This window comes from Dendrobates tinctorius, unplaced genomic scaffold (assembly GCF_039654945.1).
Source record: "Dendrobates tinctorius isolate UK_male_01 unplaced genomic scaffold, ASM3965494v1 ptg000060l, whole genome shotgun sequence".
Taxonomy (NCBI): Eukaryota; Metazoa; Chordata; class Amphibia; order Anura; family Dendrobatidae; genus Dendrobates; species Dendrobates tinctorius.
The window spans coordinates 22,448,883-22,520,971 of NW_027361728.1; positions in this window are offsets into that span (position 1 = coordinate 22,448,883).

Sequence of the window (72,089 nt, forward strand, 5' to 3'; positions counted from 1 at the left end):
CTGCACACACCAGGAGGAGAAGGGGACCGGGAAATGGAGGAAATATACTCTCGCTGGTCGCCTCCACACGACCAGGAGGGCGGCTTCTTCGATGGTATGAAGATTTGGCGTAAAACCCCGCGGACTATCACACCAGTCAGCTCACCACAGGGGCGTACCCCTTCACCTCGGGGATTACCAGGCAGCTCCGTGGGGCACCATTCCTCCCACCTGCCTGGGTGCGCCCGCCTGCATGAACCAGTCCTGCTCCCCAGCAGCGACTCTAGGGGGTTTTAGTACCATAGCCGCAGGAATATGGAGGAAAATATATACACTCGCTGGTCGCCTCCACACGACCAGGAGGGGCGGCATCGAAGATTTGGCATGAGCCCCGCGGACTATTCACCAATCTGCTCACTACAGGGACGTACCCCTTCACCTCGGGGAATACCAGGCAGCTCCGTGGGGCACCATTCCTCCCACCTGCCTGGGTGCGTCCCCTGTAAGAGCAAGTCCCGCTCCCCAGCAGCGACTACACACCTAGTCTGCTCACCACAGGGATGTACCCCTTCACCTCGGGGAATACCAGGCAGCTCCGTGGGGCACCATTCCTCCCACCTGCCTGGGTACCTCCCCGTGCATGAGCAAGTCCCGCTCCCCAGCAGCGACTCTAGGGGCTTTTGCCAGACCGCAGCCACCATTTTTGTTCCTCTGGTTATCTGAGCGGAGGCCCCAGACCCTGATAACTGCTGCTGCAGCGGCTCTAACACACCATGCCGCTCCCCACTCTCCTCAGTGAGACCCGGCAGCAATTACCACAGGTCTCCACATGGCCGAAGCTCACCAGAAAAAAAAAAAAGTAAGGGCTGGTGATAATGTCATGATCACGTGTGTCAGGTCGCAGATGATGCCGCAAGGCGAACCCATAACACACGTGACCCTGGATACACCGCCTCCAGTGGGGCGAATTTAAATAATAGAACGTGCAGGTGGATACGCCGCCTCCACCTGGCGAATTTAGGTATTACACGTTATAAATATATTTCTGGAAACACCGCCTCCAGTAAGGCGCATTTAAATAATAAGGAGGGAACCTGGGTAACTTTAACAATGGTGGGCCCTGCGGTAGGGAATGGGGACATGGAGACCTCCTAAGCTCCCCTGAGCCAGTGTCCCTGCACTCCTAACATTCCCTATACAGGCTCCGCACCTGTCGCCGCATGCGTACCTTAACGCCCTAGATCACCCTGACCCTAAACCCTCACTAGGGAATAGGTCGGTGCGGAGACTAATCCCACCACTGCACTAACAACACACATGAGGAAAGAGACAATACAGGGGAAACACCACTTAGCTTTGCTCTGTTGCGTACGCTCCTAGCAACAGAGCCCACCACCTGTGTGCATCTTCTCCTCCACCCTGATCCATCACCATAACTGGATCCATCACCATCGTGCAGCCTGGGAGCAGAGTCCATCACCACTTGCAGCAGTCCAGTACACAGAGTCCCAAGATGAGTCCAGCCTCTGCCAAGAATCCAAGCATGCTCGAGTCCAGTTCTCAGCAACCAAGTCGAGCATGCTGAGTGCAACTCTCTTCCTAGTCGCCACTCCTCTAAGCCATGCCCGCACTTCCTGCCGACACCATAAACTGCGACTCCACCAGGCCATGCCAGTCCTTCCTGCAGACACCATTAGCTGGCACTCGTTCTCTCTGGCTGACTGCGCAGGACTCCAATCCAGCTCCATCCTTCCACCAGGCTCTCCAACAACTCAGCAAGAAATATCACCAGCCCTGAGTGAACACCCTGAGACCCATTTATAGAGTGTCACACCTGAACCATAATTAAGTGCAACCTAACCTAAGGTGCAATACCACTAACCACCATCGGGGACAGTCAAAACACCTTTGAACTTAACCAAAGTAAAAAAAGTTCACTTTGTGCTTTTAATACAGCCAGATCCAACACTGGATCATGACAAAAAGGATAAACCCTTATCCAACAATTCAACCTGTTCATGAGATAATACATGAGAAGATAGATTGATTACCTTAGGGTGATCATTCCTCCTCTTTGAATTCTGCCAAGAAGTACTTCTATGTCTTGCCCCAAACCTAGTTTTCATCCGTTTGGGATTAAAACGTTCAATCTCATATGCTCGGGTAGCTGCGCTGGAAACAGAAGATGCAGAAGATACCAAGGGACTTCGAGATATAGAATGTTTATTTTTATCCGAAATCCTAGTTTGCCAACGATACACTTTTTTCTGATCATAATCCTGTAAATCTCTCTGCAGCTTCTTTATTTTCGCTGTACTGATTTGTTGCTCCCACTTTTCTAAATCCTGGTTCACACTCAGAAGGAACTTATCAAGTTGTTCCCCATTCATTTTAGCAGTCAAATCTTTTTGTAACTGATTAAGTTCATTGTCAATCTCGTCTAACATAGACATGTTTTTTAAATTTATTACTTCCATGAAAGACAAAGAACAAATAGAGGAAGCTGCTTCCCATCTCGTCATAAGATCTACATCATTAAGATCAAACGTGGGATACAACTGTACTCTTAGGCCACGAGGTACAATTTTTTGTTTGATGTAATTTTCCAAAGAGGCTTTGGTCCACCATACACGAGTTTTTTTATGTACAAGATTTTTATATTTCAACATTAGGTCCTTAGAATCATCATGGGTAAAATTAAAATTAGTGGAAACACTCTGTTTGAAAAGATCTGATGCTTTATCCTGCCAAGCCTTTTCCTTGGCTTTAAAATAAATCCATGTCCAGGGATCAATAACTGTTATAAAACAGAATATACAATATTATCACAAATATTCCCAAAAAATTATGTATATAACAATATCACCTCTTTAACTCCAGATACAATGCTATAGTACACAATTCTTCTAGCTGATTATAGCAGAAAAAACAACGAGTATTTAGGAAAAAATATATAAACAATTTTATTGAAATATATTAAAAATATACATAATAAACAGTTTCCCACTATGCAGGCTAACAAGGGGTTAATCAAAAATAGTACCGATAATGTGAAATAGCTGAAATCATATACTATCAGCATACAAGCATCCTGAAGTATTTCAATATTAGCATATGTAATGCAAATTTTCAACTTTATGAATAGGCTCATTACATAATCAGGCCACGTTTAAAGTGCAAAGAGTGCTTTGTGCAAATGGAACTAATCACTACACTGACAATAAAGTATCATACAATCTTCCAGTGCTGGCAAATAAGCTATACAAACTGGATAATACAATTTAGATAAGCCCATTGTGAATGGACAATTATGTACTGCTGCCAGTGCTTAAACTGTGGCCCAAATAGTGATGCATGTAGATAAACTATACACTGTACTTACATCTAATATGTGGTGGAGGTGTCACGTCCGCCATGCCTGTTTTGCCTCATGACTAGTGTTGAGCATTCCGATACCGCAAGTATCGGGTATCGGCCGATACTTGCTGTATCGGAATTCCGATACCGACTTCCGATATTTTTTCAATATCGGAAGTCGGCATCGGAATCGGAAGTTCAAAGTTGATTGACAGCCTGACGTCATCATGATGCGCGGTGTGTGCGCATCATGATGCGCCGTCATTTCGGGCCTTCCGGGGGTCTCTGCCGGCCTGCCGGGGGGCTGTGTGGACTGCCCGGGGTCTGTACCGGCCTGCCGGGGGGCTGTGCCGGCCTGCCGGTGGTCTGTGCACCCTGTGGGGGTCTGTACCGGCCTGCCGGGGGGCTGTGCCGGCCTGCCGGTGGTCTGTGCACCCTGTGGGGGTCTGTACCGGCCTGCCGGGGGGCTGTGCCGGCCTGCCGGGGGGCTGTGCTGATGTCCGGGGGTCTGTGCAAGCATCGTCCGATGGGACTACAAGTCCCATCTGGCGATGCCTGCTACCATGACAGTGATTGACACATTAGCCAATGATGGGACAGTAGTAGTCCCATCATCCGGCTAATGTGTTAAATGTTTAAAAAAAAAAAAAAAATACTACATACATACTACATGCATGCTACATACATACTACATGCTACATACATACTACATATATGCTACATGCATGCTACATACATACTACATGCTACATACATACTACATATATACTACATGCATGCTACATACATACTACATGCTACATACATACTACATATATACTACATACATACTACATGCATACTACATGCATGCTACATACATACTACATGCTACATACATACCACATACATACTATATATATACTACATGCTACATACATACTACATATATACTACATGCATGCTACATACATACTGCATGCTACATGCATGCTACATATATACTACATGCATGCTACATACATACGACATGCTACATACATACTACATATATACTACATGCATGCTACATACATACTACATGCTACATACATACTACATATATACTACATGCATGCTACATACATACTACATGCTACAAACATACCACATACATACTACATACATGCTACATACATGCTACATACATACTACATGCTACATACATACTACATATATACTACATGCATGCTACATACATACTACATGCTACATACATACTACATATATACTACATGCATGCTACATACATACTACATGCTACATACATACTACATATATACTACATACATACATACTACATGCATGCTACATACATACTACATGCTACATACATACCACATACATACTACATGCTACATACATACCACATACATACTACATGCTACATACATACTACATATATACTACATGCTACATACATACTGCATGCTACATGCATGCTACATATATACTACATGCATGCTACATACATACTACATGCTACATACATACTACATATATACTACATGCATGCTACATACATACTACATGCTACATACATACTACATATATACTACATGCATGCTACATACATACTACATGCTACATACATACCACATACATACTACATACATACTACATGCTACATACATACTACACATATACTACATGCATGCTACATACATACTGCATGCTACATGCATGCTACATATATACTACATGCATGCTACATACATACTACATGCTACATACATACTACATATATACTACATGCATGCTACATACATACTACATGCTACATACATACTACATATATACTACATGCATGCTACATACATACTACATGCTACATACATACCACATACATACTACATACATACTACATACATACTACATGCATGCTACATACATACTACATATATACTACATGCATGCTACATACATACTACATGCTACATACATACTACATGCTACATACATACTACATATATACTACATGCATGCTACATACATACTACATGCTACATACATACTACATATATGCTACATACATACTATATATATACTACATGCATGCTACATACATACTACATGCTACATACATACTACATATATACTACATACATACTACATACATACTACATGCTACATACATACCACATACATACTACATACATACTACATGCTACATACATACTACATATATACTACATGCATGCTACATACATACTGCATGCTACATGCATGCTACATATATACTACATGCATGCTACATACATACTACATGCTACATACATACTACATATATGCTACATACATACTACATACATACTACATGCTACATACATACTACATATATACTACATACATACTACATACATACTACATGCATGCTACATACATACTACATGCTACATACATACCACATACATACTACATACATACTACATGCTACATACTGTATATACTACATATATACTACATGCATGCTACATACATACTGCATGCTACATGCATGCTACATACATACTACATACATACTACATGCTACATACATACCACATATATACTACATACATACTACATACAATACATTCATACAATACATACATAGACATACAGTACATATAACATAGAGTAACATACTTACCAATACTTGTCACATTGTTCCCCGAAGCCATTGTCTTTTACGGAATAAATATTGACATAACAAACCACAAAAATACTCACCCACGATCCGAAGCAGTCCACGAGTGTGTCCCACGACGATCTTGGGTAGAGAACTGCAGCATCAGCTGTTGCTGCCGTTCTCTAAGGGCTGCAGGAATCCAATGACGGAAGGTAGGTATCCTTCCGCACTGTATTCCTCCGCCACTTAAAAAAAAAAAAGTCCCTAGTCTCACTTTATGCCATTGCTGTGTGGGAAATTCCCACGCAGCAATGGCATAAAGTGAGACTAGGGACTTTTTTTTTTTTTTAAGTGGCGGAGGAATACAGTGCGGAAGGATACCTACCTTCTGTCATTGGATTCCTGCAGCCCGTAGAGAACGGCAGCAACAGCTGATGCTGCAGTTCTCTACCCAAGATCGTCGTGGGACACACTCGTGGACTGCTTCGGATCATGGGTGAGTATTTTTGTGGTTTGTTATGTTAATATTTATTCCGTAAAAGACAATGGCTTCGGGGAACAATGTGACAAGTATTGGTAAGTATGTTACTCTATGTTATATGTACTGTATGTCTATGTATGTATTGTATGAATGTATTGTATGTAGTATGTATGTAGTATATATGTGGTATGTATGTAGCATGTAGTATGTATGTAGTATGTATGTAGCATGCATGTAGCATGCAGTATGTATGTAGCATGCATGTAGTATATATGTAGTATATATGTAGCATGTAGTATGTATGTAGTATGTATGTGGTATGTATGTAGCATGTAGTATGTATGTAGCATGCATGTAGTATGTATGTAGTATGTATGTAGTATATATGTAGTATGTATGTAGCATGTAGTATGTATGTAGTATGTATGTAGCATATATGTAGTATGTATGTAGCATGTAGTATATATGTAGCATGTAGTATGTATGTAGTATGTATGTGGTATGTATGTAGCATGTAGTATGTATGTAGCATGCAGTATGTATGTAGTATATATGTAGTATGTATGTAGCATGTAATATATATGTAGTATGCATGTTGCATGCATGTAGTATATATGTAGTATGTATGTTGCATGTAGTATATATGTAGTATGTATGTTGCATGTAGTATATATGTAGTATGCATGTTGCATGCATGTAGTATATATGTAGCATGTATGTAGTATGTAGTATGAATGTAGCATGTATGTAGTATGCATGTTGTATGTATGTAGCATGTATGTAGCATGTAATTTTTTTTTTTTTTTTTTTTTTTTTACATTCAACACATTAGCCGGATGATGGGACTACTACTGTCCCATCATTGGCTAATGTGTCAATCACTGTCATGGTAGCAGGCATCGCCCGATGGGACTTGTAGTCCCATCGGACGATGCCTGCACAGACCCCCGAAGCCTGCACAGCCCCCCGGCAGGCCGGCACAGCCCCCCGGCAGGCCGGCACAGCCCCCCGGAGCCTGCACAGCCCCCCGGCAGGCCAGCACAGCCCCCCGGCAGGCCGGCACAGCACACCGGAGCCTGCACAGCCCCCCGGCAGGCCGGCACAGCCCCCCGGCAGGCCGGCACAGACCACCGGAGCCTGCACAGACCCCCTGGCAGGCCGGCACAGCCCCCCGAAAGGGCCGTACAGACCCCAGAGAGGCTGTACAAGGGAAAAACAGGATTTTTCTTATTCCGATACCGGAAGTCCCATAGACTTGAATGGGACTTCCGGTATCGGAATCGGCGATACCGATACTTTTTTTTTTAAGATCGGCCGATCCATTCCGATCCGATACTTTGAAGTATCGGACGGTATCGCTCAACTCTACTCATGACCCTGGAGCGGTGTGCACGCGCATCTCATGTCTGCTATCCTGCTGTTCCCTAGAGCAGTGTGCACACTCACCTCATGACTGTTGGGCTGCAAGATGCCTGCGTTTCTGCTCTGCCTTCTGTGATCATCTCGTCATGTCTAGGATCCCTGATCATGTTCTTCCTATGGTCCAGCATAGGCTGGTTCTGCATTCATCTCGTCATGTCTGGAACTCTGATCATGTGAACTGCCTAGGTTTCAGCACTGGTTCTGCAATCATCTCTTCATGTCTGGAATCCTGATCATGTGACTGCACTCTGTGGTCCTGGGCATCTGAACTGGAAGTTCTCCCCTGGTCCTGACCCAGAAGAGGAGATGCTATGCCCTATATCAGACCGCCCCTTCCTATGCTCAGGGCCTGATTATTGTGTTGCTTCCCTGCAGGGCTGTATGTCTGCTCGGTCGCTCCCTTTGTCTTGTGCCATGTCTTGTCCTTGTCATGCTTTGACTTGTAGTCCTTCCTGTGTTCTCTGCCTTGCCTGTTTTGCCTTGTCTTGCTTTTGCTATGCTTTGACTTGTAGTCCTTCCTGTGTTCTCTGCCTTGCCTGTTTTGCCATGTTTTGCTTTTGCTATGCTTTGACTTGTAGTCCTTCCTGTGTTCTCTGCCTTGCCTGTTTTGCCATGTCTTGCTTTTGCTATGCTTTGACTTGTAGTCCTTCCTGTGTTCTCTGCCTTGCCTGTTTTGCCATGTCTTGCTTTTGCTATGCTTTGACTTGTAGTCCTTCCTGTGTTCTCTGCCTTGCTATTCCTTGCCTTGTGTTCCTCCCTATGGTCTCTCTCTTTGCTTGCTCTGCCTCGCTCTCTCCTATGGCACCCTGTAGTGCTCCCTGGCACACGCACCATTTCTCCTCTCTTTAGTGCTCATTTCCAAATCTAGTCCCAAGGTCTTTCCTTGGCCCGGCTCTGGGCTTCTGCCTACGCTCCGCAGCTAGACTCTGTCCTATTGTGCTCTCTTGCACATTTCTAGGCTAGTCCCAAGGCTCTTCCTTGGCCCGGCTCTGGGCTTCGGCCTACGCTCCGCTGCTAGCTCTGTTCTCGCTCTGATCTGATTCTCTGTTTCTGCCTATGTTCTGCTCTGTGTTCTGTACCTTCTTCCTTGCCTTGTCCTTGCCTTGAACCCCGGCGTGGGTTCCCCTTGGCCGCCTCCTGTGCCAAGGTCGTGCCTCGTGCTGGCGTTACTGCCGTGTGCACTGGCCAGTGAGGTGTGCGTGGCCAGTGAGGTGTGCGTCCCGCGTGGCTCCTAGCACGCGTCCTGCCCTGTGCCTTGGCGTGTCTCTACACGCACTCTGTCTTGTACCTTGTGCCTTGGCGTGTCTCTACACGCACTCTGTCTTGTATCCTATGCTTTGGCGTGTCTCTATACATGCACCCTGTCTTGCTTGTTACTTTGTGCCTTGGCATGTCTCTACACATGCGCCCTGTCTCGTTGGTTAAACCTTGTACCTTGGCGTGTCCCCTACACATGCACCTAGCCTTGTACCTTGGCGTGTCCCCTACACACGCACCTAGCATTGTACCTTGGCGTGTCCCCTACACACGCACCTAGCCTCGGACCTTGGCATGTTCTTTAACTCGCACCACGCCTGGATATCTGTCGTGCCTCTTTGCCTGAACCCTGGTTTGCCTGCCGGATGTCCGGAACCTGCCGATTGCTGCCAGAGATCGTAAGCTGGATGACTGCGGCCTGATGTCTGGAGCTGATGTCCGCAGCCTGATGCCTGATCATGTCAATCGATGCCAGCGGTCCGGAGTCCGATGCCATTGTGCCTTACCCGTACCCAGGCGTGCCACCTGGCACGTGCTATGCTATGGACCTTGGCGTGCCCACGCACGCACCCTGCATGTTTTGTTTCTACGTTTGCACTGAATGTATCCTGAAGTTCTCAATGAAGATATCTTGCACTTACCTCTTGTCTTGTCTGGTTTCCTGCTTGTACCTGGTCGTCAGTCACTCACATAGTGTCCCCTGAGCCGGCCGTCTGGTCCCAGCAGTCGTGGTGGCTCACCCCCTTGGTCTTGCCCCTGACACTCCCTGTATAGGGGGTGGATTCTCACAAGGTCAGCTCACCCTCGGTGGGTGCCACGACCCAGAGGGTCCACTCAAAAGATGGGCTCAGCAGGAGCCGAGTCCGTCACAGGAGGATTCCCCAAGCCTGCCGCCCCAACGCGCGTTTCACCGCTTCTTCCTCAGGAGGTGTAGCCTATAGCGGCCTCGGTGTTAGTATTTATAGGAAATGATGTCAAGAATGCTAACAAGCAATCAAAGCTAGGTCATATACGGCGCATGCGCAGATTCAAGACTGTCATCAATCTGGGACTTCCTCCCCGCGCTCATGGAACGCAAGCAACCAGGTGCTGCTTAGCAACCAAAGTAGCCCGCAATTCCCGTCAAGCACCCAGAGGAATCCCTGACAGAGCCAGTTCTGGGCATGCACACTAGACCGCTTTAAAAACAAACATTTTAGGTGCCTATAGCCTCCCAAAAAAACGGACTGTGAATGCATAAGTGTGAAAGAATGTATGTGGTGATAGTGAATGCTGTAAGCAAAATTAATACTCTATAAGCCAAATGAAAATAACTTATATCCCATTCATAAAATTAACTATCAGAAAACTATTAAAGTGATAAGAGTTATATCCCATCAATGCATGATGCATTATATTAATACTAGAATAATTGTGAGCAAGACAATTAATGTTGTAAAATAATATAAATGTATAAGAAATATACATACAAAAAACAATTTTTTAACATACAAACACATTAAAATAAATTATATATCAAATAATGATATTCTAATTATGTGCAAACATATTATATTAATATTTTACACCAAAAAAAACGTGCTAAACAGTGATAGAACAATCAGTCCATTCTTCTAGACGCGATTTCCCCATTAAAGGAGATCCAAATAAGAAAATTCATTCTTTTCTATCTTCAAATCATGGGGACTCATCCGCAAGATCACATGCACGGTAAATGTACATAGAAAGAAATTACTGTAATAAAGATACAAGTATTAATAAAAATAGACGATAAAAAATAAATAAAAACACCCAACCTAAAATTACCCATATCCTCTATAGAAAGGACCCAAACCCGTGACTCTCGTTCAAACCCCCAGGGACCATAGAATTATGGCAAACCCTGTCTTATGAGGAAAGGTTGCAGGATTTGGGAATGTTTAGCTTGCAAAAGAGAAGACTGAGAGGAGACTTAATTGCTGTCTACAAATATCTAAAGGGCTGTCACATTGTAGAAGGATCAACTTTATTCTCATTTGCACAAGGAAAGACTAGAAGCAATGGGATGAAACTGAATGGGAGGAGACACAGATTAGATATTAGAAAAAACTTTTTGACAGTTAGAGTGATCAATGAGTGGAACAGGCTGCCACGAGAAGTGGTGAGTTCTCCTTCAATGGAAGTCTTCAAACAGAGGCTGGACAGACATCTGACTGGGATGATTTAGCAAATCCTGCTTTGAGCAGGGGGTTGGACCAGATGGCCCAGGAGGTCCCTTCCAACTCTACGATTCTATGATTCTAATTAAGTCTATAAATCCACCTACTTTCGATTTGCGACAATCTTTTAAACAAATTTCCTCCCTTCATTCCCAACGATACCTGATCAATGGTGGCCATTATCCGGAGACCATTCGTATCCGAATTATGACACTTCTTAAAATGTCGAGGTAGGGTTTTTAGTTGCTCTCCCTTAATAATAGCAATTTGGATTTTTCAATGTCGAGATTTATCCTGAATCTTCTAGAATTCATCCTAACACATAATTGCTTTACTTTTGATCATCAGGTGTACCTCCAATTGCAAGGTACGGCAATGGGGGCAGCTTGTGCCCCCTCCTACGCCAATTTGTTTTTGGGTTTCTGGGAGAGGGAAATTTTTCAGAGCTCCCCCATTGCCGGCATAGAAAAAATCCGTGATTGGATAAGGTACATCGATGATGTAATCTTTGTTTGGGATGGCTCTGTTGACGAACTTCATGAGTTAATGTCGACTTTGAATAAAAATGATCTAAATATTCATTTAACTTATACATTTGGAAGAAAAGTCAATTTTTTGGATATAGACATTACGATACAGGATGATGGGTCAATTCTTACCGACATCTACCGTAAATCTACAGCGACTAATTCGATCCTCCATGCTGAATCTTCACATTTAAAATCTACTATTCGGTCTATTTCGGTAAGTCAGTACCTTAGGGCAAAGAGAATTTGCTCTACAGAACAAGCCTTTCAAAAACAGGCCAAAGACTTATATTCTAGGTTCCGAGAAAGGTCTTATGGTCATAGGCAAATAAGGTATGCTTATAAAAGAGCACAAGACACTTTGCGTAATCAGCTTTTGTATAAAAAGAGGTTCGGGATGTGGACTGTAAAACACTCAGGTTGATTACACCTTTTAATGAGCAGTGGAAACAACTCTCTAGTGTCATTCATAATCATTGGGGAATTCTATTAACTGATACAATTTTAAATAAGACATTATCTAGCAAGCCATGCATGACTGCTAAGAGGTCAAGGAATTTATCGGATTTGTTAGTCCATAGTCATTTTTCATCAAAAAAAGAACAGAAAGGCTTTTTGGGTGATATCCAGGGCTTTTTTCCTTGCAGGAAATGTAAGGCTTGTGCTAACACTATAATAGGAAAAGAATTCCAAAATACGGATCAAACTAGAACATTTACTATCAGAAAGTGCTTGACGTGCTCCTCCAAGGGAGTCATTTATTTGGCAAAATGCCCTTGTAACAAAATATATATTGGAATGACTACGAGAGAGTTGCGAATACGAATACGAGAACATATCCGAGACATTGAGAGGTCAAAAGAATCCGAGGAGGGAGAGCAACTAAAAACCCTACCTCGACATTTTAAGAAGTGTCATAATTCGGATACGAATGGTCTCCGGATAATGGCCATTGATCAGGTATCGTTGGGAATGAGGGGAGGAAATTTGTTTAAAAGATTGTCGCAAATCGAAAGTAGGTGGATTTATAGACATAATTCTATGGTCCCTGGGGGTTTGAACGAGAGTCACGGGTTTGGGTCCTTTCTATAGAGGATATGGGTAATTTTAGGTTGGGTGTTTATTTATTTTTTATCGTCTATTTTTATTAATACTTGTATCTTTATTACAGTAATTTCTTTCTATGTACATTTACGGTGCATGTGATCTTGCGGATGAGTCCCCATGATTTGAAGATAGAGAAGAATGAATTTTCTTATTTGGATCTCCTTTAATGGGGAAATCACATCTAGAAGAATGGACTGATTGTTCTATCACTGTTTAGCACGTTTTTTTCGGTGCAAAATATTAATATAATATGTTTGCACATAATTAGAATATCATTATTTGATATATAATTTATTTTAATGTGTTTGTATGTTAAAAAATTGTTTTTTGTATGTATATTTCTTATACATTTATATTACTTTACAACATTAATTGTCTTGCTCACAATTATTCTAGTATTAATATAATGCATCATGCATTGATGGGATATAACTCTTATCACTTTAATAGTTTTCTGATAGTTAATTTTATGAACGGGATATAATTTTATGAACGGGATATAAGTTATTTTCATTTGGCTTATAGAGTATTAATTTTGCTTACAGCATTCACTATCACAACATACATTCATTCACACTTATGCATTCACAGTCCGTTTTTTTGGGAGGCTATAGGCACCTAAAATGTTTGTTTTTAAAACGGTCTAGTGCGCATGCCCAGAACTGGCTCTGTCAGGGATTTCTCTGGGCACTCGACGAGAATTGCGGGCGACTTTGGTTGCTAAGCAGCACCTGGTTGCTTGCGTTCCATGAGCGCGGGGAGGAAGTCCCAGATTGATGACAGTCTTGAATCTGCGCATGCGCCATATATGACCTAGCTTTGATTGCTTGTTAACATTCTTGACATCATTTCCTATAAATACTAACACCGAGGCCCCTATAGGCCTCGCCTCCTGAGGAAGAAGCGGTGAAACGCGCGTTGGGGCGGCAGGCTTGGGGAATCCTCCACCACATATTAGATGTAAGTACAGTGTATAGTTTATCTACATGCATCACTATTTGGGCCACAGTTTAAGCACTGGCAGCAGTACATAGTTGTCCATTCACAATGGGCTTATCTAAGTTGTATTATCCAGTTTGTATAGATTATTTGCCGGCACTGGAAGATTGTATGATACTTTATTGTCAGTGTAGTAATTAGTTCCATTTGCACAAAGCACTTTTTGCACTTTAAACGTGGCCTGATTATGTAATGAGCGCCTATTCATAAAGTTGAAAATTTGCATTACATATGCTAATATTGAATTACTTCAGGATGCTTGTATGCTGATAGTATATGATTTCAGCTATTTCACATTATCTGTACTGTCTATTTTTGATTAACCCCTTGTTAGCCTGCATAGTGGGAAACTCTGTTTATTATGTATATTTTTAATATACTTCAATAAAATTGTTTATATATTTTTTCCTAAATACTCGTTGTTTTTTTCTGCTATAATCAGCTAGAAGAATTATGTACGAATGTAGTATGTATGTTGTATGAATGTAGTATATATGTAGTATGTATGTAGTATGTAGTATGTAGTATGTATGTACAGTATGTAGTATGTATGTAGTATGTATGTAGTATGTATGAATGCTGTATATATGTAGTATGTATGTTGTATGAATGTTGTATATATGTAGTATGTATGTACTATGTATGAATGTTGTATATACACTCACTGGCCACTTTATTAGGTACACCTGTCCAACTGTGTGTTAAGACTTAATTTCTAATCAGCCAATCACATGGCGGCAACTCAGTGCATTTAGGCATGTAGACATGGTCAAGACAATCTCCTGCAGTTCAAACCGAGCATCAGTATGGGGAAGAAAGGTGATTTGAGTGCCTTTGAACGTGGCATGATTGTTGGTGCCAGAAGGGCTGGTCTGAGTATTTCAGAAACTGCTGATCTACTGGGATTTTCACGCACAACCATCTCTAGGGTTTACAGAGAATGGTCCGAAAAAGAAAAAAAATCCAGTGAGCGGCAGTTCTGTGGCCGGAAATGCCTTGTTGATGCCAGAGGTCAGAGGAGAATGGGCAGACTGGTTCGAGCTGATAGAAAGGCAACAGTGACTCAAATTGCCACCCGTTACAACCAAGGTAGGCAGAAGAGCATCTCTGAACGCACAGTGCGTCGAACTTTGAGGCAGATGGGCTACAGCAGCAGAAGACCACACTGGGTACCACTCCTCTCAGCTTAGGACAGGAAACTGAGGCTACAATTTGCACAAGCTCATCGAAATTGGACAGTAGAAGATTGGAAAAACGTTGCCTGGTCTGATGAGTCTCGATTTCTGCTGCGACATTCGGATGGTAGGGTCAGAATTTGGCGTAAACAACATGAAAGCATGGATCCATCCTGCCTTGTATCAACGGTTCAGGCTGGTGGTGGTGGTGTCATGGTGTGGGGAATTTTTTCTTGGCACTCTTTGGGCCCCTTGGTACCAATTGAGCATCGTTGCAACGCCACAGCCTACCTGAGTATTGTTGCTGACCATGTCCATCCCTTTATGACCACAATGTACCCAACATCTGATGGCTACTTTCAGCAGGATAATGCGCCATGTCATAAAGCTCGAATCATCTCAGATTGGTTTCTTGAACATGACAATGAGTTCACTGTACTCAAATGGCCTCCTCAGTCACCAGATCTCAATCCAATAGAGCATCTTTGGGATGTGGTGGAACGGGAGATTCGCATCAGGGATGTGCAGCCGACAAATCTGCGCCAACTGTGTGATGCCATCATGTCAATATGGTCCAAAATCTCTGAGGAATGCTTCCAGCACCTTGTTGAATCTCTGCCACGAAGAATTGAGGCAGTTCTGAAGGCAAAAGGGGGTCCAACCCGTTACTAGCATGGTGTACCTAATAAAGTGGCCAGTGAGTGTATGTAGTATGTATGTATGTAGTATGTATGTTGTATGTATGTAGTATGTATATATATATATATATTTTTTTTTTACATTCAACACATTAGCCGGATGATGGGACTACTACTGTCCCATCATTGGCTAATGTGTCAATCACTATCATTGTAGCAGGCATCGCCCAATGGGAGTTGTAGTCCCATCGGACGATGCCTACACACACACAAGACCCCCAGCAGGCCCGCACAGACCCCCGGCAGCCGGCACCAGCCCCCGGCAGGCCCGTACAGACCCCCGGCAGCCGGCACAAGCCCACAGCAGGCCCGTACAGACCCCCGGCAGCCAGCACAAGCCCCCGGCAGGCCCGTACAGACCCCCGGCAGCCAGCACAGGCCCCCGGCAGGCCCGTACAGACCCCCGGCAGCCGGCACAAGCCCCCGGCAGGCCCGTACAGACCCCCGGCAGCTGGCACAAGCCCCCGGCAGGCCCGTACAGACCCCCGGCTGTCGGCACAGACCGCGCATAATGATGCGCACAGACCGCGCATCATGATGCGCACAGACCGCGCATCATGATGACATCATTTCAGCAGCCAATCACAGCCACAACAGTGGCTCATTGCATTATGGGGACTTCCGATTCCGGTATTGAAAAAAATATCGGTACTCGGTATCGGAATTCCGATACAGCGAATATCGGCCGATACCCGATATTTGCAGTATCGGAATGCTCAACACTACTCACCACCACCGGGGGCAAACGAACCAAAAACACCAGTGCAATGACCATACTGGCCACCGGGGCAAAACTATCTCTAAGCACAGAAAACATCAAGTGTAATGACACTTGTGGCCACCGGGGCAAAACCCAAACCTGAGCAAAACAGCTCAAAGAAAATAAAGGTTACCAGTGCTTTTTCTCTGTAATATCCAACCTGGATCATGACAATAACTAAATAAATATGAAAAAAAAATGGCGTGGGTTCCCCTGTATTTTTTTATAACTACCCAGACAAAACTGAAAGCTATGGGCTGTAACCCTCAGCTGTCAGCTTTAAAATGGCTAGCTATCAATAATAGAGGGATCCCCATGCTGTTTATTTTAATTAAATAAATAATTTCAAAAACAGCAGTGGGGTCCCTTCCCATTTCTGACAACCAGCCAAGCTTGAGCAGACAGCTGGGGGCTGGTATTCTCAGGCTGGTAACGGGCCATGGATATTGCCCCCCAGTCTAAAAATAGCAACACACACTTTTAATTTTTTATTTAAAAATAACAAACACAGTTATATTGACCTAATGCCCATTCCATTGAAGCCATCGCCTCCTGTAATAAAACAAAAGACAACCATATCCCTCATCTGTCCAACGTTCTGTCTTACACCATAATCCATGTCTGTGATAAGTAGTTTTCAACCTGGATGGTGCCAAGATGCAACCCCAATCTTCTTGATAACCACTCTTGCTTAAGCTAACAGCTGAGGGTTGTGGCCTGCAGCTGTCAGTTTTGCCTTGCTCGTTATCAAAAATACAGGAAAACCCATGCTATCTTGAAAAAAATTATTTATTTAAGGCACAGACACCGGCTGATGAATATTCCCATCAGTTGACGCTTTCTCTAGCTGTTATCAGTTGAATACCACTCAACATTTTCCCCTGCTCGCACTGATCAGGATAATGATGTGAGAAGTCTTCAGCACCCAGTGGAACAGCGTGAACAGTACCGCTGATTCCCATGTGCCGGTACATGGGAAGCTAATGCAGCACACAGGTCACACAAGGTTGTCACACGTACTAAACACACGCACACAGGTATCTCCAATACTGTTTTTTCCAGTACCAGAAAAATCAAGACATATGAAAGAGCCCTAAGGCTGTGTTTGTGTTAAAAACCTTGAAAAGTGGTGGATACAGTCTCAACAGACCTCAGAGTGTCATACACATCTTTTCCTTGCAACTGGAGTACCTGTGATTCACGGTGAATCAAATTCTTTGGAAAAGTCAGTGGTGATGGTGAATTTGAATTTCAAAACATTTGCTCATGTCTACAGGTTATCCTATGTGGTTGATACACTGAACTACAAGTTCTAGATATTTATTAATTTTATATAATTCCTACACAGACAGCTTTTTTTATCAATCCCGATAAGGGAACAAGAAGCAGAAGACTGTACGAAAAAATGATAGAGCTGAGAATTGGAAACAATTTATGATAAAGACTGAAAGCACAGGAAAAAGAAGTTGCACAGTAACGCACTATTCACACTTACTTTTTGCATGTGGTTGTACTTTTTCCTTTTTTTAACAGACAGCCCTAGGTCTGGGTGGGCAGAGGGAATGATCCTGCAGCAAACAGAAAGGCATGCAGGCAGCGAAGACTTGGCACACACAGGAATCTCAGAAGCAGCAGGACAGATAAAGTGGAACCCATGAGGGATGAATGCAAGTTAAAAAAAAAGGACCAAGTAATGGAGCAAACCAAACTAGGAACACTAGAATCTCAACCCTGTGACACGGATTTGTGTCTAAATGGGCCTTAAATAGGTCTAGAGAGATGGTCATCGATCCACAGTGGTAAGCCTTCAAAACCCAATTTCGGAGCACAGCAAAGGGCAGCAGATCCAGGGGATGGAAATGGAGGATGGGATACCTGGGACAGGTGTGTGACACAGACACATTATAGACTATGGCTTTACACTTCCTCTTTTTACAGGCTGAGGATTTGTAAAACTGAAACCAGAACCAGAACATCTCCATTTTTTGGCTGATTTGCAGACCAAACTCACCCAATGGGTCAGCTGAATAATGAACAACTCATGTATTCTATCACCGTTGCATCCCTGTGTTGTCTGTTTTACACTGTTTGACTGTTGTAAAAACTTGGGAAACTTCCATGATTTATTTTGAATACAACTGACACACTAATGGCAAAAATGGACCATTGACCAAAAAAGAGATAAAAATCTGATCCAGTACATGGATGTAAATTGTTCTGCTTTATTTTTTTTGCTTATGAGAAGAAAACTGAAGCGTGAATTCAGCCTAGCTAAGAAGAGACTGGGAGGATTGTGTAGCAAATAAAGACAAGCTTTAGCTTTGAGTTTCTCTGTATCTTGAAACACTGCTGAGATCTCAGAGGCCGGATATTGAAATCAAAGAAAAGAAGCAGGAAAAAACACTGACATCAGAGGATGCATGTTAGTCTCTGATGAAGGTACCATGTAAGATCAAACTCTTGAAACAGTTGCCAGAAGAATTCATAAAAGGCTTCCCATTTCTCATGTATGTTTTGCAGAATATAACTGATGTGATATAGTTAGATATTTCATCACTGAAAGACACATCTCATTATTCAGACCATTTGTTAAGCTATTGATACAGCTTGTTTGGCTAATTTTCATACCAAAAAAATGACAATTCTCCATCTATATTGACATTTGTAAGACATCTGTATTTTACACAATAGCGGTGAAAAAAAATGTAGAAGACTAAAAACAGTTTCCTATGCTAATACAGGTGCTTCTCACAAAATTAGAATATCATCAAAAAGTTAATTTATTTCAGTTCTTCAATACAAAAAGTGAAACTCATATATTATATAGAGTCATTACAAACAGAGTGATCTATTTGAAGTGTTTATTTCTGTTAATGTTGATGATTATAGCTTACAACCAATGGAAACCCAAAAGTCATTAGCTGAGTAATTTAGAATTACAAAAAAATACGTGGAAATGCTTCCTAAGGGTTTAAAAAGGTCCCTTAGTCTGTTTTAGTAGGCTCCACAATCATGGGGAAGACTGCTGACTTGACAGATGTCCAGGAGGCAGTCATTAACACACTCCCCATGGAGGGTAAGCCACAAAAGGTCATTGCTAAAGTAGTTGGCTGTTCAGAGTGCTGTATCCAAGTATATTAATGGAAAGTTGAGTGGAAGGAAAAAGTGCGGTAGAAAAAGGTGCACAAGCAACCCGGAAAACCACAGCCTTGAAAGGATTCCTAAGAAAAGGCCATTCAAAAATTTGGGGTAGATTCACAAGGAGTGGACTGCTGCTGGAGTCATTGCTTAGGGAGCCACCACACACAGCCGTACCCAGGACATGTTCAACAAGTGTCACATTCTTTGTGTCAAGCCACTCATGACCAATAGACAATGACAGAAGCATCTTACCTGGTCCAAGGAGAAAAAGAACTGGACAGTTGCTCAGTGTTTCAAAGTGTTGTTTTCAGTTGAAAGTAAATTTTGCATTTCATTTGGAAATCAAGGTCCCAGAGTCTGGAGGAAGAGTGGAGAGGCACAGTCCAAGCTGCTTGAGGTCTAGTGTGAAGTTTCCACAATCAGTGATGGTTAGGGGAGCCATGCCATCTGCTGGTGTAGGTCCATTGTGTTTTATCAAGACCAAAGTCAGTGCAACCACCTACCAAGAAATTTTAGAGCACTTCATGCTTCCCTCTGCCAGCAAGCTTTTTGAAGATGGAAATTTCATTCTTCAGCAGGATTTGGCACCTGTCCACACTGCCAAAAGTACCAATACCTGGTTTAAAAACAACAGTATCACTGTGCTAGATTGACCAGCAAATGCACCTGACCGTAACCCCATAGAGAATCTATGGGATATTGTCAAAAGGAAATGAGAGACACCAGACCCAACTATGCATATGATCTGAAGGCTGCTATCAAAGTAACCTAGGCTTCCATAACACCTCAGCAGTGCCACAGGTTGATCGGCTCCATGCCACGCTGTATTGATGCAGTAATTGATGCCAAAGGAGCCCCGACGAAGTATTGAGTGTATTTACTGAACATACATTTCAGTAGGCCAACATTTTGGATTTTAAAATAATTTTTCAAGCTGGTGTTATAAAGTATTCTAATTAACTTAGATAATGACTTTTGGGTTTTCATTGGCTGTAAGCCATAATCATCAACATTAACAGAAATAAACACTTGAAATAGATCACTCTGTTTATAATGACTATATATAATATATGAGTTTCACTTTTTCTATTGAAGAACTGAAATAAATTAACTACCATAGAAGAAAAAAAGCAGGACAAAGGCACAGGTGTATGACCTCGGGTTAATGAAGCTGCACACACATCAGGGAATACGGGTGCCATTTCCAAGGAAAATAGTCTGTATATCCAGAGAAAAGAAAGTGGATAGGCACAATCCGTCCCGTGCAAAGAATATCCTTTATTAATAAAGGATATTCTTTGCACGGGATGGATTGTGCCTATCTACTTTCTTTTCTATGGAAATAAATTAACTTTTTGATGACATTCTAATTTTCTGAGAAGCCTCTGTAATTGCAATATACCATAAATGTTGGAAGCTATATGGTTTATCCATCTGGATTTTTTTTAAGCACCAATAAATTTGAATAGGAAAGTCTAATCTGAAATATGGAAGAAATTAGTGGTGTACACTGACATAAGATGTGTGTTAAAAAGTGGTTATCTGAACAGCCCCATTGAATAACTTTGGTCTGAATGCTGTCTGTTTCTCCTAGTAAAGCACTTGGACTAAAAATATTGTCATGTGACTAGTAGTTTTGGAGTAATGGATATCACAGGTTTTATAAAAGACTTGTCAGGGTCAGTTTAATTTATCAGGTATAGTAAAATGAAGTAAAAAATTCGGTTAAAACACAGCTTTTAGAACAGACTGGAACAGCATTGATGTTACACAATTTAATGACTTCATCAATGTTACCAGCTACAATAATAGAATTAGGGTTAGCAGAGCTAAAAGGAACTCCAAAGACTCCTGGTTGTGTTAGGAATGGATCCCCATTACATTTTAGTAATTAAAAGTAGCTTGTGAAACACATTCTTTTTTTCTAATCTACTTTTATTTTTGAATGGTAAATTTCTTTATATAATTGCATATTATCTTTATACAATTTTCTATACAGGATTACGAAGGGAGCTATCTTGCATGTACTGCTAGTAACAGGCAATTATAGATATGCAGTAGATAGCTCTATATCGTCTAAATACGTGACCTGTGCTGAGATCATTATGCAGTGAAGAGGTGAAGTTGAGCTGTGAACAACCCATGTTGTGAATGGTGTGGATGTGCTTTGCTTTATACAGTCATATGTTAAAGTTTGGGCACCCCTATTAATGTTAACCTTTTTTCTTGATAACAATTTTGGTTTTTGCAACAGCTATTTCAGTTTCATATATCTAATAACTGATGGACTCAGTTATATTTCTGGATTCAAATGAGGTTTACTGTACTAACAGAAAATGTGCAATCTGCATTTAAACAAAATTTGACCGGTGCAAAAGTATGGACACCCTTATCATTTTCTTGATTTGAACACTCCTAACTACTTTTTACTGACTTCCTGAAGCACTAAATTGGTTTTGTAACCTCATTGAGCTTTGAACTTCATAGCCAGGTGTATCAAATCATGAGAAAAGGTATTTAAGGTGGCCACTTGCAAGTAGTTCTCCTATTTGATTCTCCTATGAAGAGTGGCATCATGGGCTCCTCAAAACAACTCTCAAATGATCTGAAAGCAAAGATTATTCAACATAGCTTTTCAGGGGAAGGATACAAAAAGTTGTCTCAGAGATTTACCCTGTCAGTTTCCACTGTGAGGAACATAGTATGGAAATGGAAGAACACAGGTACAGTTCTTGTTAAGCCCAGAAGTGGCAGGCCAAGAAAAATATCAGAAAGGCAGAGAAAAAGAATGGTGAGAACAGTCAAGGACAATCCAAAGACCACCTCCAAAGACCTGCAGCATCATCTTGCTGCAGATGGTGTCACTGTGCATCGGTCAACAATACAGTGCACTTTGCACAAGGAGAAGCTGTATGGGAGAGTGATGCGAAAGAAGCCGTTTCTGCAAGCACGCCACAAGCAGAGTCGCCTGAGGTATGCAAAAGCACATTTGGACAAGCCAGTTGCATTTTGGAAGAAGGTCCTGTGGACTGATGAAACAAAGATTGAGTTGTTTGGTCATACAAAAAGGCGTTATGCATGGAGGCTAAAAAACACAGCATTCCAAGAAAAACACTTGCTACCCACAATAAAATTTGGTGGAGGTTCCATCATGCTTTGGGGCTGTGTGGCCAATGCCGGCATCGGGAATCTTGTTGAAGTTGAGGGTCGCATGGATTCAACTCAGTATCAGCAGATTCTTGACAATAATGTGCAAGAATCAGTGACGAAGTTGAAGTTACGCAGGGGATGGATATTTCAGCAAGACAATGATCCAAAACACCACTCCAAATCTACTCAGGCATTCATGCAGAGGAACAATTACAATGTTCTGGAATGGCCATCCCAGTCCCCAGACCTGAATATCATTGAACATCTGTGGGATGGTTTGAAGCGAGCTGTCCATGCTCGGCGACCATCAAACTTAACTGAACTGGAATTGTTTTGTAAACAGGAATGGTCACAAATACCTTCATCCAGGATCCAGGAACTCATTAATAGCTACAGGAAGCGACTAGAGGCTGTTATTTTTGCAAAAGGAGGATCTACGAAATATTAATGTCACTTTTATGTTGAGGTGCCCATACTTTTGCATCGGTCAAATTTTGTTTAAATGCAGATTGCACATTTTCTGTTAGTACAATAATCCTCATTTGAATCCAGAAATATAACTGAGTCCATCAGTTATTAGATATATGAAACTGAAATAGCTGTTGCAAAAACCAAAATTGTTATAAAGAAAAAAGGGTAACATTAATAGGGGTGCCCAAACTTTAACATATGACTGTATTTGTGTTACCTTTCATTGCAGGGATGGACTTTGACAGTGATGTCAAGACTTTTGTCTGGGTCCCCTCATTCATCAGTCTAAACCCATGGAAACACTTGCACATTTACAAGTATATTCACATTAGGCTAAATATAATAAAATTTGGGCCTGTTAATACATAACACATGTACATTTACATATTAAGAATGCATATAGTTATTATACATGTGTATACAAGCATAAATAAGATATTGTGAGGCAGTGATCCCTGTTACAGCTAGGGGCCGCTGTATGTGCTCCTCATGAAACGCATGGAGGCGTAACCGTGATGGTGAGACAGGGACCGGCAATACTGTAAATGGCTGGTATGTGTCACAGAGGAAGTCTGCACTGTAAGCCCAAAATGTTGTTGTTCTGGGACTTGTATTGTAGTTCCACAAGTGGTTTGTTTAGTTTACTAGGGGGTGCTTACAGGGTTATTTGGAGAGCTGGGCAGGAATGACTAATCACACATACACTGCCCACTTGTGGGGGTGGCTACAGCTACCTAGTGAGACGATGGTTGGGTCACATGGTCAGAGTGTATGGACCTTAATGGTCTGTGGTGCAAGGTCCTGGAAGGCCTGTGTTTTGAAAGGTCCTAACTTCTTGAATAGCACATGGAGAGGCCTTGGACCTGAAGGCCTGTGTGTTGGAGGGTCCTAGGAGTAGACTTCCTGAAGAGCATATGGAGAGGCCATATGTGCAGAGTCTGTGATGGCACTGATTCAGGAAGCTACCATTCCTTCTGAGAGTCTGGACTGTCGGGAGTGCCCTGGTCACAAGGATGGTGATCCCAGTAAGACAGGAATCCACTCAATGCCGACTTTTATTTCCCATTGACTTGCATTGGGGTCGGGTTTCGGATGAAACTCCGACTTTTTTTTGCCCTAGTCGGACCAGTTTCATCTGAAACAAATTTTGTTTCATGAGACCCGATCCGACCAAAGTCGCTCAACTCTAGTTGTGAGTTTAAAAGCACTGAATTGGAGTTCATCCAATTACTGAGCTGGAGAAGAACAAAGTGGAATGATCACAATGGAATCACAGTAGCATCTGAGCAACCTGGCGTGCCACTGGGCTCTGCTGCACATGCGGTATAGCCCCCGTTACACATAACGATGTCCCAGTGATCCCACCAACGATCCGACATGATGGGATCGCTGGGACATCGCTAGGCTGATCGCTGGTGAGCTGTCACATAGACAGCCCCAGCGATCAGGACCAGCGATGCTGGACGCTGGTTTCTAATGTAAACGTCGGGTATCCTAGAGCCTCAGGTCCTGGATACCTGCTGTTTACCTTGGAAACCGGTGTACACGCTGGTTTCCGAAGTAAACATCGGGTAACTAGGAGCCGCGCGACTCCTGGATACCCGCTGTTTACCTTGGAAACCAGCGTGTACGTCGGTTTCCAAGGTAAACAGCGGGCATCCAGGAGCTGCGGCTCCTGGATACCCGATGATCGCTGGTCTCTCGCTGCCACACGCAGCGATGTGCGCTGGGTAGCGGGAGACCAGCTATCAAAAAACAGCCCGGGATGTTCGAGGACGATCAGCGACAACCAGCGGGGGGGCCGGTCGCTGATCCCCGTCACATACAGCGATCTCGCTGGTGAGATCGCTGATGTGTCACAAAATCACACAAAATGTGTGACGGGGCCTTATGTCTGCCCCCTTAATTTTAATCCTGCCTGTTATGCATACTTAATTTAAAGCTAATATTATGCTTTGTGGCCAGAGTAAAATTTTCAAGAATACAAGATTTTTTTTTATGTTGTGATATGGAAAATAAAAAAAACATTATCCACATTTAAAAAAAAATGTACATTAAACCATTTAGGTCAATAGGTTATTTTCATTAGGTCACAGGTAATTATCATTTTCATGATGACACATTTAAAACATACATATTTCATTTATATCCTTAATCACAATTTTTTGCACCCCAATCCAAACATGTTCACTATATAGTTTAGGACAGCATATGTTAAAGCACCACTCCAGTGTTTTTTTAATTGCAGCACTGGAGTGGTGCTACTAATCTAAGTTCCCTGCCCCTAGTCTGTTACTTACCAGCCACCGTTTTCATGCTTTATCACTCCAGCAGTTTGTGGCCTTCTGGATCTCTCCAGTATTTGCCGGAGGTCACAACTCAATGTACAGTAAGTCTATGAGAGGCCATTCTAATGCTGAAATAAATAAAAAAAAAAACAGAAACACTGGAGTGGTGCTTTTTACCTCAGGTGCAAGGGGTTAGTATGTTGTGCGCTTTGTCTAACAGCACTTTACAAAATATAGCAGGTATGCACTTTTTACTTACAATTGTAACGATTTGCACTCATGTAGGCTGTACTTATTTTTTAACACAGGCAATGTAGTTTTTTGGCTTAAAAAAATGGGACGTCATCAAAACAAAACCATAAACACAAAATCCCTAGCTTAGTCCACGTGCTAACTAGAGATGAGCGAATTTGCTCAGATTTTGTCCCCAAATCTGATTTTAACATATTCGGGCCATAATCGAACACTATTCGTGCCGAATGTATGTCCTATGTTCAGTTCCAAACATATTCGGTAATTTCTATTCCCATTGACTCTAATGACGTTCGCCTGTGTTCGACGAATATTGCAAAAACAATATTCGATTCCAATCATATTCGAAACCGAATCCAAACAAATTTGCTCATCTCTAGTGCTAACCACATAAAATATAGACCCTGGAAAATCATATACAGCTGAGCTAGTCCCAGTGTGGTCAAACACAACGGCTATTGTCCATAGAAACCAGCGATACTTGCAGTTTTTTGTACACGGCCTGTGCAGTCTCTTCTCAGCGAGAGAGATTCTGGCCTGTCTCACTTCCTAGCTCCCATAAAATCCACTCTGGTCACCTTCCCCCAGCTGACTGCCTAAGGTGAACACCTAGCTTGGTTAAATGCAGAGCCAGCCAGATGCAAATCCGAGCCTGTAGAGCTGAGATCTAGCACTAGCATACCTGACTTTGCTACACAACGTATTCATGAAAAGAACATAGCACATCCAAATTACCGTGTCTGTACTGAAAAGATGTTGGATTTGCATCATATAAAACCAAAAATCGGTACCAATATATTCAAGGCCAAGTTAAATTACCAGTTCTTGCACAAGAATGGCAATATATTGGACATGTTAACAGATTTAATGAATGTTTAGATTTTTTTCTAGACAAATATCTTGTTTTATGTCCCATAAATGTCTGTAATGGAAATATGCCTTCTTAGGCTTAAGCTTCTCACGCTCTCTAAAAGCCAATAGTAAATTTCACTAAATGACAATATAAAACACCCAGAAAACAAAGCAGACCTCCTGGAAAGATTTACTCTTGAATTTAAAATGGTGAAATATTTTCAATGTAATAGATAAAAACCCGAGACTTAACTTTTCTAGCACGAAAGTACTAGAGATTACAGAGTGTTCGTCTTCCTAAATAGCCTTTTTTTCCAAGCTGGTTTTCTATTATATCCTGAAATCGTATCCTAACCCTGCCTACACTCTAATGCTTATGAGATTAATAAAAATAGATTTTAAGGACATCTCCTTTTTCAATCTCTGTGTGAAAAGGAAAAACACTAAAAAGGCTTTAGAATGTGATTAGACAGTGTTATGTAGAATAGGCAGGGGCTGCTGGAGCACACAATAATTTTAGGTGTGATTGAATTTGGAAAGGATTACAGCCCATTGTTAAAAATCAGATTTTGCTACAAAATTCACATGCAGGGTATCTGCTTTAATTAGAATAATTTCTCCTGCATTATCCTTTATACTAAAAATATACATGACATTTTTGAATGAAGGCTTTTATTTGGCTAAACTCAACCTGACTTCAGAGCAGCAGTGGGAGAACAATGGAAATAAACAGACCCAAAGCTGCAATCTTCTGTTCCAGGGAAAGTTGAAATTTAAATACTAATAAGCATACAACTGTTTTTTTTGTATATTAGTACAACCTTAAAAAAAAGTTTTTTTCTCACAAGCGTAAACAAATCATCTGTTTTATATCCCCTAAAAATGAATGATTTTCTTCCTTATGGTGGTCCGTATGCGATCTGTATGAATTCCTCATGGCATCAGTTTTTTAGGGGTCTCCACTTTCAAAACCACATATCGTCAGGTAAGATAGATCATCTGCATGATTTTTTTCTAGAAAATGGTGAGATATCCCAGAAAGGCAACATTTAATCTGTTGGGGATTTGGCTTAGATTGTGCCCCATTCATATGTTCCGATATTCTGCTCTTCAAGTTTCATGTAGCATAACCAATGGATTGTGAATTAGACAACTGGCACTCCATCAAATATACCACATGAGTTGTGTTACAGTTGATCAATGATTTTATAGGAAATTCTTTTTTGCTGGAAAAGGATGAGTAACTCATAGTTTAATTTAGGTGCATAACCTGCAGCATGATAAACCACATTTAAAACACCTTATAAAGCACAAACAAGTGCCAATGGGTTCTGAATTTTGTGAATACTGGCTGCAGTATAAAAGATATTTGCCAAAGGTAGTAACTTTTTGGCCACATATTTGACACTTGAATCTAATATTTTACATTATTTTTAATGCTGATATAATATCAGTGGAGATGGGCGAACCTGAACAGTAAAGTTCGGCGTTTGTACTTAACACCTACAGTTCGAGCACGGACACAGAATACGGACTTCCCCAGAAAGTCCGTGATAGTGTTGAAAGTCCGTGATAGTGTTTGGGCTCAGCTGTCCAATCACCGGGTCTTTGTCCCGCTGTTGTGTGCTTGACAGTGCAGCAAACACTACTTCTGATCGGCGGTGAAATCAGTCAGAGAGCCGCTGTTCCCACGCTGTCAAAAGACAGATGGCTGAACTAACAACAAAGGTTCAGGTCTACAGAGTTCCTCTGTCTGATGTTGTGCCGATGGTTCCGCCTCCAATGGACGTGGAGAGGCCTTCTCCACAGAAGATCATAGAATCATAGAATCGTAGAGTTGGAAGGGACCTCCTGGGCCATCTGGTCCAACCCCCTGCTCAAAGCAGGATTCGCTAAATCATCCCAGTCAGATGTCTGTCCAGCCTCTGTTTGAAGACTTCCATTGAAGGAGAACTCACCACTTCTCGTGGCAGCCTGTTCCACTCATTTATCACTCTGTCAAGAAGTTTTTTCAAATATCTAATCTGTGTCTCCTCCCATTCAGTTTCATCCCATTGCTTCTAGTCTTTCCTTGTGCAAATGAGAATAAAGTTGATCCTTCTACAATGTGACAGCCCTTTAGATATTTGTAGACAGCTATTAAGTCTCCTCTCAGTCTTCTCTTTTGCAAACTAAACATTCCCAAATCCTGCAACCTTTCCTCATAAGACAGGGTTTGCAGACCGGTCACCATTCTGGTCGCTCTTTTCTGAACTTGCTCCAGTTTGTTGATGTCTTTTTTAAAATGTGGTGCCCAAAACTGGACACAATATTCCAGATGAGGTCTGACCAAAGAGGAGTAGAGGGAAATAATGACTTCACGTGATCTAGACTGTATGCTTCTGTTAATACATCCTAGAATTGCATTTGCCTTTTTTGCTGCTGCATCACACTGTTGACTCATATTCAGTCTGTGATCTATTAGTATACCCAAGTCTTTTTCACATGTGCTGTCACTTAGCCCTATTCCTCCCATTCTGTATATGCTTTTTTCATTTTTATTGCCCAGATGTAGTACTTTGCATTTCTCCCTGTTAAAAACCATTCTGTTAGTTGCTGCCCACTTCTCCAGTTTATTTAAATCTTTTTGAATCCTCTCTCTTCTCTAGTATTAGCTATCCCTCCTAGCTTTGTGTCATCAGCAAATTTAATCAGTTTACCCTCAATTCCTTCATCTAAATCGTTGATAAAGATGTTGAACAATACAGGGCCCAGGACAGAGCCCTGTGGTACCCCACTTGAGACATTCTTCCAACTGGATGTGCAGCCATTTACGACCACTCTTTGGGTCCGATCACTAAGCCAGTTATGAATCCACCTAACAGTTGCCTTGTCCATTCCATACTTAGTCATTTTTTCAATAAGGATTGTATGAGAGACTTTGTCAAATGCTTTGCTGAAGTCAAGATATACTATATCTACAGCATTTCCTTGATCCACCCAATCAGTGATACCGTCATAGAAGGAAATTAAGTTAGTCTGACATGACTTATTAGTTACAGACCCATGCTGACTCTGTTTAATCACTTCATTCTTATCCAGGTATTGACATACATGTTGTTTAATAATTTGTTCAAAGATCTTTCCTGGTATAGAAGTCAGACTCACCGGCCTATAGTTGCCTGGGTCCACCTTCTTCCCCTTTTTGAAGATAGGAACAACATTTGCTCTTCTCCAGTCTTCTGGCACTTCTCCTGTTCTCCAAGAATTTTCAAAGATTATGGAGAGGGGTTCAAAAATTTCTTCTGCTATCTCCTTCAGTACTCTGGGGTGTAATTCATCTGGACCTGGAGACTTGAATTCATTTAGGTTAGCTAAGTGTTTCCTCACTATCTTTCTGTTTATAGATATCCTGGATTCTTCTATTCCCTTAATAGGACAGTGAATAACAGTTGATGTTACATTTCCTTTCTGAGAGAAAACAGATGCAAAATAGGAATTTAAAAGTTCAGCCTTCTCAACATCCTGTCTTACCATTTCATCATTTTCATCCTGTAAAAATCCTATAGCATCTTTGACTTTTCTTTTACTTTTGACATATCCCCAAAATCCTTTATTATTGCTTTTGACATCTCTTGCAAGCCTCAATTCATTTTCAGCTTTAGTAATCTGATTTTTGCCCTGCAGGTTCTGCAGACAGCATTATATTCTTCTTTAGATATACCTCCCTCTTTCCATTTTATAAACATTTTTTTCTTCCTTTTTAGCATGTGCTTAAGTTCTGTGTTCATCCATCCTGGTTTCCTTAAATGCTTCCTATTCTTCCCTCTTTTCGGAATTGTTAACAACTGTGCTTTGAGAATTTCATTTTTCAAGATTTCCCATCCTTCCTGGACATTTTTGTCTTTAAGGATATCCAGCCATTGGATCCCTCCAATTCTCTTTCTGAATCCCTTAAAATCTGCCTTTCTGAAATCTAACCTTGACGTCTGAGTCTTCATAGGTCTTCCGCCTCTAGTTATCCGAAATTCTAACAGTGCAGCAAACACTACTTCTGATCGGCGGTGAAATGTCTTCGCCGTCTGCCGATCCTGCGTCCACTGCAACTCCGAAGGCAGCCGGGCTGGGACCTCCACCCTTTCTTCCCAGGTTTTACCGGGTCGAGTCCTTGGGTCTCCCTGCCGCCTCCTAAACTCCATGTGGCCCACGCTTCGGCAGCTCTTGGTTCAGGAGTGTTCCATTGCTGCCGGTCCACAAATACCCTGCACAGCCACACTCGAGGTTCTCTTCTGGGCCTCACCCATTTCCAGGTGCGGTCGCTTCTGACAACTCCACCCATTTACTGCTGTTCTGTAGGAGATGGCGAGGTCTTCTTCTCTTCATCCTCACACACCAGGGGTGGACCGAGGGACATTGACAGATAAACTTTGGTGTCTTTTTGGGGCAGCTACACCCACGAAGGGTGAGGTCCTTGTTGTTGTCTCCTTCTTCGTCGCTATTTCCCACCAATTCCACTGTCGCCATCTTAGTCGCAATAATGGTGTCAGACTTCCTCACAATATAAGCGAAGTCCAACTTGGTAGTCAAGTCTGGTGTTGTCACAGAATGTTTAGCAGTCAAATCCGGTGTTTCATTAATATTCACAAAATCTTCTTCTTGCAATTCTCTAAATACAGTAACCACTTGCACCTTTTCCTTGTCCTTTTTCAGGGGCACAGCAGTCACACATGCAACATCATTAACTCTTTTCTTCTTCTCATTCTGTTCTAGCCCGCTGATTTTCCTTTACTGTAGCTGTGGATGGCTGAGGCACACTTAGCTTCTAGTTACGTGACCGCTGTGGCATCCTGGGCCTATAGCCAGTGTGGACGGTTCGGGCATCCCAAGTCCTCTCCCCCTACTAAAACTATACACAACCTTATATGCAGCAGCACCTCCTATAATTAACCATGTACTTACTTTATATTCTACCTAGGAACTGTGTGCACTAATATGTCCCCCATCTAGTGGCACACACAAGAAGAACACTATCCCTAATACTAGTACAAATAAAACATACTTTACAACAACATACACAATACATATTTACAAGAAATGGTAATACACTAATGTGGCGCCCCCAGGAGTATGGTCGCCACTATGGCATTGCCTTCCTCCTAGGGAATGTGATGTCATGCTTGGAAGCAATGAAGGGTCTTTCTGTCAGGTAAACACAACACAGTTCCCACTCCAGGCCAGCAGAGGGAGCTCTGCACCAAAACTGGGGGAAGAGCTACTCTCTGAGGGCCAGGAAGGGAAATTGGGAGTTCGTGTGAGGAGGGCAACGTGTGTGGACATGAGGAGAAGAGCTGGGAGATTGAGCAGAGAGTTCAGGCTCATTCCCAGCTTTAGCGCATGATCTGGAGCCCGGTCTCCAAGGCTGTATGGACACTGATGGTCCTGCAACAGAAACCGGAGGAATAGGAAGCTGTAAATGCTCTATTCCCACATAAGACTTGGAGGCATAACAGCGACGTGTGAGCCACAAGAGGAAGGCTACAGTTGTCTGTCATACGAGGGGGTTCTAAAGAGAATAAGCAGGAGGAACTCTGGTGTAACTCAGTACTGTGAGTACTTCACCATAAGTGCTAGGAAGGAGACTACACAACCCATCTGCATAGAGAGATTCCTGAGTTGCTTCCAGGCTAGCCAGCTCCTGTGCCATCTGTAATCTGGACCCTGGACTGCATTTGCCAAGCAAAGTAAAGGTAAAGAAACTGCACCCTGTTGTGTCCTTGCCTTCTTCCACCAACGCCCTCAGCACTGCTACATCTCTGTGCCAGGCACTGCACCCTCTTCCTCAACACCTATCCTCACTGCCCTGGGATTACTGCCCTACCTGTGGAGGGCCACAACATCATAGCTGCACCACACCATCTATCCCAGCGGATCTGTCCGCAGCGTCGGCTTAACATCTTCATTACCGAACACCACGTGGCGTCACGAATCATTCACTCATAAACTTTATTCCATCACTTCATCCCTTTTACATGGGCGCCCAGGGCCACGGACCGGGTCACCGTTGCTGTGACATCCCCCTCTGAGAGACTGGCCTGGTACCGAGTACCCCACAGCCCTGGGAGGGCGACCCACTAAGAGTGTAGCAGTATCATTATTGGTAGGCAATAATACATGTAAACAATAATAATAAGACAGACAGTATCAGGACCTGTTAGGGAGGAAAAGCCAAGGGAACATCATCCTTCATCCCCTTACATCAACACGAATTGCGCCAGTCGCACAACTGCTAGATAAAGATATGTCATTTATTTAACCAATGGAAAATTAGTATTTTTTATGTCGCCTTGCTGACACACAGCAACAGCAGACTAAGGAAAATTATTGCAACTGATAAATTGTGACATTTGCATATCTCTGCATGGATTGCGCCACAACTGCTAGATAAAAATATGCTATTTATTTAACCAATAGAATTTTTTTTATTTTTTAGATCGCCTTTATGAGACATACCAACAGCAGACACAGGGAAATTACTGGTAAAAAGTGAGGTTTCCATAACTCAGCAAGTTTTGCGCCAGTCGCACAACTAGATAAATATTAGCTATTTTTCGCAACTGGCTAGGAAAATTATTTAGCAATTACGGTAGCTTTTAAAAAGGATGTTACTATATGCAGGCACTGAGTAATAATATTTAGCTGTAAAAAAGGATTTTTATATGCTGGTAATCAGTAATATTATTTAGCTCCAAAAAAAATTGGTTTAGCTTATGCTGGTACTACATATTATTTGGCTTTATAAAGAGCTGCTTTGCATATTATGGTAGTGGATGAAACCCTGCCTATCTCTTCCTAATCCCACAGTCTGTTCCTAATCCTAAACTACACAACACAATGCAAACTAGCAGATATCTGCCCCATGTATTTGCAATGATGATGTGATAACACCAAGTTGCCTCCCTTCCACTCTCCCTAGTATAAAAACTCTCCCTGAGCTATCTCCACCTAGCAAAGAACTAATCTTCACCCTCATGAGCTCTTAAAAGTGCTTTTTGGAATCACAAAATCTTCTCATACGCTCCTTTTACTTTCCCTACGCTCACACTACACTCTCCTTATGCAGTTTCCAGCTGCGATGTGCGCAAGATGGTGCCAGTAGGGATTAAATATCCCCTATGAAGCTGTAAAGCCAGCCAATCACAGTAATGCCACCCCAAAGATAGCACTGACATTACTGTGATTAGCAAGCAAGCCCAGCATGTTCATTGGCTGCAAATAAAGAGCCAAACATGCTGGGCGGGTCACTTGAGTATACCCAGGTGAATACCAAATTACTCTCTGAGTAACGAATATTACGAATTGCATATTGTTATTGTGAGTAACAATTAGTGTTGAATGTATTAGCTCAGAAGTGGGAACTTTTGTAATGCCGAATACTGTTGCTTTCTACAGGCTTAAGAAAAAAATTGTAATCACTCTTTTACCTTCAGATCATATCAGGTCAAGGTATTCTACGTATGTATTAGCGTTTGCTGTAGAAATTGAAATCATATTCAGTGCAATTTCAAATGAAGAATAAAGAATGTCTACGTATCTTTCATATATGATTATATCGATATGTATTTATGCCCCAAGGCCCCTATGTAAATATTCATGAAGCTTTGCATGTTCTATTAACCTGGAAATGATGACTCTGAAGATTAAGATGTTAAGCTAGTGGAATTCAGGGAAAAGACTGACTTCCATCCAGCTTGCAGGAACTAGTGAAACTGCAGCCACCCACCTAGTGAGATTCAAGTTACCGGCAACACAGAGACTAATACAGCTACAGCAATCTCTGCACAGCCAAGCATTCCTCCAAGACACCGTGTCCCACAAATCACACAGGACAAAATCTGTTATATCTGTCTCCTCAAAGACTATATCCATCTGCAGCGCGGTCGCCATTGCATGCGCAAATGCTGAAGCCGCCAAAATGCGAGCAAGCTATGCTGAAGAAGAGAGGCAACTTAAATTAGAGAAAGCAAACATAGAAGACCAAGAGAAAAGGTCACACATACAGTTACGCTTAGAAAGAGATGAGCAAGAGAGAAAGACGCAGTTAGAGAAGGCATGTGTGGATGCCGCCTTAGAGAGACTAGCAGTAAAAAGAGAAGCTGCCGCAGCCCTAGCTGAGGCAGAATCGCTAGAAGCCACGCAAAACACTGAGCTGCATAGCCGAAGCAGTACATCAAGTCTGAAGTTGCCACTGCAAGATTCGCCACAACGCACATCTCAGTATATTAATGAACTTCCTGATCCAAATTATAACCAAGAACACTACACATCCAGTGAAGGGCGTAAGAGTCATCATGATGCTTAGCTCCAGGAAAACGTGAAGCAAAACAATTCAGCTAATGACTACCTTGCCCCTCACCAGGTAACCAATGTGAATCACCTTGCTGACACACCGCACGTCAGACCGAAGCAATATGACACCGGCTGGCGCCATCCTGAGGATACTAACAGGTATGAACACACCTCACATCACTATCAGGGTGACCCATCACCAGTATACTCTGCTGACAACTGGTTCACAACAGAATTTGCTAAGTTCTTCACACGACGTGAACTGGTTGCCAAGGGACTCAAGAAATTCACTGACCAAGCTGAAGGTTACAGAGCTTGGAAAGCTTCCTTCCAAAGCATCACTAGAGACTTTGGGCTACAACACAGGGAAGATATAGACCTCTTAGTCAAATACCTGGGAGAAGAGTCAATCAAACAGGCAATAAGGATCAGAGACATTAATATAAACCAAACACAAATTGGCCTCAAAAGATCTGGAAGAGGCTGGATGAGTGTTATGGCTCAGCAGAGGTAATAGAGAGAACCTTGTTCAAAAGAATCAATGACTTTTCTAAAATATCTAACAAAGGTCTCCAGAAACTTAGAGAACTAAGTGACCTGATAAAGGAAGTCCTAGTTGCCAAATGTGAAGGTGACCTAAAAGGACTTGCATTCCTTGACACAGCCAAAGGTGTTAACCCTATAGTCCAAAAGTTGCCCTACAATCTACAAGAGAGGTGGCTCACACATGGTTCCACGTACAAATGCAAACACAGTGTTACATTCCCTCCCTTCTACATTTCTGTAGACTTTATACACAAACAAGCGACAATCAGAAATGATCCCAGCTTTGATTTTGCAATGTCATATGCCACACCATCACCAGCTGCAAACCCACGCAGAACATCTGTGGCAGTGCACAAGACTTATGTTTCTTCTCCAAGTTCCAATTACAGGTCTGCTGGCTGCTCCCAATCAGAGACTAAGGTGCAGGACCCTAACAAGCAGTGCCCGCTCCATCAGAAACCTCATCCTCACCTGAAATGCATAGCCTTCAGAGGAAAATCTATGCCAGATCTCAGAAGCCTCCTAAAAGAGAACGGTATCTGCTACAAGTGCTGCTCATCCACCACTCATCTCGCCAAGGATTGCAAGGTGACTGTAAAATGTTCAGAGTGTGGCACCACAGATCATAACACTACCCTACACCCTGGCCCAGCTCCATGGAGTGCAGAAAACACGCCAGCTGACAGTGAGCATGGCGGGGAGGAAAGGAACACTGATGCAGTTACACTAGAGATCACTTCACAATGTACTGAAGTCTGTAAAGGGACAATAGACTGTAGGTCCTGTTCAAAAATATGCCTTGTCAGAGTGTACCCAAAGGGTCATAGAGACAAAGCTGTAAGACTGTATGCTATCTTGGATGATCAAAGTAATCGATCCTTGGCTAGATCAACATTCTTTGACCTATTCAACATCAAAGGGCCAAGCACCCCCTACTCATTAAAGACATGTGCAGGTACTGTGACAACAGCAGGTAGGAAAGCTACTGACTACCAAATTGAGTCCTTAGATGGACGATTCTGCCTACCACTACCTACAATCATCGAGTGTAATCAGATCCCAGACAACAGATCTGAAATACCTACACCAGATGTGGCAATCCATCAAGCTCACTTGAAACACATAGCACACCTTATACTGGAACTCGACCATCAGGCACAGATAATACTACAGTTCGGAAGAGATATCCTACAGGTTCATAAAGTGAGAAGTCATATCAATGGACTCCACAATGCTCCCTATGCCCAAAAGCTAGATATAGGATGGGTCATAATAGGAAACGTATGCATGGGACACATGCATGCCCCATCTTCTGTGACAAGCATGTTAACAAATACATTGGAGAAAGGACGCCCATCTCTGTTTCAACCTTGCAACAGCGAGTTCCATGTCAAGGACTTACCACACAGCATCCAACTACCCAATCATTTAATAGACTTTACTCATGACAGCAGTATGGTGTAAGGAAGCTATGAGGATCAGTTGGGGTGCACAGTCTTCCAGAGAACTAAGCAAGAAAACCAAGTGGCAATGTCGGTAGAGGACAAGTTGTTCTTAGAGGTAATGGACAAGGGACTTGTAAAAGATGATACCAACATCTTGGTCACACCTCTTCCCTTCAGAACCCACAGACCACATCTACCAAACAACAGAAATCAGGTATTAAAATGTTTCTCCTCTCTCAAACATAATCTACAAAGGAAACCAGAGATGAGAGATCACTTTTTCTCCTTCATGTCAAAGATTTTTGGGAACTGCCATGCAGAACTAGCTCCCACTCTCAAAGACTCTGAAGAATGCTGGTTCCTACCCATGTTTGGAGTATACCACACTAAGAAACCAGGCCAAATTAGAGTTTTGTTTGACTCCAGTGCTAAGTTTGATGATACCTCCCTGAATGATGTTCTACTGACAGGACCAGACCTCGATAACAAACTGCTGGGAGTACTTATGCGCTTCCGTAAGGATTCCATTGCCTTCATCCCCGACATCCAGCAAATGTTCCATTGTTTCCTTGTGAGAGAGAGACACAGGAACTTCTTAAGATTCTTCTGGTACAGAGACATTGATCCTTCTAAAGAGGTCACATAGTATCGCATGAGAGTGCACATCTTTGGCAATAGTCCTTCTCCTGCAGTGGCCTTTATGGGCTCAAAAGGTCAGCTCAAGAAGGAGAAACAGAATACGGATTAGATGTCAGACAATTCATAGAAAAGGACTTATGTTGATGACTGTCTGAAAGCCATGCCTTCAAATGAGACTGCCATCAGTCTTCTCAGGAGATCCCAAGAGATGATTGCTTGCTCTAACTTTAGGCTTCATAAAATAGCCTCAAACAGCCAAGAACTCATGGAAGCATTCCCTTCACAAGACTTATGTAACAGTCTCAGAGACTTGGACCTGGGGGCAGACCCCACACCAATGCAACGCAGCTTCGGGCTTCTCTGGAATCTACAGTCAGACACTTTTACCTTTCAGGTCAGCAAGGAAGAAAAGCCTTTCACATGCAGAAGTGTCCTGTCTACCATCAACAGCCTGTACGATCCCTTGGGTTTTGCAGTTCCTGTTCCTATACAAGGCAAAGCCTTACTAAGAGACTTAATTAAGGAAACATCTGACTGGGATGCACCTTTGCCACCTGATAAGAGAATCCAGTGGGAAGTATGGAAGAACTCTTTAGCAGCCCTCTCCAACCTGAATGTTCCAAGACCATACACCCCTGTGCCATCTACAGAAACACAAAGCCAAAGACTGTACATATTTGCAGATGCTTCTGTCAAAGCAATTGCTGCTGTTGCCCATCGCAAAACTGTAGACTCCAAATGTCAGAGAAACATTGGATTTGTTATAGGGAAGGCCAAACTTGCTCTACAGCCAGAGCACACTATACTCAGGTTAGAGCTTTGTGCTGCAGTTTTAGCAGTAGAATTAGAGTTCATCGCATCCGAGATGGACATCGACCTAACACAAGCCAAGTTCTACTCAGACAGCAAAGTAGTCCTTGGATACATCCACAATGAAACTAGACGATTCTATGTTTATGTCAACAACAGAGTGCTATGAATTAGGAGATCAGTTCATCCAAAACAGTGGATTACATTCTCACGGACCAAAATCCTGCAGATCACGCAACGAGAGTAGTTGACGCAAATCAACTAGGAAGCACAACATGGCTCTCAGGACCAAAACTATTGTACACTGAAGAACGTTTTCCAGTCACCTTTGAACTAGTGAGAGAGGACTCAGATGCTGAAATCTGCCCTCAGGTGTTTACACTTCATACAATGACTCCAGCTATTCTCCTCACCCAGAAAACAGGACTATCCAGTGCCCCTCCAGGAGGATTTGACACTAAGGACCTCTACAAGTGCCAACGGAGACAGATACAAAGTCTTGCAAACACATTCTGGGACAGGTGGAGCAAATACTTGTCTACCCTGCAGCCACGAACGAAGTGGCAATCTACCAGGCCTAATCTGAGGATTGGTGACCTCGTCCTTGTGAAAGACTGTCAAGTCCACTGAAACCAGTGGCCACTTGGTCTAGTGACCGCAACATTCCCAAGTAAGGATGGCAACATCCGCAAAGTTGAACTGAGGATGGCCAAAGGGAATGAACTTAAGACATTCTTCAGACCAGTAACTGAACTGGTCCTATTGTCGTCTTCTGAGAAAAAGGACAGTGACATCCGTTTGATGCCAGACGGGGAGTTTTCTGTCTCCAACATCAGATTCATAATCCTCGATCATCTGCTTGTTAATATTTTCAGTGTTTCTGGCTCCCTCTGATGACCAGAGTCATAACCGCAGTGTTATTGTGTTTTACTTTCACTTTGCTTGTACTTTTCCCTCCGTTGCAGTGCATTCTGGTAAGATTGCAATGCATCCTGGTAGCCTTTGCAAAGGATTATGGTTAGTTCAGCCTCCATTTCCCTCCAGTTCTCCATTTTCCTTCTGCCTGCATTCAGGAAGCATCTAATTTCTCTTCTCCCCTTGTGATAGCATCGCTGGTACGTATTTATGCTTCCTGTATCTAATTCCTGTCTCATTTTAGCCTGGTTAATTAGTTCTTCCCTAATGTACTATGTATAATATGTATTTCTGCTGAACCCTGTATTGACTGAGTGTATATATATGTTTTGCTTGTCTTTTCATCACGCCAATATACCATCACGTTTAATAAAGCACAGATTCAACTACAGTTTCCTTATTGGACCCCGGTATAGTGGTTTAGCTGCCTGTATAAGCTACATGAATTCTGCTTCATTTAGTGAGGACAGAACAGTAAGTGTAGTGACCACTGCAGCCAGTCACTGGACTGTATCAGTGATGGCGAGGTAGACTGCATGAGACTGCAGAGCCAAGTGACTAGCTGCAGCAGTAAACTGTTGTAGACATGATGTCACCACTTGTTAGGAGTGGTGGAAGACACTAAATAAAAAATAAATAAAGTGCCTTCGCCACCCGGGGTCCACCGTGCGGTGGTTGGAAAAACCGCTGCTAGAGAGGCAGAGCACAAGGCGGTAATGTGCACAAGGGTTAGACGGCACCCAGTGCACAAAAGCAAGCTCTGTTATAATCACAGAGCTGCAGGCAAATAAGCTCAAATTAAACGCTGAGTCTGTTCAGAGTCACAGACACACAGCAATATAGTCGCGGTATTCGCGGTCACAGGAGTAGCCTTCAACAGCAGGTCTACTCCGTCTAGACCTACCGTCAAATAAGGTGCGAAGCGTCGCAATCGCGGATGCAGAGAAAGCTGCAACTGCAGCGCAGCAAGAACTGAGCTGCTGTCAAGGCGCTGCAATAACGCTGGTGCAATGCAGACGCTAAGCTGCTGAGCAAGATGGAGCATATGCGTGCTGGCGCTAGCGCTGCTACTGGCTGAACCCAAACACTCACACAATTGTATTATCAGAGGGAAGGGGTTTCTTAATAAGTCAGTCACCAGTCCAAGCATCCATCACCATACATACAGCAGCAAGTATGAAATACTAGCACATGGCAGAACAGCCATGCGCGCTTTTTATACCAAATGGGACCTTCCGGAAGTCTCCAAGGCTCCAGGAGGAGACATTAGGGTTAGACACAGGACCTGAGCATGTGACTCCCGAACTCCAATGGGAGCTCGCCCCATGAGCATGCTCAGTGGAGGGAACAGAGGACTTAGCCTCTGGACAGAGTTGCCGCAAGGCACTCTCCTCTGCAATCTCCTCTACCGCAGATGAAATGCAGGAGACTACAGCATGTAAGGGTCTAGATTTCATCATAGGGAAGAAAGAAATCAGACCTAACATTACCCCCCCTCCTAGGGCCCCCTCCTCCCTGAGCCTTCCGAATCATCAACCTGGGCTCAATCTCACCGAAGGCGAGCTTGATGTCCTGGTAGGTGTTACAGTAAACCGGGACACCTGGAAGGCATCAGTGGAAGTAAAGTCACCAGGTTTCAACAGAGACACCTGGGAGATGGCAGGAGCTGGCGATGCAACTGAATGCCGCCGCGAATCAGCGACTGTCATCACTCTCCGCTTAGGAAGATTAACCTGGGCACATGAAGTGCAAGCCTGGATAATTTTTTTAATATCCCGAGCTCTATGAGGCCACCAATACGCTCCGGGAAAGAGCTTCGAGATTTGCATGTAACCTCGATGTTGAGGCGCATGAGAGGCATGCGACCATGTGAGAACTTGAGCCCTAAGATGAGGAGCGACAAAAGTCTCGGTGACCAGTTCAGATTCTGACCATTGCGGGGAGCTGGCTTCCGGAGAAACCGCACATACATGGGGACAACCGCAAATGGATTCCTGATCACAGTCTGTGTTGAGATCGGTACGAGACACCTCCATGGGCTCAGGGGGTATAACCTCTGGCTCAGACAGGTCAGGAGGTACAAAAAAATTTAGGAGCTGAGGCAGCTCTTCGCTTGGAGTGAGCCCTCTCCATACCGTGCTCCGAAAAATGGAGTTCGGTATGGGAGGAGAGGGAAATTAGCTCTTCCAAACTGGTGGGGATCTCTCTAGTGGAGAGAGCATCCTTCACATGCTCTGCTAGACCTCGCCAAAAAACGGGGATAAGCGCTCTGTCGGACCATTCCAGCTCGGACGCCAGTGTCTGAAAACGGACGGCATACTGGCTAACCGAGAGCGACCCCTGAGTAAGGGCGAGCAGCTGCAGAGACGTATCGTGCGTGACCCGAGGACCGAGAAATACTTGCTTGAAGGCTGTTAGCAAGTTGGCCGCGGTCCGAATCTCGAGGTCACCACATTCCCATAGAGGTGTAGCCCATTCCAGAGCCTTGCCCGACAGTAGGGAGATAATGAAGGCCACCTAAGCCCGCTCTGTAGGGAATTGCGCAGCCAGCAGCTCCTGGTGTATAGAGCACTGGCTGATGAAACCCCTGCAGGAGGCGCCATCCCCAGAGAATTTTTCGGGCAACGGGAGGCGGGTAACTGTCGGCACAAGGGAGGACACGGACATACGCCCCACAGCATCTGTGAGTGCCTGAACAGCAGCATCTGTGGCCTGCGCAGCTGTGAGAGACCTCAAGGGTGGCCAAGCGAGCCTCAAGCTGTCGCACACACTGCACCAGTTGCTGCTGATCTGCCATCTCTAGCCAGACCCTGGCGCTAGTATTATGTTAGGAGTGGCGGAAGGCACTAAATAAAAAATAAATAAAGTGCCTTCGCCACCCGGGGTCCACCATGCAGTGGATGGAAAAACCGCTGCTAGAGAGGCAGAGCACAAGGCGGTAATGTGCACAAGGGTTAGACGGCACCCAGTGCACAAAAGCAAGCTCTGTTATAATCACAGAGCTGCAGGCAAATAAGCTCAAATTAAACGCTGAGTCTGTCCAGAGTCACAGACACACAGCGATATAGTCGCGGTATTCGCGGTCACAGGAGTAGCCTTCAACAGCAGGTCTACTCCGTCTAGACCTACCGTCAAATAAGTTGTGAAGCGTCGCAACCGCGGACGCAGAGAAAGCTGCAACTGCAGTGCGGCAAGAACTGAGCCGCTGGCAAGGCGCTGCAATAACGCTGGCGCAATGCAGACGCTAAGCTGCTGAGCAAGATGGAGCATATGCGCGCTGGCGCTAGCGCTGCTACTGGCTGAACCCAAACACTCACGCAATCGTATTATCAGAGGGAAGGGGTTTCTTAATAAGTCAGTCACCAGTCCAAGCATCCATCACCATACATACAGCAGCAAGTATGAAATACTAGCACATGGCGGAACAGCCATGCACGCTTTTTATACCAAATGGGACCTTCCGGAAGTCTCCAAGGCTCCAGGAGGAGCCAAAAGGGTTAGACACAGGACCTGAGCATGTGACTCCCGAACTCCAATGGGAGCTCGTCCCATGAGCATGCTCAGTGGAGGGAACAGAGGACTTAGCCTCTGGAGAGAGTTGCCGCAAGGCACTCTCCTCTGCAATCTCCTCTACCGCAGATGAAACACAGGAGACTGCAGCCTGTAAGGGTTTAGATTTCATCATAGGGTAGGAAGAAATCAGACTCCTGACACCACTGCATTGTAGTCCTGTAAATAAAGACCAGGGGAGAGCAGCACAGAGACTTTTTTTTCACAGTTAAAAATCTTTGGCTGCATTTTTTTTATTAAGTCACACAACCACTTTAAGTATCAGAGCTCTGTGATTTGTCAGCAGGATGCAGTATAGCTATGGCATGAATGGTTATCAAATTGAACTAATTATACTGGTATGAAAAATGTAAAATGTCTAAATAATTATTTTTTTTATTTAACAAAAATGACATAACAAAAAATTACAGCTAAGCGGGCACACCACCAAAAAGTCAGTGCCCACAATTGGGTTCAGTATTACACTTGTGAGGAGACAGCAGGCATGTAGGATGCAGTAACAGACCGTATACAGACCAAGGTTAACGGGGGTTTATTGTACAGCGGATTCTCCACGCAGGGAGGGAAAGGAAAGGATAATTTTCCCTAATACGGCCAGTAACAGCAGACAATAACTTAAATAACAGAACAAACTAGACAGCAAGTTCAATTATCAAGACTTATCACTCTAGCGCCAGTCACTGTTGAACTCCTGAAGGTCGCTGGTGGCACCTAGACTGTGACGCAGTAAGGGTCTGACGCAGTCCTGAGGAAGTCGGTGTCCTGAATTCTGATGATGACAGTGTTTCCTCATGGTCCTGCCAATGGCATTGTTTCCTTGTGGTCCTGACGCAGGTCTTGGGCACAGAAGTCATGGAGGCCAAGAAGAAAACATCCTTTTCACCAGCTATGATTGTCCCAGCATGACGGAGGCATGCAGCACTCTCAAAGCACAATTCACAACTGGCAGCCCGGTTCGTCTTACCAAATAGATGTGTGTCTACATCCCGCTCACAGACCTTATCCCACACAGTCAGTGATGTCGGCGGAGTCAGCTGTGACAGCGGTGTCAGTGGTGTCCTGCCAAAAAAATGATCCTGATCAAATTGGTTGGGGTATTTTCCTGCTGTCGAACGTTCAGAACGTCATAAACTGGGAATATCAGTTGGTTCTACTTGAGTTGTTGAATCAGGCTTGATCAACGAAGGCGGAGACATTCTCAACTCTGGAAAAACAGCCATTTCAGGAATTGCAGGAGTTCCAGGGCCCTCAAGTTTGTTCTCTTTCTGGTCCTGCCTGCGATGGTTCAGAGCATTCCTCGTCTTCAATATCTCTAACGACTGAAAAGTCTTTTCTGGACTGAAGTGGGCCCCTTTTTTGTGTGCCTCTGTGGCCACTTGATGAACAGCCCCTCAGGAATCACTACTTGCCAAGTGACAGACAGGGCTCGCTGCAGCTGGACCTTTCTATACAGCAATCCTTCTCTCAGGTGGAGCCTCTCCCATTGACGTAGGATTTGTTTTGTCCCGGGGACAGGGTCTCTCTCTCTTCTCGGCAGGGTGGTTGTTTGAGGGCCACACACTGCCGAATTCGGGTGAGCTCTCCATCTTCCTGCTGTATCCGTACTCACTCATTGCGGGGCTGTCCCAGCACACCTTCCAGACCTTCTGCCTGAGCACTGCCAACGTCCTGACAGATCCTCGGAACTTAGGAACTTCATCAGCCTCCAGCTCTTCATCTCGATTAGGGCCAGGCTGCTTATGTGGAACCCTGGATAATTCATCTGCATGGGTATTTTCAGCCCCGCATTTGCAGACTATTTCGTACCGGTATTTGGTCATTCTAGGAGACTCATTAATAAGAAGCCTTCCAAACTCCCTGAGTACATACATTCCCAGTGTGACGGTATGTCCATGCGTGCGGTCGCCCGCAGTTAACACCACTCCCTTGCGGCCCAGGTCTTTGCCGCAGACCTTATTCTGCATCCATGCCACCCCTGCGACCGGGATAGGTAGTTTATTGGAGGCCATCAACTTGATCATTGGCCCCCACTCAAGCCTCATCACTTCTGGGAAATGTCTTTTACAGTACGTCTCAGGCATCGTGGTTACTTGAGAGCCCATATTTACCAGGCAGCGTACAGCCCTCCCATCCATTTCGTCCCATACTAATGGACACACTGACACTAAATTGGTGGGACTATTGGTTCTCCTTTCAGACTGTTCTGGCTCCAAGCGGCGTCCTCCAGCCTCGGAGCCTCCAAGTTTAATTGGTGGCACTGTAGTGGCCGCCCCTGTTGCAGGCAGACTTGGACCACATATCCTAGTTCTCCAGAGTGGTAACAAGTTGGGGGCTCTTCCCGACGAGATACTTTCCACCCCGTCGCAGTTCTGAGAATGTTCTGCTTCCGGGTGCACTTAATGAAGTCACCTTCCTTTTAGTATCGGTCAGATCCTCCCTCATGAATTGGATCTCTTTCCATAAATCTTTCACTTATCCTGGTTCAGCAATTAAATTCACAGCCAGCTCCCTGCTTCAGACCTTCGCCGCTGGGACTGTGACCCCCAGCTCCTGTTCACACTCGCGTGCCTCACTTCCCACCTCTGCAAAAGTCATGCGTGGGTTCACGCGCAAGCGTTCCCACAGGGACTGTTTTATCAGTGCATCTCTCATCCTGGTTACTAACTGATCTCGTAACACCACGTCAGTCGGTCCTACTACCAAGCAGTCTTTTCTGACTATGGCAGTGTGAATTTCTTGCAATACGTTCATATACTCCCCCTCTCCTTGAATCTAACTAAATAGCCGCACTCATAACTCCCCTACATCTGTGGGGTCCCCGTGAGTCTCCTCCAGTATTTGCAACACTTTGTCAAGGGTATCCTGTTCCCAGGGGGCCACAACATAACTAAATCCCTCACCTCCCCCACTAAAGGCATCACGGCAACCTCTGCCTGCAAGGCGGGGACCATAGGGTTCATTCTCATCATTCCTTTTATGCGCTCAGTCTAGCTCCATAACATAGTGTTATTCCCATTAATTTTCAGAAGGTTATTCAATATTGCCCCCAGAGAGATGCTGGACCTAGGCCTCTCCCTAGACGCTTGGTCTGCCATGTCCGTACGTGTAGACTGCATCCTGCCGACTACGCCAAGTGTGAGGAGACAACAGGCACGTAGGATGCAGTAATGGACCGTATACAGACAAAGGGTAACAGAGGTTTATTGTACAGCGGATTCTCCACGCAAGGAGGGAATGGAGGGTTAATTTTCCCTAATACGGCCAGTAACAACAGACAATAACTTAAGTAACAGAACAAACTAGACAGCAAGTTCAATTATCAAGACTTATCACTCTGGCGCCAGTCACTGCTGAACTCCTGAATGTTCGCTGATGGCGCCTAGACTATGATACAGTAATGGTCTGATGCAGTCGTGAGTAAGTCGGTGTCCTGAATTCTGACGATGGCAGTGCTTCCTCGTGGTCCTGACGTTGGCGGTGTTTCCTTGTGGTCCTGACACGGGTCTTGGGCACAGAAGTCGTGGAGACCGAGAAGAAAACGTCCTTATCATCAGCTATGATTGTCCCAGCATGATGGAGGTATGCAGCGCTCTCAAAGAGTTTCTAGAGGTTTCTCTGTGATGTCCCAGGTTTGGACCTAATCCTCTGTGCCGCCTCACAGCTCTAGCCTTCCCACAGGCATCTCACTCATTCGACATTCCCGCCCAAACTGTCTGATCACTCGCGCACTGCAGTTCCCTCAGCTTTACCACACTCCCTTTCGTCAAGTGCAGGGAATGGTCTGGGGCCCTAAGCCCCACCTTGCAGCATAGGTGACAGCCCCAAGGGCTCCAGACCCGTCACAGAGTAAGCGCGCATAGCTAGGTTCTTCTCCTTACACAGTGTTTTGTGCAGATGAAAAATGTGACTAGTAAAACAGTTGTGCAAAAAAATGTGTGTGACGCACATTTTATGAAGTAGATAGTTGCAGTGAAAGGGAACCTATCATCACATTTTCCCAATGTAAACTAAAACCACCACCTTTGACAACTCTTTTACCTCTTTAACCTGTATTTAAGCACCGAACTCGCTCTGTATATATGTGGTGTGGTCTGGCCAGAAGGGCACCATTGATCTTGCTGAAACAGAACTTGGCACTGTCTTGTGCATGCACATCATAGTATTTTTAGACCTCACTGGTGCATGCTTCATGGGCATCACGGTGGCTCAGTGCAGCGCTGGAGTCCTGGGTTCAAATCCCACCAAGGACAACATCTGCAAGAAATTTGTATGTTCTCCCCGTGTTTGCGTGGGTTTCCTCCGGGGTCTCCGGTTTCCTCCCACATTCCAAAGACCTACTGACAGGAAATCTAGATTGTGAGCCCCATCAGGGACAGCAATAATAATGTGTGCAAAACTGTAAAGCGCTGTGGAATATGTAAGTGCTACTGTATATAAAAATAAAGATTATTATTATTATGCTTCGATTGCACAGGAGCGAGATTGGTGGAGCAGTGTTGATGACGTAGGATGTAGAATCCACAGGAGGATGGCGATTGTAGGGATATAGGAGGCGAAGAGCGGGACCAGCAACACCCATCGGACTGGACCGAGCCATATGGTCACATTTTATAAAGGGTATTTTTGGGGATATCCAGAATGAGTTGGGGCGTATAGACAGGCTGTTGGACTGAGGTAAGCGAGGCCTTAACCCCTTCACTACCAAGGGTGGTTTGCACGTTAACTACCGGGCCAATTTTTACAATTCTGACCACTGTCCCTTTATGAGGTCATAACTCTGGAACGCTTCCATGGATCCCGGTGATTCTGACATTGTTTTCTCGTGACATATTGTACTTCATGTTAGTGGTAAAATTGCATTCAAATAACTTGCGTTTATTTGTGAAAAAAACGGAAATTTGGCGAAAATTGTGAAAATTTCGCAATTTTCCAACTTTGAATTTTTATGCCCTTAAATCACAGCAATACGGCACACAAAAAACTTAATACATAACATTTCCCACATGTTTACTTTACATGAGCACAATTTTGGAACCAAAATTTTTTTTTGTTAGGAAGTTATAAGGGTTAAAAATTGACCAGCGATTTCTCATTTTTGCAACACCATTTTATTTTTAGGGATGACTTCACATTTGAAGCCACTTTGAGGGGTCTATATGATAGAAAATACCCAAAAGTGACACCATTCTAAAAAATGCACCCCTTAAGGTGCCTAAAACCACATTCAAGAAGTTTATTAACCCTTTAGGTGCGTCACAGGAATTTTTTGAATATTAAAAAAAAAAATGAACATTTAACTTTTTTTCACAAAAAAAATACTTCAGGTTCAATTTTCTTTATTTTACCAAGGGTAACAGGAGAAATTGGACTGCAAAAGTTATTGTGCAATTTGTCCTGAGTACGCTGATACCTGATATGTAGGGGGGAACCACTGTTTCGGCGCATGGCAGACCTCAGTAGGGAAGGAGCGCCGTTTGACTTTTTCAATGCAAAATTGGCTGGAATTCAGATCGGACGCCATGCCGGGTTTGGAGAGCCCCTGATGTACCTAAACAGTGGAAACCCCCCAAGTGACCCCATTTTGGAAACTAGACCCCCCAAGGAACTTATCTAGATATGTGGTGAGAACTTTGAACCCACAAGGGCTTCACAGAAGTTTATAACGTACAGCGGTACAATTGAAAAATCATATTTTTTCCACAAAAATGATCTTTTCACCCCCAATTTTTATTTTTCCAAGGGTAACAGGACCCTAAAAGTTATTGTGCAATTTGTCCTGAGTACACTAATACCCCATATGTGGGTGTAAATGACTATTTGGGCGCATAGCAGAGCTCGGAAGGGAAGCAGCGCCATTTGACGTTTTTGGCTAGAATTGAGATCGGACACCATGTCGCGATTGGAAAACCCCTGATGTACCAAAACACTAGAAACCCCCCACAAATGACACCATTTTGGAAACTAGACCCCCCAAGGAACTTATCTAGATGTGTGGTGAGCACTTTGAACCCCCCAGTGCTTCACTGAAGTTTATAACGTACAGCAGTACAATTAAAAAATCATATTTTTTCCACAAAAATGATCTTTTCACCCTCAATTCTTATTTTTCCAAAAGTAACAGGACCCTAAAAGATATTGTGCAATTTATCCTGAGTACGCTGATACCCCACATGTGGGTGTAAACCACTATTTGGGCGCATGGCAGAGCTCGGAAGGGAAGCAGCTCCATTTGACGTTTTTGGCTGGAATTGAGATCGGACACCATGTCGCGTTAGGAAAGCCCCTGATGTACCAAAACAGTAGAAACCCCCCACAAATGACACCATTTTGGAAACTAGACCCCCCAAGGAACTTATCTAGATGTGTGGTGAGCACTTTGAACCCCCCAGTGCTTCACTGAAGTTTATAACGCCCGGGCGTGAAAATAAAAAAATCATATTTTTTCCACAAACATCATCTTTTAGTCCTCATTTTTTTATTTTCCCAAGGGTAACAGGAAAAATTGGACCCCAAAAGTTGTTGTCCAATTTGTCCTGAGTACGCTGACACCCCATATGTGGGAGAAAACTACTGTATGGACACACGTCAGGGCTAGGAAGGGAAGTAGTGACGTTTTGGAATGCAGACTTTGATGGAATGGTCTGTGGGTGTCATGTTGCCTTTGGAGAGCCCCTAATGTACCTAAACAGTAAAAAAAACCCACAAATGATCCCATTTTGGAAACTAGACCCCCTGAGGAACTTATCTAGATGTGTGGTGAGCACTTTGAACCCCCAAGGGCTTCACAGAAGTTTATAATGCCCAGGCATGAAAATAAAAAAATCATATTTTTTCCACAAACATGATCAATTAGTCCCCAATTTTTTTATTTTCCCAAGGGTAACAGGAGAAATTGGACCCCAAAAGTTGTTGTCCAATTTGTCCTGAGTACGCTGATACCTCATATGTGGGAGAAAACTACTGTATGGGCACACATCAGGGCTCGGAAGGGAAGTAGTGACGTTTTGGAATGCAGACTTTGATGGCATGGTCTGCGGGTGTCATGTTGCTTTTGGAGAGCCCCTGATGTACCTAAACAGTGGAAACTCCCCACAAGTGACCCCATTTTGGAAACTAGACCCCCTAATGAACTTATCTAGATGTGTGGTGAGCACTTTGAACCCCCCAGTGCTTCACAGAAGTTTATAACGACCGGGCGTGAAAATAAAAATATCGTATTTTTTCAACAAACATCATCTTTTAGTCCCCAATTTTTTTATTTTCCCAAGGGTAACAGGAGAAATTGGACCCCAAAAGTTGTTGTCCAATTTGGCCTGAGTACGCTGATACCTCATATGTGGGAGAAAACTACTGTATGGGCACACGTCGGGGCTCGGAAGGGAAGTAGTGACGTTTTGGAATGCAGACTTTGATGGATTGGTCTGCGGGTGTCATGTGCGTTTGGAGAGCCCCTGATGTACCTAAACTATTGAAACTCCCCACAAGTGACCCCATTTTGGAAACTAGACCCCCCACGGAGCTTATCTAGATGTGTGGAGAGCACTTTGAACCCCCAAGTGCTTCACAGAAGTTTATAACGCCTGGGCGTGAAAATAAAAAAACATTTTTTTCCGCAAAATTATATTTTTGCCCCCAATTTTTTATTTTCCTAAGGGTAACAGGAGAAATTGGACCCCAAAAGTTGTTTTGTAATTTGTCCTGAGTAGGCTGATACCCTACATGTGGGGGTAAAACACTGTTTGGGCGCATGGCAGAGCTTGGAAGGGAAGGAGCACCATTTGACTTTTTCAACGCAGAATTGGCTGGAATTGAGATCAGACGCCATGTTGCCTTTGGAGAGCACCTGATGTGCCCAAACCAGGGCTGTGGAGTCGGAGTCGGAGTCGTGGAGTCGGAGTCGGAGTCGGTGCTCATTTTGGTGGAGTCGGAGTCGGAGTTGGAGTCGGTATAAAATGGACCGACTTCGACTCCTAAAATATATAATAAATTGGGTACAGTAGTTCAATGCAGGATGTGCTGAATATTTTTTCATAGGAGTTTGGGAAAGTTATGAAATGTCCTATAAATGGCTGTTATATTCCTGATCTAAGGCTACATTCACACACAGCATTTTTCCTGTGTTTTTTGAGGATACGTTTTTCAGCTGCAAAAGCTGATCATCTTTTTAAAAAAACTGCATCACCTGAAAGGTTTTTGAGCTCATAGATAATGTTTTCAATAGCAAAAGCAGATTAGAAATCTGCTCTATCTATATATCCATTTATCCATATCTGTCTATCCATATCGTATCTGTACCAAAAAGAATGAAAACCGGGTAGTACACCAATATATATTCTGTTCTATCTAAATATCTTGATTATTGGATCATAAAAATGATTAAATGTCTGAGGTTCACATTGTACTACAATAAATTTTTCACTTAAATATAAGCAATATGTGTGGGAGTCGGAGTCGGAGTCGTGGAGTCGGAGTCGGAGTTGGAGTCGGAGTCGGTGTAAGGGAAATTGAGGAGTCGGAGTCGGAGTCGCAGGTTTGGCTTACCGACTCCACAGCCCTGGCCCAAACAGTGGAAACCCCCCAATTATAACTCCAACCCTAACCTCAACACACCCCTAACCCTAATCTGAGCCCTAGCCCTAACCCTAGCCCTAGCCCTAACCCTAGCCCTAACCCTAGCCCTAACCCTAACCCTACCAGGAAAATGGAAATAAATACATTTTCTTTTAGTTTTATTATTTTTCCCTAACTAAGGGGGTGATAACGGGGGGTTTGATTTACTATTTATGGCGGTTTTTATGTTTGGCGGCTGTCGCACGCTAAAAGACGCTTTTTATTGTAAAAATAGTTTTTGCATCACCACATATTGAGAGCTATAATTTTTCCGTATTTTGACCCACCGAGTCATGTGAGGTCTTATTTTTTGCGGGACGAGTTGACGTTTTTATTGGTACCATTTTCGGGCACGTGACATTTTTTGATCGATTTTTATTCCGATTTTTGGGACGCAGAATGAACAAAAACCAGCATTTCATGAATTTCTTTTGGGGGGGTGCGTTTACACCGTTCCGCGTGCGGTAAAATTGATAAAGCGGTTTTATTCTTCGGGTCAGTACGCTTACAGCGATACCTCATTTAGGTCGTTTTTTTATGTTTTGTCGTTTTTTTGCAATGAAAACAATTTTATATAAAAAATAATTTTTGTATCGCTTTATTCTGCGAGCTATAACTTTTTTATTTTTTTGCGGATGATGCTGTATGGTGGCTCGTTTTTTGCGGGACAAGATGACGTTTTCAGTGGTACCATGGATATTTATATGTGTCTTTTTGATCGTGCGTTATTGCACTTTTTGTTCGGTGGTATGATAATAAATCATTATTTTTTCTTCGTTTTTTATTTTTATTTTTTAAGGGGTTGGCTAAAGGGGTTAACTAATGAGACAGTTTTATAGGGCAGGTCATTACGGACGCGGCAATATCAAATATGTGTACTTTTATTGTTTTTGGTTTTTTTTATTTTGAAAAATTGGATTTATTGGGGAATATTTTTTTTTTTTTTTACTAATTTATTTAGCGATTTTTTTTAAATTATTTTTAACACTTTTTTTTTTTTACTTTATTACCTTGTCCCAGGTGGGACATCACTGTCCTGTGACAGATCGCTGATCTGTCACATCACAGATCACTGTGACAGATCAGCGATCTGTCACAGGCATTGCTGCAGACTTCCTCATGCCTGCGCTTTGCAGGCACTGAGGAAGCCAGCTTCCGAAGACACCCGAAGGCCCCCGTCGCCATCTTGGATTCGGGGGCCTGGAGGAAAGGAGCCCCCCGCAGCAGCGCTGCACATTGCGCTGCTGTGGGGGGCTCAGGGAAGCACGGAGGGAGCCCCCTGCCTGCCGATGCTTCCCTTTAACCCCCGGTACACCGCGATCGCGTTTGATCGCGGTGTGCAAGGGGTTAACGTGTCGGGGGCGGTCCGTGACCGCCCCTGACACATTGTGCCGGGTGTCAGCTATGATAATTAGCTGACACCCGGTCGATCTGCGGCGCTCACCACATGGGCGCCGCTGATCATGGTGACGTAATATTCCGTCCATGGTAATTAGGTCCATGGTCACATGGACGGAATATTACGTCAATTGTAGGTAAGGGGTTAAACGAGGAGACTTAAGTTTAAATTGGGAAAACCTGGTGACAGGTTCTCTTAAAATGGCTAAATATTGGCAAATTTTCGTTGGCATGTTAACTCCACAAGAAATGCAAAAAACTCAGTACAATTTGAAATTGAATTTAGTTTTTTTTGTAAAAAAAAAAAATGTGCTGACTTATTCCCTTACAGCTTTCTAAGAATGAAAAGCATGTGTAATTATACATTAAATGCAGCACCATACATATTACCACAAATGCGATCACTGATCAATCATACTAAGTTTTGCACTGCTGCTGGCACCTCTCCTATTTCTCTCTGCTATAGGTTGAATTTCTGCATTACTTGCAGATTACTACACTCAACTTCTGCAATTGTACAAAACATTACTGTCTGTCGCACTTTTCCAATGTTTTCGGGCTTTCTTTATTGCTGAGCCGTGAGCTGTGATGTCCTGTCACTATCGGAAATCATCCTAAATTGGTTGCTGCATTCCCAGCCTTGGCTTTTATACGGGTTATCATAGTACCTTCCAATTGGCTTTGCTATACCATGTGATGTGATAGCTGCAAAGCATAATTTTGAGGCACAAGTGGTGGTTCTCGAGATCATGTGCAAAGTTCTGCAATGTGTAAAATTTTTTTTGCTAAATTAACATTACTAGGACTTTTGATTTAATAAATTCTGACAAAAATTCCATTCATATTAAATCGATTTGCTCATCTGTTTTTATTTATTCTGTTTTGCTTAGAAATCCTGCTCTAAACGCTACACCAACAAAGCACTTTTTTTACATTTTACTAAAGAATGTTGATAGAGGATTCTGGTATACATGTCATATTATTTTTTATTGAAATGATATTTTCAAATTATTCACTTTTTTAAAAAAATAATTAAGTCCTGGCATCTGATAATTTGTGTGATAAAAAGATTAATATACCGTATTTTTTGCTTTGTAAGACGCACTTTTTTTAGCCTCAAATTTGGGGGGAAAATGGGGGTACGTCTTAGAAAGTGTACATGCCTTACCAATACCATGAGCATAGGCCACAGGCTGGGATGAGGGGGTACCGGGTGTCTCCGGGTGCCTGGCGGTTGCTGGCCAGTGCTGCAGGTGTCTCTGGTGCCCAGCGGTGCTGTGTGGGTGTAAGGCACTGCCTGGGGCTCTGCTGACATTTAGCGACAGGCCAGAGCCCTGGCACTTCCACGGTTCCATGTGCGGTCTCCGAAAACATGTCCGCCCCCGGGGGCAGCACATGCACAGATGGTGATCTCGGGACCAAGATCTCGAGAGATGAGACACCCATGCATCACTCCTGGGCACCAGAGACACCCACAGCACCAGCCAGCAACCGTCGGGCACCTGGAGACACCTGGCAGCAGCACAAGACCCCAGCAGCAGCACAGGACACCCGCAGCAGCATAAGACCCATGCAACAGCACAAGACCCCCATAGCAGGATAAGACCCCCACAGCAGCACAAGACCCCCTTAGCAGCACAAGACCCACGCAGCAGCGCGCCGCACATCGGAGCCCCCCTCATCCAGCAGCGACCCTGGGACCCCGCCACCACCCCCGGTAATCAATAAGATACAAGGATTATAAGAAGCCCCACCATTTTATTAAAAAATATTTTTTTCTTATTTTTCTCCTCAAAATTTGGGGTGCGTCTTATAATCCGAAAAATACTGTAGTCATGTTCAATTTGTGCTTAATATTTATGTCATATCATTCTAACAAAATTGTCATCACTAGAAGAGCCAGTTATCACTGTAGGTACAATATCAATGCTTGGTAATCATAATGTTAAGGGACCACAATATGTGTCAAACACATTGATGCCTATTTTACAAGCTTGTTGAAAGAGTTAATGGAAACTATTGCTTTTGCAGAATAACTGCATACTACGATTCTCTTAAATAAAGCTTCCACATTGATTTTCCATCTGTCAAACCATCTTAATTAAAGGCATCAGTGGTGCATGGAATTAGCACTTCAAGTTTCGTTCTCAAGGTTGGACCAAATCCATCATTAATTTGACAGATGGGATAATTGTCCTCATTTTAATATTTCTCTGCTTACTATGTACATAAATCAGAACACAAGAGTTTTTATAAAAATGCACAATTCAACATATTCAGCACAGTGACTTTTAGGAGGAATATATGCATCAACATTCACACGAAACACTACCCTTTATATAACGTATGAATATGTATCACACATCCTTATGTTTGGGGAGCAGAAATATTTTCCTATAGTGTATGGTGAGGAGTAAGCACATGCCAATTTATTTTCTCCTCAATCATGCATTGTATAGTAGGTCCAGTTACTTTATCTGTTTCACTTTTTTCTAAAATAACTTTGATTATTGAACATATAACTATGGAGTTGTTATCATCATATCGGTTGGGTAAAATTGCAAAGTGAATGTAAAAATAAGCAACTTTGCAGTTTTTCTTGTCATTGTAAATCCTTTCCGCTCTCAAGATCAGAGGGAGTTTTAATTGTATTGTTAACTGCCACCACAGAAGTCTATCCTTAGTGGCTGGTAGGGATGAGTGAATGTGAACTGTTAAGTTCGGGGTTCATACCAGACACTTAGTGCCCAATTCCAAACTCCAAACGCAGATTTTTTTACTGGATAACTGGTTTACCCTTCGGGTTTGAATGTCTGATAATGTTTGTTGAAAGGCTCTAGCGCAGCCAGTCAACAAGCTTTTAAGCTGTGGGCACTTCCTGAGTCATCACAGCCATGCCAAGGATGGCATGGCTGTGATTGGTCGGCGCACCACATGACACGGACTATATATATGCCGGATCATGCGTGCCGCTACCATTCTGTTTTGAATAGTGTAGAGACAGGACGCAGCTAGAGATAGGGAAAAAATTGGACTGCGCACTCTGCAAAAAAACCTCTTTGTGTACTCTGCACATGTCTCAGTGGGAGTATGGTGCCAAAAAGCTGCTGTGTATACTCTGCACCGATACATATGGGAGGACTGTGCCAAAATGCTGCTGTGTGTACTCTGCACTCTCACCTATGGAAGTACTGTGCATTTAAAGTCTCTGAGTGTACTCTGCACCCATATACAGGGGGTACGGAAAGTATTCAGACCCCTTTAATTTTTTTACTCTTTGTTTTATTGCAGCCATTTGGTAAATTCAAAAATTTCATTTTTTTCTCATTAATGTACACTCTGCATCTCATCTTGACAGAAAAACATAAATGTAGAAATTTTTGCAAATTTATTAAAAAAGAAAAACCAAAATATCACATGGTCATAAGTATTCAGACCCTTTGCTAGACACTCATATTTAAGTCACATGCTGTCCATTTCATTGCGATCCTCCTTGAGATGGTTCTAGTCCTTCATTGGCATCCAGCAGTGTTTATTTTAACTCATAGGACTTGATTTGGAAAGGCACACACCTGTGACCTCACAGCTCACAGTGCACGTCAGACCAAATGAGAATCATGAGGTCAAAGGAACTGGCCAAGCAGCTCAGAGACAGAATAATGACAAGGCACAGATCTGCCCAAGGTTACAAAAAAATTTCTGCAGTACTCAAGTCTCCTAAGAGCACAGTGGCCTCCATAATCCTTAAATGGAATCAGTTTGGGACCACCAGGAGTCTTCCTAGGCCTGGCTGTCCAGCCAAACTGAGCAATCATGGCTGAAGATCTTTGGTGAGAGAGGTAAAGAAGAATCCCAAGATCACTGTGACAGAGCGACAGAGATGCAGTATGGAGATGGGAGAATGTTCTGAAAGTCTACTATCACTGCAGCCCTCCACTAGTTGGGCCTTTATGGCAGAGTGACCCAACGGAAGCCTCTCCCCAATGCAAGACATATATATTGAATTTGCTAAAAAACACATGAAGGACTCCCAGACTCAGAGAAATAAGATTCTCTGGTCTGACGAGACGAAGATAGACCTTTTTGGTGATAATTCTAAGTGGTTTGTGTGGAGAAAACCAGGCATTGTTCACCACCAAAACAATCCCAACAGTGAAACATGGTGGTGGCAGCATCATGCTATGGGGGTGTTTTTCATCTACCGGGACAGGAGGGCTGTTGCCATTGAAGGAAACATGAATGCGGCCAAGTACAGAGATATCCTGGATGAAAACCTCTTCCAGAGTGCTCTGAACCTCAGACTTGGCCGAAGGTTCACCTTCCAACCAGACAATGACCCTAAGCACACAGCTAAATTAAAAAAGGAGTGGCTTTGGAACAACTCTGTGACCATTCTTGATTGGCCTAGCCAGAGCCCTGACCTAAACCTAATTGAGCATCTCTGGAGGGAGCGGAAAATAGCTGTCCACCAACGTTCACCATCCAACCTGATGGAACAGGAGAGGTTCTGCAAGGAAGGGAATACCCTGTGGGAGTACTGTGCCTTTAAGCCACTGTGTATACTCAGCATTCTCATCCTTTGTGAATACTATGTCTTTAAATCGCTGTGTGTATTCTTCCCCCCGCCTATGGGAGTACTGTGCCAAAAGATGCTGTATGTTTTAAAAAAATAATTGGCATCAGCCATCTGACTGCCTTTTATAGGATAAACTAGTATTGTGAAGAAAGAGGGAGACACAAGCGCAATATAGGGTCTTATCCCACAAATACAGTAAGCGGTTTGACAAAAAACTGCTCACCTGGTAGTAGGTATTCAAAACAAGTATAGATAAGGGCTGCCGCAGATCCACAAGTCGGTCACCGACTATATGAAACAGAACTCTGCAAATACGTGGATTTTGTCCGCGCTGCCCAAATGATGAAAATCCAGAAGGTTAATAAAGTTTTACAGTGGTTTATTCTACGCGTTTCAAGGTTTTTTGCAACCTCTTCTTCAGGAAATACCACATGAAGCATACATAGGTGGTGCAATAAGTTTTCAGGACCGTTGTGTGTTTTCTAATAGTGTTACAAATACCATATATACTCGAGTATATACGGTACATACATGTCATGATGTAATGCTCTCTCGTCGCGAGGCCCCAGATCCCACCCCATTGTGTTATGATATATTCACACTGCGGGGCTGGGTATCTGGCACCTGCGCAGTGAGCATCTATCTCTGTACCTGTCACCATCTCCCACCTCCTCCTGCTTCCTCCCTCAGCAGCGTCTAGTGAGCCGAGCTCCCCACACGCAGGATCTCACTGCGCATGTGCCAGATACCTAGCCCCACAGTGTTAATACATCATAACACACAGCTGGGTGGGATCTGGGGCCTCGCAGCAAGAGAGCATTACATCAAGGCATGATGTCAGCGCGCATGGCTCATGCCCGAGAACTGTTGGCAGAGCGCAGACGCCGGGCATGTAAGGAGCAGAGAAGGTGGTGCAACAATGCAACAAGGAAATGATTGAAGACTCTAAAATGCTGGACACCGGGGGAGAAAACATACCTCCGGGACACAAAAGAGGTATGGCGGGGAATTTATAACAGTATGTATTTCAACGTTACTAGGGATCAGAAACATAAGAGCCACCTTCAAAGAATGCAGCCTTAGTGCTGCTGAAGGTGGCTCTTTTACTTAAAAGTGTCCTGGGGGGTGACATGTTCCCTTTAACCCTGTATAAGAATGAGTACTTTCGTGGGACACCCGTGATTGTCAGCACTCCGACAAAGTTGTGATTCGATTACTCTGGGAAGAAGTGGCCTGATCACTATGGCACGTGTCACCCCACATGACAGAAATGATTTTTGTAAGTATTGCAATGTAGTGTGATACGCCATTGAAACTGTAAATGTAGGTGCATTGTTTTACAATTAATTTTTTCCTTTTTTTCCCCTTCACCGTGAAGAGAATAAGAGTCCGTTGGCGCTTCATGAAGGATTGCTTCAACAAGGACATGAGACAGGAGAATCAGATTAAAAGTGGTGCTGCTCAAAGGATACTAAGAAAATACAAATACCACTGTAATCTTGTTTTTCTGAGGCCTGCGCTTGCTCAGCGAATGTGAGTATCTTTTGTGTTGTCTTACTATTATTTAACCTTTTTTTACTAATGTTTCTCTTTTATTTTCACCACAGAACCTGGTGCAGCACAACACAACCTGAATCCTCTGTTGAAGTGGTGCCTAATCAACCAGACAATGAACAGATGCAGTCCCAATCATCCACCAGCGATGTAGCAACCTGTCAGGCTTCACAGGCTGAGGAACAGGTAGTCGCCGGTCCATCAGGTTTTCCCCTCTCCCAGCCCTTTGCTGCTGCTTTTGTTGGGTCTTCTCGTCAGTGGCAGAGGGCCTGGGAGAGGTCACTCATGCCCGAGTTTATGCACTTAAACTCAGTCTTCCTGGATGGGATTAAGGTGCTTGGTGACAAACAGAAGAGTGGGTTCAACCATGTGAACACATTTACAGTATATAGGATGTCAACAAACGCCTTGACCGCCTGGAAGCCGACCTTGAGAAACCAGCACATTTTTTTTCAGCAATAGAGCGGGAAGTATCGGAAAACCTTAGGCCTCAATTCTAGCTCAACATCATGCAGGCCTGCCAGGCTGCTTACAGCCACGCATTGCAGCAGCAGCAGTCCCAAAGCTACAATCCATAGAGGATAATACCAGCATCAGAATATATATATATTACAACTCCCACAGCACCAAACTATCCTCCGCCACCACCGCCTCCAGTTCAGAGATCCACCATGCTCCCAAGTCAATCATCCCTGCAGCCAGCAGCATACACCACGCTCCCAAGTTCAGCAGCCCTGCAGCCAGCAGTATCCACCACGCTCCCAAGTTCATCACCTCTGCAGCCAGCAGCATCCACCATGTTTCCCAGTCGAGCAGCACGCCAGGAGACTGCTATAGAGGCCACCACTCCCACTCAGCCAAGAAAACAAAAGAAAAAAAAAAAACAGATTACCACCAGGACAAAGACCCGGAGGCAAAAAACCCTGCCAAAATTGGACCTACCACCTCCACCCTCACCTAGCAATGTGTCTCTGTTGTCAAATGTGTCACTACCTTCCCTTGTGTCTGTACCTTTCAGTTTGTCTATCCATTCCCATGATTCCATCCATGATCCAATCCTTCAATTTGTTGCCCCTTCCCCTGTAACCCCTTCCTCGTCAACTAACCCCCAATCCTCACTGTTCCACACCCCCAAGGTCCACCCCATCTCACCCTCAGATAGACCCCGATCCCAAACCAAATTATTTTTTTGTTAAATAAAATTTTTCTTTGCAATATCTGTGTTTTCTTTGTCTCTTTAAGCGTCGCCGTCGCAAAGACACATGTGTGTATTGTATTGTTGAGGGAACTTGTAACAGGTGTTTTACTACATGTATTTTATTATTTAATTCTGCAAATTTTACAGCTACATTTTAACATTACAGGTACATATTAACATTACAAGGTACATTTTAACATTAGAGGTACATTTTAATATTACAGATACATTTTACTTAGCGGCTTAAACCATTCCATCTTGCCATGCCACACGTCCATTATCAGAAACAAAGTATACAGCAAACTTATCCATCATCTGGGCAACTTCCACTGTAGTTCTCAGAGGGTAATCATGCAATGTAACAGGTTCCTCAGGTTCCAAGTTGGGTCGCTCTTTTGCAAGGATGAAATTGTGCATAACACCTCTTGCTTTCACAACCTCATCAATTGTCTCAATTTTTAGATTTATGGCTGTTTCCAAAATGCGCCATTTAGAAACCAGCAAGCCAAAGGCACACTCCACAGTTCTTCGTGCCCTTGTCAGTCGGTAGTTGAAAATCCATTTGGTGTGATTAAAGTCCCTACTTGAGTAAGAATCATAGAATCGTAGAGTTGGAAAGGACCTCCTGGGCCATCTGGTCCAACCCCCTGCTCAAAGCAGGATTCGCTAAATCATCCCAGTCAGATGTCTGTCCAGCCTCTGTTTGAAGACTTCCATTGAAGGAGAACTCACCACTTCTCGTGGCAGCTTGTTCCACTCATTGATCACTCTAACTGTCAAAAAGTGTTTTCTAGTATCTAATCTGTGTCTCCTCCCATTCAGTTTCATCCCATTGCTTCTAGTCTTTCCTTGTGCAAATGAGAATAAAGTTGATCCTTCTACAATGTGACAGCCCTTTAGATATTTGTAGACAGCTATTAAGTCTCCTCTCAGTCTTCTCTTTTTCAAACTAAACATTCCCAAATCCTGCAACCTTTCCTCATAAGACAGGGTTTGCAGACCGGTCACCATTTTGGTCGCTCTTTTCTGAACTTGCTCCAGTTTGTTGATGTCTTTTTTAAAATGTGGTGCCCAAAACTGGACACAATATTCCAGATGAGGTCTGACCAAAGAGGAGTAGAGGGAAATAATGACTTCACGTGATCTAGACTGTATGCTTCTGTTAATACATCCTAGAATTGCATTTGCCTTTTTGGCTGCTGCATCACACGGTTGACTCATATTCAGTCTGTGATCTATTAGTATACCCAAGTCTTTTTCACATGTGCTGTTGCTTAGCCCTATTCCTCCCATTCTGTATATGCTTTTTTCATTTTTATTGCCCAGATGTAGTACTTTGCATTTTTCCCTGTTAAAAACCATTCTGTTAGTTGCTGCCCACTTCTCCAGTTTATTTATATCTTTTTTAATCCTCTCTCTCTCTTCTCTAGTATTAGCTATCCCTCCTAGCTTTGTGTCATCAGCAAATTTAATCAGTTTACCCTCAATTCCTTCATCTAAATCATTGATAAAGATGTTGAACAATACAGGGCCCAGGACAGAGCCCTGTGGTACCCCACTTGAGACATTCTTCCAACTGGATGTGCAGCCATTTACGACCACTCTTTGGGTCCGATCACTAAGCCAGTTATGAATCCACCTAACAGTTGCCTTGTCCATTCCATACTTTAGGTTTTAGGAGGTTGGCACACATTTGAAAGACCTCATCCCCAACCACAACAAACGGCATTGGCGGTCATTCAGTGTTGGGAAGAGGTTGTGGCTATGGAAAATTGAAGTTTTTATGATATAAATGTTGGCCTTTGTTAGAGTTTTTGAAAGTCTGAGAGTCATTTTCTTGTCCAAATGAGCCAACGTTCACGGCGACAAATCGACATTCAGTATTTGCAATCGCCATGAGAACAGTCGAAAAGTATTTTTTTGTAAGTAAAATACTCAGTTCCACTTCCAGCAGGTTTCATAATCCAAATGTGTTTGCCATCCACAACCCCCACACAGTTAGGAAATCACAAATGTCCTTGAATTTCACAGCATTTTCCAGTCAGAGTTCAATTGTGGGTTGGGGGAGGAATTCTTGACGCAGAGTGTCACATAAAGCCCTGCAGGTGTCTCCAACAATCCCAGAAAGGGTGGACACTCCAATCCGGAACTGGAAATGGAGCTATGATAAGGTCTCTCCGGTAGCCAGGAATCTTCCAAAAAGAAAATGGACAAAAAAAATTATTACATGGGTTTTCTCACAATAATACTATGAACATGTGTTTGTTTTTCGCAATTACGTACCTCAAGGTCACCAACAGACATTCCTCAGCAGGAATTGCTGGTCAGAGTTGTGTATCATGCCTGGTGATGGATCCTCAGACACGTTGCAGCAAGTCATTGAAACTCCGTTCAGACATCCTCGTGTAGTCAAAAAAACTTCTGAGGGTTTGCACGCAGCTCAGTGTACAAAGAGTGGTAGGCTCCACGGCTCTCTCGGAGTTCAAGGATGGGGTGTTACCAGTAGCGACGACGTCTTCTCAGTCTTTGTCTTCTTCTTTCCTCTTGACATGCAAAAGCAAAGGCAACAGCCAATTTCAATTGTAAATCCAGATTATCATAGAAGCTCTCCATGTCAAGATCCAGCTTGCAGCTCGATACAGCAGCCAACTACAAGGATTTCCTCAGTGCAGGGTGTCTATCTATATATATATATATATATATATATATATATATATATATACACATACAGTATATATATCTATATCTGTATATAAATCTATATATATATATATATATATATATATATATATATATAAATGCCATGAAGGAGACCAATTGGGTGTCTGATGTCAAGGAAAAGCTACTGCAAAACATTGGAGATATCGAACGCATGCTCATAAATAACGCAAACGCTTGAAAAACGCATGCACACGCAGTTTTTTTTTGCCATCATGCATAAGATGATGTGGATAAAAAAGGCTGCATATGCATGCATTTGCTTATGCGGCTGATACGCTGCAGACTCAAATGCAAATGTGAACCTAGCCTAATTATGTTATAATTTATGTTGTTAGTTTGGGTGATAAAAGTGTGTTGTGTTTTATCCCTATGGCCGGTGCTGTACTTCAGTTCTCCTGTAGGCGGCGCATGTAAGACCTTTCCTGGGAATGCTGGAGCTCTGTCTACTAGGGCAACCATACAGCAGATAGTTTACAGTTTACATTACACTGCATAGAATGTAAGAGGGTGAACTGTGATAACATCAGGAGAGCACTAGGACCCTGCAGTGGTTGCCTGCTGGACCGAAGAGCAGATGCTGCCCAGGAAACTGTGTTCTGGGGTGTGGCCTAGTGTCTGCTGTTTAGAACTTTGGGAAGGGAAGCTTCCAGAAGGAGAGATGGCTACGATAGATGCTGTGTGTGAGGCAGCTGAGAAAAAGCAAGGAGACTGGACTCTGTAAAAGACTTTCCTGCCAGCGTGTGTGAGGGTGTTAATCCCTTCATCTTGTGAACCTGTGGTTCTGCTGTGGAACAAGTACTGAGCATTCTTGAGAGATCTGAGACTGTGGAGCTCTATGTAGTCCCTTTTGTGGTGAGCTGAGAAGCAATAGAAAACAGTTAACCTGTGCAGATTCAGGTGGTTTTCTCTCAGGAGAACTTGTGAGTGACTTCTGGAGGAGAGATGGTATCCTTACCAGCTGTATTGAGAGGATTCCTGACAAGCCCCGTTGAAGTGCTATCCTGGTCTGCATCATGAGGCTACAGAACTGTAAGTCCCCGGTGTGTGGGCTGGGCATCGGCCGACAAGATGCAGAGTCTTGTTTTTCTGTAACTGTTTGGTGCTGAAGATTATGGGACTGGCTGCAGCCGATGCAAATTGTATGCCTGAGTGGAGACTCACCTCAGGTTAACGGTACCATAATCATAGATACCCAGGTATCCCTAGATTAAGTGTTTAAGAACTTCTGTTATATTTATATGTATTATTATTGTGGATTTTGAACGGTTTATACTCAGTATGGCATCCCAGGGGGTCACATAATATCACCTCATTCGATTTACATGTTTTCTTAGTACCTGATTTGACCTTTTGAACAGGTAAATTTATTCCATATCCCAGTGTAGCACACTCAAAAAGGGAACCTTGGAATGGGCATATTGATTTCAGCTCCAGCTGAGTGAGTATACTGAATAAGGGGATCAGGCCCGGATTGATAACCTGCCCAACCGGGCATTTTCCCGCTGAGCCGCTATGTATTTGTCCCTTTGGCCCCTGGCTGGCGGTGCCCGCTTATCTGGCCACTTGCCAGCTGATGCGGCGGCCTGTTTTTCCTGACGTCGGCCCTTACATCTGCGGGCACGGTGGCGGTTTTACAGGCGCGCATCAGTCAGTGGCAACAAGGCTGGAGGGCACCCTAGGGGGTTAAGAAGAACGTGCGGTGTGACGATGCACGTCAGAAGATCTCTTTCGTCCATGGCTGCAGCACTGACCTATCAGGCATCCGGAGGAGCTCCTACCCGGCTGAGTGCAATAATGCAATCATGTATTCAGTGACGCTGAGTGGTCTGGCTGGGTGAATGAGAGACTGAGATACTCCCAGGCAGCCCAGAAACACATTAAATTAAAATACATCAGCCCCAGCGCCGGCTGTAATACAGGTGCTGGTGCTTGCCTGGGCTGATGTGATGATGTATATACAGTGGCCTGGGCTGATGATGTATATACTGGTGCTGGGGGGCCTGGGCTGATGATGTATATACAGGGACCTGGGCTGATGATGTATATATAGGGGCTGGGGGGCCTGCCTGGGCTGATGATGTATATACAGGGACTGGGGGGCCTGACTGGGCTCATGATGTATATACAGGGGCTAGGGGGCCTGCCTGGGCTGATGATGTATATACAGGGGCTGGGGGACCTGCCTGGGCTGATGATGTATATACATGGGCTGGGGGCCTGCCTGGGCTGATGATGTATATACAGGGGCTGGGGGAGCCTGGGCTGATGATGTATATACAGAGGCTAGGGGGGCCTGCCTGGGCTGATGATGTATATACAGGGGCTGGGGGACCTGCCTGGGCTGATGATGTATATACATGGGCTGGGGGGCCTGGGCTGATGATGTATATAGAGTGACTTGGGGGGCCTGCCTGGGCTGATGATGTATATACAGGGACTGGGGGGCCTGACTGGGCTCATGATGTATATACAGGGGCTAGGGGGCCTGCCTGGGCTGATGATGTATATACAGGGGCTGGGGGGCCAGGGGTGATGATGTATATAGAGGGACTTGGGGGGCCTGCCTGGGCTGATGATGTATATACAGGGGCTGGGGGACCTGCCTGGGCTGATGATGTATATACATGGGCTGGGGGCCTGCCTGGGCTGATGATGTATATACAGGGGCTGGGGGAGCCTGGGCTGATGATGTATATACAGAGGCTAGGGGGGCCTTGGCTGATGATGTATATACAGGGGCCTGGGCTGATGATGTATATACAGGGGCTGGGGGGCCTGCCTGGGCTGATGATGTATATACAGGGACTGGGGGGCCTGACTGGGCTCATGATGTATATACAGGGGCTAGGGGGCCTGCCTGGGCTGATGATGTATATAGAGGGACTTGGGGGGCCTGCCTGGGCTGATGATGTATATACAGGGGCTGGGGGACCTGCTTGGGCTGATGATGTATATACATGAGCTGGGGGGCCTGCCTGGGCTGATGATGTATATACAGAGGCTAGGGGGGCCTTGGCTGATGATGTATATACAGGGGCTGGGGAGCCTGGGCTGATGATGTATATACAGGGGCTGGGGGAGCCTGGGCTGATGATGTATATACAGAGGCTAGGGGGGCCTTGGCTGATGATGTATATACAGGGGCTGGGGGGCCTGCCTGGGCTGATGATGTATATACAGGGGCCTGGGCTGATGATGCATATACAGGGGCAGGGGGGCCTGGGCTGATGATATATATACAGGCGACTGCACATGATGATGTGGGGAGGGGGGATAAAGGGGGACTGCCCATGATGTGGGGAGGAGAGTTAAAGGGGGACTACACATGATGATGTGGGGGGATAAAGGGGGACTGCACATGATGATGTGGGGAGGGGGGTTAAAGGGGGACTGCACATGACAATGTGGGGAGGGGGGTTAAAGGGGGACTGCACATGACAATGTGGAGAGGGGGGATAAAGGGGAACTGCACATGATGTGGGAAGGGGGGTTAAAGGGGGACTGTACATGATGATATGGGGAGGGGGGTTTAAGAGGACTGCACATGATGACGTGGGGAGGGGGATAAAGGGGGACTGCACATGATGATATGGGGGTTAAAGGGGCACTGCACATGATGAAGTGGAGGGTTAAAGGGAGACTGCACATGATGATGTGGGGAAGGTGTTAAAAGGAACTGCAAAGGATGACATGGGGTGAAGGGGACTATACATGATGAAGTGGGGGTAAAGGGGACTGCACATGATGAAGTGGGGGGAGGGGGACTGCACATGATGAAGTGGGGGAGAGGATGGGAGACTGCAAATGGTGAATTGAGAGTGAGGGAAGAGGGACAACAATTGAATTGAGGGTGGGGAGAGCAAATGATGATCTGGGGAGAGAGCAAATAATGAATTTTGAGGGAAATGACAGTAAATACAGAATTCCTGTGTGTAATGTCACTTAGTATTGTGCTTTTTTTGTTATTAATGATCAGTATTGTAGTATTCAGTCACTATGTGGTGGTAATATGTGGTCTGGTCATGGTGTGGTGATATTTGTCTCTTGTATGTGGTATTATAAGTCACTATGTGGTGGTATTATGTGGTCTGGTCATGGTGTGACATTATTTGTCCCTTGTATGTTGTATTAATGGTCATTTAAAAAAATGGTATGTGACTCTTTCCTTTAAAGAAAAATACATAAAAATAAATTTATATTTAATAAGTTAGAGTAGAGTAGGGTCCGGCCAAATGAGTCTACAGTGTCGTGGTGGCGGCTTAAAAAATCCTTTGGCCAGAACAAAAGCTGCTGGCTATATATTTGATCTGGTGTTTGATGGGAACTGTTAATATCTGATCGATGAGGACATGGTGGAAAAGCTGAGCTTTTCCAAGAGTGAGCCCTGGGACTGTGGAAGGTTCAAAGGGTGTAGGCGGAGCTGGGATAGAGCCTGGATGGAGTATCAAGGGGGCCCGAAAATGTTGCCAGTATGAGGCCCCAAAATTCCTAGTGGCAGCCCTGCTGCTCAGTACCACTTTGCCTATACTGTATATACACTGCACAGTACCACTCCTGTCCTGTTGTTGGAGAGGTGACATTGGTCATTGGAAGGGTTAATATTGGTTTATTATTTTTAGGAATACTATGGGAAAATAAAAAATACCATATTTTTTGGACTATAAGATGCAAAATGTGGAGGAAAATGGGGGTGCATCTTATAGTCCGGATGAACCAGCTGTAATGGGGAAGTGGGGGAGCGGCATCGGCGGAGCAGTGGGTTACAGAGGCAGGAGCCGGCGGGTGCGGCTAACTCCTGTGCCCGCTGCTAAAGAGAAATGAATTTTCACTGCATTCCACCCCCATGGGCCTGGATAGCAATGAATATTCATTTCTTTTTAGCAACCCGGTATAATTGGCCCCCATCCCGGTTCTGGTATGATTGGTCCCATCTTTATTTTGGTATGATTCGCCCACACCCCCATCTTGGTATGCATGGAACTATCCTTATCCTGATATAATCCTTTCCTTATCCTGGTATGCATGGCCCCATCCCTATCCTGGTATGCAGGGCCCCATCTCATCCTAGTATGCATGGCTCCTCGTTCCTATCCTGGTATGCATGGTGCTCATCCTCATTATGGTATGCATGCCTCCTCATCCCTGGCATGCCAGGATAAGGATGGGACCATGCATACCAGGATTGGGAAGGGGGTTGATCATAACAGGTAAAGGATGGAGCCCTGCATACCAGGATAGGGATGGGGCCATGCATACTTGGACGAGATGGGGACCCTGTATACCAATATAGGGATGAAGGTGATCATTCCTGCCAATATAAGGATTAGGTGGACCATTTCTACCAGGATAATGAAGAGGAGCCATGCATACTAGGACAAGATGGGGCCCTGCATACCAGGATAGGGATGGGGCCATGCATACTTGGACGAGATGGGGACCCTGTATACCAATATAGGGATTAGGGCGATCATTCCTGCCAATATAAGAATTAGGTGGACCATTTCTACCAGGATAATGAAGAGGAGCCATGCATACTAGGACAAGATGGGGCCCTGCATACCAGGATAGGGATGGGGCCATGCATACTAGGACGAGATGGGGACCCTGCATATCAGTATAGGGATGAGAGCGATCATTCCTGCCCGGCCAGGAATGAGGAGACATGCATAGCATGATGGGGATGAGGGCCATGCATACCAGCATAGGGATGAGGGAGCCATGCATACCAGGATATGGATGAGGGGGCCATGTGTATCAGGATGGGGATGAGGGGACAATATTTACCAGGATAGGAGATATTAAGTACAGAATTGACCACATTTTTTGCTTCAGTTTTTTTTTCCACTAATTTCCTCCTCTAATACCTAGGTGCGTCTTGTAGTCCGAAAAATACGGTGTATATATTGGAAAACCCATTTAAATGGATTATGCCATGTAATCCCCTATCATGAGACCTGTGTAGGGTCCGACCACTGGAACGCCCATGATCCCGAGAAACTGCGCTCTAAAGAAGAAGTTGATGATGTGCACTGCGGCGGTTTTCACACATGGCTCTTCAAATAATGCCTTTAAGAGGAGTGTTGAAGGGCGCGACAAAATATAGCAAAATCCACTGATCAGATGTGGGGGGAGTGTTATAGTATATGGGCTGGTGGGACTTGTGTGGCAGGGCTGCTTTGTTGTCCCAGTCCGGCTCTGATGGGGACATCAGTCTGTTTTTTTCAAATACTAAATCTCACTCCTACTGTTATTTTAGTAAGGAAAATATTGGAATTTCTGCCTCAGTCTCAGTTTGTGACCCACTGGATCTTATTTGGACCTCTGGTCTTTACATAGAACACTAAATAGTTAACATTGGAATTAGCTCACCAGTTGGGAGGGGTAAATGCAGTTTTAAGGAAAATGTTTCCGTTACTGTCAGTGAAGTATGAACTGTCACACAGTCTAGTCAATGTGCAGGACTCATCAAGTGCAAGTTCTGGGTGGAGTGGAGAGCAAGGCTGAACATAGCAGATTTAGCAGGTTCTAGTGCAATTTCGCTGCAGCTGAAGAGAACAGGTCCAGTCAGTATTAGTTTCCTAGAAGAATGAGGACATATTCATTCGCATCTTCATGCTGGGACAGTCCTGAACTGCAGGTCACAGAGTCTGGTGCAGATGGTGGGTCTCAGGACAATGCGGGGACAAGGACTGATGGATCACAAAATCAAGGGAACATCACTAAAAGAGACTTTGTTTTAATCTGTATTCTGCAGCCTTGTGCAAATGAATTGCAAAGTAAAGTCGAACCTGTTATCTCGAACTCAAGGTCTTCTGCCTTGTTTGCAGCCAGTTCTGGTTCCATTGATGAGGAGGTAACGAGGGCTCCGGAAGCAAAAGTAAGAAACATACTCCACCACACCACACACTCCACCCAGACATCTGTCTAGAAGAGGGGTTGTGGGGCAATCAGAGCTTAGTTCCGGTCCACACCAAATCGCTTCACATGCACCAGGCAAAGGATGTGCGTCTAAGCCCAGAGCTGATACGAGATTCCCCCCGTTATCGCACATCACAAGGCTGGGCTTGAGGCTTATTGACACCAACCACACATCTGTCTGTTTCTTGATCCACATTCACAGCTTCTGCATGGTGTGGGATTTTTCAACATCATTTTCAAAAAAGCCTGCTGGAGTTTCTCCCTGGCTATGCTGAAGTTGGCCGCGCAGGTGCTAAGTTGACCAGATGAGGAGACGGTGGAGGAAAATGAGGCAACATGGACAGAGAAACATGCAGCCATCGTTTGTGAGTAAGACATGCACTAAAACGCTTTCTGTCTGTGTCCCAGCCACCACTACATTTACCCAGTGGGCAGTTATGGAGATATTACCTCCCTTATCAAATACTTTGAAGACTTATCTGTTTTATCATGTGTAAGACTAACTTGCAGCACAAGTCTTACAGAGACTGGACAGTACCCATTTCATTTTCTCCAATTTATGTGTAAAAAGAATAGCAATTACCCAATGGTACTCATGAACAATATGAATTATTTCTACTTCTTTTAACTACAGTGGATTGATATGTACACATCTAGCTATACCAGATAACTGTTTATGAAAAGCTCCACTATCACCTGCTGCAACTAGCACAGTGTTTACTGCATCGGCCTCGGCGCTTTTGCACCCTGCTCCCTTGTTTGCTGTGCACCTGGGGCAGCGTGACCGCCACTTCTTCCTCTGGATTGCCCAAGTCACTTGGATGGCCTTGACTGCATTTGGAGTCTAGGGCCTCATCATCCTCCATTGCATAATCACACTTCTCTGTCCGTAACTCTGCTACCCTACTAAACCACTTCTGTCCTCACTACTCCTCTGCTTCTCCCCCCCTGTAAATCCCTTAATTGTCTTTCAATTCCACAATGTATCCACTTCAATCTTGTAATACTGACCTACAAAGCCGTCCATAATCTGTCTCCCCCATATCTATGAACGTATCTCCTGATATCTCCCAGCGTAATCTCTGGTCATTCCAAGACCTCCTTCTCTCCTCCACAATCATATGTTCTTCATCCAATTGCCTGCAAGACTTCTCCCGAGTATCCCCTAATCTGTAGAATTCTGTGACCCAACATATCCGATTACTCCCAACACTCAGGTTTTCAAGTTCTGTTTGAAAATTCAATGTCAGCAGAACAGCTTACAGCCTGAAATGACCCCGCTGCCACCTCACCAACACCAGAGCTGCTGCAATCCCCAAACCTATTGTCTCCTTTTCCATTATCCTGTAGACTGTAAGGGCCCATGGGGTAGTGTCTTCTCCCCTCTGTACCTCTCTGTCACTATTAGTTTGTTCATTGTAATTTCCATTTGTGTTTTGTATGTAACCCCTCCTCATGTCCAACTATGGAGTCAATGGTGCTGTAAAAATAAATAACAATAATAATCTCACACACGATCTTCACAGTCTTCACCCCTGCCATCCTTGGTGGTGTACACACAGCAGGAAGCTGCAGCAGTTGGCACCAGTGTTTCATCATACGCATCATGAGATATGTGCTGTGGTGGTTCGCTGACTATTTGCACTACCCCTCCCTTGTACTCATCCTTCAACGAACAAGTGGATGAGCATCAGTGCACTCAATCTCTTCGATTTGTGAGGCAGGGCCAGGTGGATGGCCCACCGAACCACAGCTAGTAGAGTCATCAAAAAGAAGAATGACCGCTGCATGTCTTGGAGTTCAGATTGCTTGCCTGATTTGCAAGGAGGTGAGGTGGAAGACAGATGCCCATGAGCAGCAGGTGCCAAATCTGTGCTTTCTGCAGGGGAACAGGTGGAAGACAAAGCAAAGGGACTGAAGGCACTCTCAGCCAACCAATCTAAAATCATCCCTACTTGTTCAGGCCTCACCATTCATCCAATGGTGCTCAGGCCTACAAAATTTACACAGAATGTCCTGTCACCTGCTTGCAGCAGAGGAAGATGTTTCATTTGGGCACATAGCAGACACAGATTGACAATGCCCTCTTTCTCCCTGCAGCAGCTACATCGCCATCACATC